Here is a 72,089-nt window from a genome sequence, read left to right on the forward strand (position 1 = left end):
GTGTCACTGGGGTGTGTGATGATGTGTTTGGGGTTTGTGAGCGCGTCACTGTGATGTGTGTGTGGTTTGGGCTGGTGAGAGTCTGTGTGTGTGTGTGTGTGACTCCATATTAGTTATTATCATATACATGCTATCTGGTTCTCTGGCAAGGCTCAGACTTGGCATGCATCCCAAATGACACCCTATTCCCTTTATAGTGCACTACTTTTTACCAGGACCCGTCATAGTAGATAGGGTGCTATTTGGTAAGCAACCTTTGGCCCAGTTTCAGCTACTCAGCAGGGCGTCCTACCTCTTGATAGGCTGAAATGGTTTTACTCTACAGGAGGCCCTGTAAATCTCCCTCCTATTTAGAACAACAACAGCCCTGATAGATATTATAGACTACTGTGTTCAGGTGAGACCGGAATAGACACATAACAACACTAGATAAAGGAGTGGTGTCTGGCTAGGCTACAGTAAGGCTGTTATTACAACAGTGATCCTGGACTGGAGCATAGCATACTGGTGATGTAGCTAGCTAGCCTGATCCTGGACTGGAGCGTGTAATACTGGTGATGTAGCTAGCTAGCCTGATCCTGGACTGGCGCGTGTAATACTGGTGATGTAGCTAGCTAGCCTGATCCTGGACTGGAGCATGTAATACTGGTGATGTAGCTAGCTAGCCTGATCCTGGACTGGAGCATGTAATACTGGTGATGTAGCTAGCTAGCCTGATCCTGGACTGGAGCATGTAATACTGGTGATGTAGCTAGCTAGCCTGATCCTGGACTGGAGCATGTAATACTGGTGATGTAGCTAGCTAGCCTGATCCTGGACTGGAGCATGTAATACTGGTGATGTAGCTAGCTAGCCTGATCCTGGACTGGAGCATGTAATACTGGTGATGTAGCTAGCTAGCCTGATCCTGGACTGGAGCATGTAATACTGGTGATGTAGCTAGCTAGCCTGATCCTGGACTGGAGCATGGTATACTGGTGATGTAGCTAGCTAGCCTGAGCCAAGGACTATTGTTAGTTCTCCAACAGTCTGGAGTATTTGTGACAAATAACACACCTAAAGTTTGATAAAAGTCATAAGAGGTGGAGCAGGGAGTTGTAACAGCGGCAATGTAGAGTATGTGAGTGGAGCGAGGAGCGGAGCATGCCCAATTTAACTGGAGCACGGAGCAACTTTCCCAAAGGCTGGAGCGTCGGCCTTTCACCCGCTCCAATATCGCTCCAGTAACGCTCACTTCACCAGCTCAGGGCATGCCCGGCCTGGCCCAGCATGCATTTGTGGTCTTCTTGTGTGCTGCTAGAGCCCCTTGCTTTAGCTACTGTCATGGAGTTCACTAAATATTTTCAGAAAGAAACTGATAAAACACACAGGTGCTAAATCAAGGTGACTTATAAAGATGAGGAGGACCAAGAGCAAGAGAGGGCGTGTGATGTAATGTCCACAACTAAAGAATCATTGTGGAATCTGAAAAATCACCTTACCTAAATGCATGATGGGGTACTTACTACAGTTTCAAGAAATGTATTCAAAGGCACTGTAGATTGAGCCTTCTTTGTTTAATTTGTTTTTAATTCTAAGTAAGTCACAGCCTATATGTGCAATTTCTAGACTATAATGATTTAATACAACTAAATGTTGTTTAAATGCTGAGCGCTCTATGTCCCTGCCTCTCTACCAGCCTAGTGTGTCACACTCACTGATGCTCCACAATGGATTTATTTGTAGGCTATAGCCTTGTAATAATAGTCTAATAATATAGCTTAAATGATACATTGTTGTCCTGTCTTAGGCTACCTGTCTGGCTACGGAACTATTTACAGTGTTTATATGCCGTTTAATACGACACAGCCTGTTTCAAATGATGAGCGCTTCTTAGTCACCTTTACATGTTTAAATGATTTTCATTCAAATTATATGGTTTGGTTTCAATACTTCAAAACCAAATGGTAGGTCCAGATAGTCACAAAATCGATGGGTGTTGGTTAAAAAAGATATATATTTTTATGAATAGAACGAATTTGGAGCGGCAGTTTTTTTTATTTCCTGTGAGCGAGGAGCGTTTTTTTTTGCAGAGTGGTTAGAAAGGTTGTGGAGCGTCGGCGCCCGTGAGCGACGAGCGGCGTTTCCGACCGCTCAGCTCCGCTCACACACTCTGCAGCAATGACAATGAAACAGCCCATCAATAACACTGCTTCATTGCTGCAGATAGAAGTCTGACTCATGTGTGATGTTATTTATAAGCCAGTCAGTAGCTGTAGTCCTTTCATTCCCCACCTGACCCACAGTCACACTGCCTGAGTCCCAAATGGCACCCCATTCTCTATATAGTGCACTACTTTTCACCAGGCCCGATAGGGAGTAGGGTGTCATTTGGGACTAGAGCCACAGTTAATGCTCTTATAGGAATGGCTGACCTGTGGGCTCCATTAAAGTCCTTGGCTGGCGTGCTGGCAGCTACACAGAAATAGCCCGTCAAGCCCCTTTGTTCAGCCGCCACAGTTTTCTGTCAGCTAGCTAGCTCCACTATGGGTTTGATTGACAGCTGAAGAGAGATGTCCCATGGTGGTACTTGTTTCTGTTTACTAGCAGTTAAGGGAAAGGGGAGAGAACAGGTTAGTTGGTTAGGTTAGGTTTATGGGTTGTTCTGACTCCTGGGGGTGACTGTTAAATATAGTGAAGTTGGTTAGGTTTATAGGCTATGTGTTGTTCTGACTCCTGGGGGTGACTGTTAAATATAGTGAAGTTGGTTAGGTTTATAGGCTATGGGTTGTTCTGACTCCTGGGGGTGACTGTTAAATATAGTGAAGTTGGTTAGGTTTATAGGCTATGGGTTGTTCTGACTCCTGGGGGTGACTGTTAAATATAGTGAAGTTGGTTAGGTTTATGGGTTGTTCTGACTCCTGGGGGTGACTGTTAAATATAGTGAAGTTGGTTAGGTTTATGGGTTGTTTTGATTCCAGGGGGTGACTGTTAAATATAGTGAAGTTGGTTAGGTTATGGGTTGTTCTGATTCCAGGGGGTGACAGTTAAATATAGTGAAGTTGGTTAGGTTTATGGGTTGTTCTGACTCCTGGGGGTGACTGTTAAATATAGTGAAGTTGGTTAGGTTTATAGGTTATGGGTCAACTCTCTGGGCCTGCTAGAGCATTAAATGCATTTGTTTGTGACATTAGCAGTTGAGTGCTGTCAGTGTCATATGACAAACCTGGGCAGCCTCAACTGGTTCAGAACAGAGATGGCAGAGAGAGGGAGAGAGCCTGTGGGAGGGACCAGAGTGAAGAGGCGTAGTGAAGATTTATTTGCCTAGATTACTATAAGCTTTCTCACGGGTCTGTTCAGTGTGGATCGACGCTCAGTGTGTGAAGGGGAAGCTCTGCATAGTAACAGGTTGGAGAGACTCCTTGGAGGACCTGGGTTTTGATGAGCTTGATCAAACTGGTGGTGACAGAGGAATGAAATGCTTCTTGGGCTTTAGCTGTGAGGAAGGAATCTGAAGAAGACTGCTTGTTGTTTCTCTTCTTCTCTATTTGAGGATGTTTACTTGTCAAAGAAGTTGGCTCAGGTGAGCAGTACAACACGGTGGCTTCTCTGAGTGCTAGTTTTACTCTGGACTTTTACTTTCACATACAGTTGTATTTTCTACTTCACAGTTGGCTACTATGTGTTCAGTTTGAAGGAGGTTGTGAGGGAAGTTATTTTGGTAAGGAGATCGTGTGATAATAACTGTAAAGCTGAAGCACCCATAGAGGGTGTCGAATTACTGTCAGTGTGTCCGCTTTACCTCAATTAGGCAGCAACCTCATCCTTATTACATTTAAACGCTCGGCTACAACCTATAACATTACGACAGACTACACTACTAGGTTACAGTATGTCTCTACAGGTAAAACAACACTGCTAGGTTACAGTATGTCTCTACAGGTAAAACAACACTACTAGGTTACAGTATGTCTCTACAGGTAAAACAACACTGCTAGGTTACAGTATGTCTCTACAGGTAAAACAACACTACTAGGTTACAGTATGTCTCTACAGGTAAAACAACACTACTAGGTTACAGTATGTCTCTACAGGTAAAACAACACTGCTAGGTTACAGTATGTCTCTACAGGTAAAACAACACTACTAGGTTACAGTATGTCTCTACAGGTAAAACAACACTGCTAGGTTACAGTATGTCTCTACAGGTAAAACAACACTACTAGGTTACAGTATGTCTCTACAGGTAAAACAACACTACTAGGTTACAGTATGTCTCTACAGGTAAAACAACACTGCTAGGTTACAGTATGTCTCTACAGGTAAAACAACACTGCTAGGTTACAGTATGTCTCTACAGGTAAAACAACACTACTAGGTTACAGTATGTCTCTACAGGTAAAACAACACTACTAGAAAAACAACACAGTATGTCTCTACAGGTAAAACAACACTACTAGAAAAACAACACAGTATGTCTCTACAGGTAAAACAACACTACTAGGTTACAGTATGTCTCTACAGGTAAAACAACACTGCTAGGTTACAGTATGTCTCTGCAGGTAAAACAACACTACTAGGTTACAGTATGTCTCTACAGGTAAAACAACACTAGCTAGGTTACAGTATGTCTCTACAGGTAAAACAACACTACTAGGTTACAGTATGTCTCTACAGGTAAAACAACACTGCTAGGTTACAGTATGTCTCTACAGGTAAAACAACACTACTAGGTTACAGTATGTCTCTACAGGTAAAACAACACTGCTAGGTTACAGTATGTCTCTACAGGTAAAACAACACTACTTAGGTTACAGTATGTCTCTACAGGTAAAACAACACTGCTAGGTTACAGTATGTCTCTACAGGTAAAACAACACTGCTAGGTTACAGTATGTCTCTACAGGTAAAACAACACTACTAGGTTACAGTATGTCTCTACAGGTAAAACAACACTACTAGGTTACAGTATGTCTCTACAGGTAAAACAACACTACTAGGTTACAGTATGTCTCTACAGGTAAAACAACACTACTAGGTTACAGTATGTCTCTACAGGTAAAACAACACTGCTAGGTTACAGTATGTCTCTACAGGTAAAACAACACTGCTAGGTTACAGTATGTCTCTACAGGTAAAACAACACTGCTAGGTTACAGTATGTCTCTACAGGTAAAACAACACTACTAGGTTACAGTATGTCTCTACAGGTAAAACAACACTGCTAGGTTACAGTATGTCTCTACAGGTAAAACAACACTACTAGGTTACAGTATGTCTCTACAGGTAAAACAACACTACTAGGTTACAGTATGTCTCTACAGGTAAAACAACACTACTAGGTTACAGTATGTCTCTACAGGTAAAACAACACTGCTAGGTTACAGTATGTCTCTACAGGTAAAACAACACTACTAGGTTACAGTATGTCTCTACAGGTAAAACAACACTACTAGGTTACAGTATGTCTCTACAGGTAAAACAACACTACTAGAAAAACAACACAGTATGTCTCTACAGGTAAAACAACACTACTAGGTTACAGTATGTCTCTACAGGTAAAACAACACTACTAGAAAAACAACACAGTATGTCTCTACAGGTAAAACAACACTACTAGAAAAACAACACAGTATGTCTCTACAGGTAAAACAACACTACTAGGTTACAGTATGTCTCTACAGGTAAAACAACACTACTAGAAAAACAACACAGTATGTCTCTACAGGTAAAACAACACTACTAGAAAAACAACACAGTATGTCTCTACAGGTAAAACAACACTACTAGGTTACAGTATGTCTCTACAGGTAAAACAACACTGCTAGGTTACAGTATGTCTCTGCAGGTAAAACAACACTACTAGGTTACAGTATGTCTCTACAGGTAAAACAACACTACTAGAAAAACAACACAGTATGTCTCTACAGGTAAAACAACACTACTAGGTTACAGTATGTCTCTACAGGTAAAACAACACTGCTAGGTTACAGTATGTCTCTACAGGTAAAACAACACTACTAGGTTACAGTATGTCTCTACAGGTAAAACAACACTACTAGGTTACAGTATGTCTCTACAGGTAAAACAACACTACTAGGTTACAGTATGTCTCTACAGGTAAAACAACACTGCTAGGTTACAGTATGTCTCTACAGGTAAAACAACACTACTAGGTTACAGTATGTCTCTACAGGTAAAACAACACTACTAGGTTACAGTATGTCTCTACAGGTAAAACAACACTACTAGAAAAACAACACAGTATGTCTCTACAGGTAAAACAACACTACTAGGTTACAGTATGTCTCTACAGGTAAAACAACACTACTAGAAAAACAACACAGTATGTCTCTACAGGTAAAACAACACTACTAGGTTACAGTATGTCTCTGCAGGTAAAACAACACTACTAGGTTACAGTATGTCTCTACAGGTAAAACAACACTGCTAGGTTACAGTATGTCTCTACAGGTAAAACAACACTGCTAGGTTACAGTATGTCTCTGCAGGTAAAACAACACTGCTAGGTTACAGTATGTCTCTACAGGTAAAACAACACTACTAGGTTACAGTATGTCTCTACAGGTAAAACAACACTACTAGGTTACAGTATGTCTCTACAGGTAAAACAACACTACTAGGTTACAGTATGTCTCTACAGGTAAAACAACACTACTAGGTTACAGTATGTCTCTACAGGTAAAACAACACTACTAGGTTACAGTATGTCTCTACAGGTAAAACAACACTACTAGAAAAACAACACAGTATGTCTCTACAGGTAAAACAACACTACTAGGTTACAGTATGTCTCTACAGGTAAAACAACACTACTAGAAAAACAACACAGTATGTCTCTACAGGTAAAACAACACTACTAGGTTACAGTATGTCTCTACAGGTAAAACAACACTGCTAGGTTACAGTATGTCTCTACAGGTAAAACAACACTACTAGGTTACAGTATGTCTCTACAGGTAAAACAACACTACTAGGTTACAGTATGTCTCTACAGGTAAAACAACACTACTAGGTTACAGTATGTCTCTGCAGGTAAAACAACACTGCTAGGTTACAGTATGTCTCTACAGGTAAAACAACACTACTAGGTTACAGTATGTCTCTACAGGTAAAACAACACTACTAGGTTACAGTATGTCTCTACAGGTAAAACAACACTACTAGTATCATCCTGATCAAGATTGTGAATTGTGGTCTAACTGTAGAAATAACTGGAGAAGTGTCCCTACAGCGCTGAAGTAGCAGAAATAACTGGAGAAGTGTCCCTACAGCGCTGAAGTAGCAGAAATAACTGGAGAAGTGTCCCTACAGCGCTGAAGTAGCAGAAATAACTGGAGAAGTGTCCCTACAGCGCTGAAGTAGCAGAAATAACTGGAGAAGTGTCCCTACAGCGCTGAAGTAGCAGAAATAACTGGAGAAGTGTCCCTACAGCGCTGAAGTAGCAGAAATAACTGGAGAAGTGTCCCTACAGCGCTGAAGTAGCAGAAATAACTGGAGAAGTGTCCCTACAGCGCTGAAGTAGCAGAAATAACTGGAGAAGTGTCCCTACAGCGCTGAAGTAGAAGAAATAACTGGAGAAGTGTCCCTACAGCGCTGAAGTAGCAGAAATAACTGGAGAAGTGTCCCTACAGCGCTGAAGTAGCAGAAATAACTGGAGAAGTGTCCCTACAGCGCTGAAGTAGCAGAAATAACTGGAGAAGTGTCCCTACAGCGCTGAAGTAGCAGAAATAACTGGAGAAGTGTCCCTACAGCGCTGAAGTAGCAGAAATAACTGGAGAAGTGTCCCTACAGCGCTGAAGTAGCAGGAATAACTGGAGAAGTGTCCCTACAGCGCTGAAGTAGCAGAAATAACTGGAGAAGTGTCCCTACAGCGCTGAAGTAGCAGAAATAACTGGAGAAGTGTCCCTACAGCGCTGAAGTAGCAGAAATAACTGGAGAAGTGTCCCTACAGCGCTGAAGTAGCAGAAATAACTGGAGAAGTGTCCCTACAGCGCTGAAGTAGCAGAAATAACTGGAGAAGTGTCCCTACAGCGCTGTGTTTTCCATTTGTGTCCTACGATCTCGAAGTATGCAGTATGTTTAACACATGGGGCTGTGTGTGGTTAACGTATGGGGCTGTGTGTGGTTAACGTATGGGGCTGTGTGTGGTTAGCGTATGGGGCTGTGTGTGGTTAGCGTATGGGGCTGTGTGTGGTTAGCGTATGGGGCTGTGTGTGGTTAACGTATGGGGCTGTGTGTGGTTAGCGTATGGGGCTGTGTGTGGTTAGCGTATGGGGCTGTGTGTGGTTAGCGTATGGGGCTGTGTGTGGTTAACGTATGGGGCTGTGTGTGGTTAACGTATGGGGCTGTGTGTGGTTAACGTATGGGGCTGTGTGTGGTTAGCGTATGGGGCTGTGTGTGGTTAGCGTATGGGGCTGTGTGTGGTTAGCGTATGGGGCTGTGTGTGGTTAGCGTATGGGGCTGTGTGTGGTTAGCGTATGGGGCTGTGTGTGGTTAGCGTATGGGGCTGTTAGCGTATGGGGCTCTGTGTGGTTAACGTATGGGGCTGTGTGTGGTATTTGTGGAGTTGGCAGTTCTAGGATATCAGTTATCCTCACCTAGGCCCAGGGCCTAAAATGAACACCTGCCACCTGCCGAACGTGGGTAGATTTTGGTGTTGGCGGGTAAGAATGTGCGTGGCAATACTCCAGGCTCTACAGTGTGGGTATTTCATAAAAATAGTCAAGCATGGGCCCAAGTGAGAGTTGTGATTTATAGCTAAATAAAAGCTGCAGTAGCTGTTTTCAAAGTATTAATGCCATTTTGTTTCGTATCTGTTAATGCACAAAGAAAGCTATAACATTAGGATTCAGATATCAGGCAGCAACACTGCCTGTCTGGGGGGCTGTGAGTGTTGAAATATTTGTTTTTAGAAGCAATGGGCACAGGCATAAAAGTTGGTCTAATTTACTCAAGTCTCCTACAGTGATTTCTTGTTTATTTACATTGTTTTGTTCACAAGCTAGGTCGCTTTTTCAATGTTTGAGTTTCCTCCCACTGCTAGCAAAAAGAGACATCGTTGGCTCTCTACTAGTGACACAGGCACAGGTGATGACTTGAGTGGCCCTGTTACCAAGGTAACCTTAAAAGGGCAGCTAAACATTTTTTCTCTGATATATTTATGTTAAAAATACTCAGGTCACAGAATAGTAAATTAAATCGAGCAATATAACCAATAACGTCTTACTAGTAATACATTTCTTGTTTTAGAAACATTGCTAAGCATGCTCATCGTTTTTTTGTGTTTCTTTGTGTAATTATGGCAAAAAAATAATATTTGGGCTGGTAAAAAATCTGATTGGCTGGTAGATTAAAAAAAACAAAAAAAATCTACCTGCCACAGTGGTTGGTATACAAACAAGTTAGTTTTAGGCCCTGTCTTTTATCTGTCTGTGTCCTCTCCTTACCCTGTGTCTGTCTGTCTGTCTGTTCTCTCCTTACCCTGTGTGTGTGTGTCTGACTGTCTGACTGACTGACTGTACCGTCTTTTATCTGTCTGTGTCCTCTCCTTACCCTGTGTGTGTGTAGTTTGATAGAATAAAAGTTTACCAAACGCTCTTCAGGCCAGCTTGATCAAAACAGGAAATGATGTCCTGAACTGACTGACTAGGGATAATAGAGAATAGGTAGACTTTCTCTCCCCAACTAACTGTCTCTCCTTGTGTGTGTAGTTTGACTGTTAGTCCCGCTGACTCTCTCCCTCCCCTCTGTCTCTGCAGCGCTGCACTCAGACCGGCCAGTCGTTGATGGAGTTCTTGCAGGGGAGCGGTGACTACTGCCACGCCCAACATCTCAGCGCTTGAGCCCAGGCCCCCCGGGGGGAGGATGGCCCTGCTGCCCTGCTGCACCTCCCACCCCTGAATGCCCACAGCCAGGTCGCCCTCTCCACCCAGACCCAGCCGCCCCCACACTGACTGTAGACTGACTGACGGACGGCAGGCCCACTAACTCACCAGATGGGGTAGTGAGTGTCGGTGGGCAAGGGCAGCGTAAGCTAACGGACAGCTACCTCTTCACCCCCCCTTGGCACCTTACTCTTCACCCTCTCCAACCCCCACTCTATTCCCAGCACCCCAAGACACCCTGGACAGGAGAGACTTGAGAGGACCTTGTAAAGTCCTCCTGAGGTGGGGTGTTGTTGCTGGGGTTTGTTCCTCAGCCTCAGAGACTAGCAGGGGTGACCTGCCTGCCTGGCTTCCTGCCTGCTGTGTCAGGACAGTGTTCTGTAGCTGGTGGGCTGGGTGCTCCTCTGTCAGGGTGGGTGCGGGCCCCTGGGTCTGGGTCGACGTCGTGGCTTCTTCTCCTGAGAGTGGGATCCTCAGTGTGTCCAGAATGAACCGTCCGGCTCCCCCCGTCGAGGTCTGCTACAAGAACATGAGGTTCCTCATCACACACAACCCCACCAACGCCACCCTCGACACCTTCATCGAGGTGAGACAGAGAGGAACCTTCCACACAACACCACTAACACCACTCCTATCACCTTCATCGAGGTGAGACAGTGTGTTGTGTGGAAGGTTCTCAGTCTCACCTCGATGAAGGTGATAAGAGTGGTGTTAGTGTGTTGTGTGGAAGGTTCTCTAACACCACTCTTATCACCTTCATCGAGGTGAGACTGAGAACCTTCCACACAACACACTAACACCACTCCTATCACCTTCATCGAGGTGAGACAGAGAACCTTCCACACAACACCACTAACACCACTCTTATCACTTTCATCGAGGTGAGACTGAGAACCTTCCACACAACACACTAACACCACTCCTATCACCTTCATCGAGGTGAGACAGAGAACCTTCCACACAACACACTAACACCACTCTTATCACCTTCATCGAGGTGAGACAGAGAGGAACCTTCCACACAACACCACTAACACCACTCTTATTACCTTCATCGAGGTGAGACAGAGAGGAACCTTGCACACAACACCACTAACACCACTCTTATTACCTTCATCGAGGTGAGACAGAGAACCTTCCACACAACACCACTAACACCACTCTTATCACTTTCATCGAGGTGAGACAGAGAAGAACCTTCCACACAACACCACTAACACCACTCTTATTACCTTCATCGAGGTGAGACAGAGAGGAACCTTCCACACAACACACTAACACCACTCCTATCACCTTCATCGAGGTGAGACTGAGAGGAAACTTCCACACAACACCACTAACACCACTCTTATCACCTTCATCGAGGTGAGACAGAGAAGAACCTTCCACACAACACCACTAACACCACTCTTATCACCTTCATCGAGGTGAGACAGAGAAGAACCTTCCACACAACACCACTAACACCACTCTTATTACCTTCATCGAGGTGAGACAGAGAACCTTGCACACAACACCACTAACACCACTCTTATTACCTTCATCGAGGTGAGACAGAGAACCTTCCACACAACACCACTAACACCACTCCTATCACCTTCATCGAGGCGAGACAGAGAAGAACCTTCCACACAACACACTAACACCACTCCTATCACCTTCATCGAGGTGAGACAGAGAACCTTCCACACAACACACTAACACCACTCTTATCACCTTCATCGAGGTGAGACAGAGAGGAACCTTCCACACAACACCACTAACACCACTCTTATTACCTTCATCGAGGTGAGACAGAGAGGAACCTTGCACACAACACCACTAACACCACTCTTATTACCTTCATCGAGGTGAGACAGAGAACCTTCCACACAACACCACTAACACCACTCTTATCACCTTCATCGAGGTGAGACAGAGAACCTTGCACACAACACCACTAACACCACTCTTATTACCTTCATCGAGGTGAGACAGAGAACCTTCCACACAACACCACTAACACCACTCCTATCACCTTCATCGAGGCGAGACAGAGAAGAACATTCCACACAACACCACTAACACCACTCCTATCACCTTCATCGAGGCGAGACAGAGAGGAACCTTCCACACAACACCACTAACATCACTCTTATCACCTTCATCGAGGCGAGACAGAGAAGAACATTCCACACAACACCACTAACACCACTCCTATCACCTTCATCGAGGCGAGACAGAGAGGAACCTTCCACACAACACCACTAACACCACTCCTATCACCTTCATCGAGGTGAGACAGAGAGGAATCTTCCAGACTGTTCTGGCTCTCGGTCGTCTAATCCTGCTGAGTTAGAAGTGGCCCCTAGGTAACTGATCTAAAATCAGATTACACCTCCGGGTTCACACTGCATGCTCTTAGCCCAGGTCTAAGCTTAATGAATATTCATGTTAGGTGAAAATGGAAATGTCACAACCAATGGAATAATATTTAAATTAGGTGACAATGGAAATCTGTGATTGGCTAATCCTGAAAACTTGGTTCTAAGAACAGTGTGAGTCTCTCAGGGAAAACCCAGAACTGATTGTAGATCAGCGTCTAGGGAAAACTTAATCCTACTCGGTCTGATTGGTGTTACTACTGTAGCTAGCTGTGTCATGTGACAGGGCTGTTACCAAATCAATCTAACTGGTATTACAACTGTCATTGTCAAACCTCCGACTCATGAATGGTTTTAATGAAGTTACCAGTAGATGGATGGATGGACAGTAAAGTATCCAATGTGTTGACCTAGACCACATCCTTTATATCAAGTTCCATGGACAGAATGTAGATAGCAGAAACACAGATTTATATCAAGTTCCATGGACAGAATGTAGATAGCAGAAACACAGATTTATATCAAGTTCCATGGACAGAATGTAGATAGCAGAAACACAGATTTATATCAAGTTCCATGGACAGAATGTAGATAGCAGAAACACAGATTTATATCAAGTTCCATGGACAGAATGTAGATAGCAGAAACACAGATTTATATCAAGTTCCATGGACAGAATGTAGATAGCAGAAACACAGATTTATATCAAGTTCCATGGACAGAATGTAGATAGCAGAAACACAGATTTATATCAAGTTCCATGGACAGAATGTAGATAGCAGAAACACAGATTTATATCAAGTTCCATGGACAGAATGTAGATAGCAGAAACACAGATTTATATCAAGTTCCATGGACAGAATGTAGATAGCAGAAACACAGATTTATATCAAGTTCCATGGACAGAATGTAGATAGCAGAAACACAGATTTATATCAAGTTCCATGGACAGAATGTAGATAGCAGAAACACAGATTTATATCAAGTTCCATGGACAGAATGTAGATAGCAGAAACACAGATTTATATCAAGTTCCATGGACAGAATGTAGATAGCAGAAACACAGATTTATATCAAGTTCCATGGACAGAATGTAGATAGCAGAAACACAGATTTATATCAAGTTCCATGGACAGAATGTAGATAGCAGAAACACAGATTTATATCAAGTTCCATGGACAGAATGTAGATAGCAGAAACACAGATTTATATCAAGTTCCATGGACAGAATGTAGATAGCAGAAACACAGATTTATATCAAGTTCCATGGACAGAATGTAGATAGCAGAAACACAGATTTATATCAAGTTCCATGGACAGAATGTAGATAGCAGAAACACAGATTTATATCAAGTTCCATGGACAGAATGTAGATAGCAGAAACACAGATTTATATCAAGTTCCATGGACAGAATGTAGATAGCAGAAACACAGATTTATATCAAGTTCCATGGACAGAATGTAGATAGCAGAAACACAGATTTATATCAAGTTCCATGGACAGAATGTAGATAGCAGAAACACAGATTTATATCAAGTTCCATGGACAGAATGTAGATAGCAGAAACACAGATTTATATCAAGTTCCATGGACAGAATGTAGATAGCAGAAACACAGATTTATATCAAGTTCCATGGACAGAATGTAGATAGCAGAAACACAGATTTATATCAAGTTCCATGGACAGAATGTAGAAAGCAGAAACACAGATTTATATCAAGTTCCATGGACAGAATGTAGAAAGCAGAAACACAGATTTATATCAAGTTCCATGGACAGAATGTAGAAAGCAGAAACACAGATTTATATCAAGTTCCATGGACAGAATGTAGAAAGCAGAAACACAGATTTATATCAAGTTCCATGGACAGAATGTAGATAGCAGAAACACAGATTTATATCAAGTTCCATGGACAGAATGTAGATAGCAGAAACACAGATTTATATCAAGTTCCATGGACAGAATGTAGATGGCAGAAACACAGATTTATATCAAGTTCCATGGACAGAATGTAGATAGCAGAAACACGGATTTATATCAAGTTCCATGGACAGAATGTAGATAGCAGAAACACAGATTTATATCAAGTTCCATGGACAGAATGTAGATAGCAGAAACACGGATTTATATCAAGCGCACTCTGAAGAGAAATGTCAGACAGACCTTTATCAAATCTGGTTTGAATGGTTTCTCTCCCTTTTCCAGGACCTGAAGCAGTATGGTGCTACAACAGTGGTGCGGGTGTGTGAGGTCACCTACGACAAGACACCTCTGGAGAAGGATGGCATCACAGTCATGGTGAGCAAAGATACACACACACATCGGATCTCTCTTCTCTACACTCTCTCACTAGGGTCCTATTCACTAGGAACCAAACGGAAGCAAAACAGGCTGAAATGAAGGGGGACCTACCTGAATTTGTCCAATGAGAAAAGCTGTCTGTTTCTGTTGCAAGACGTTTTGCTACGGTGCCAAAAGTTCTGGTACGCTGTGCATTAATGAATATGACCCTGGTGGTGTTCAGTAGGTACAAAATGAGGTGAGACTAGTCTACTGTTATCTGAACTGGTCCATTGAGACTAGTCTACTGTTACTATCTGAACTGGTCCATTGAGACTCGTCTACTGTTACTATCTGAACTGGTCCATTGAGACTAGTCTACTGTTACTATCTGAACTGGTCCATTGAGACTAGTCTACTGTTACTATCTGAACTGGTCCATTGACACTAGTCTACTGTTACTATCTGAACTGGTCCATTGACACTAGTCTACTGTTACTATCTGAACTGGTCCATTGAGACTAGTCTACTGTTACTATCTGAACTGGTCCATTGACACTAGTCTACTGTTACTATCTGAACTGGTCCATTGACACTAGTCTACTGTTACTATCTGAACTGGTCCATTGAGACTAGTCTACTGTTACTATCTGAACTGGTCCATTGAGACTAGTCTACTGTTACTATCTGAACTGGTCCATTGAGACTCGTCTACTGTTACTATCTGAACTGGTCCATTGAGACTAGTCTACTGTTACTATCTGAACTGGTCCATTGAGACTAGTCTACTGTTACTATCTGAACTGGTCCATTGAGACTAGTCTACTGTTACTATCTGAACTGGTCCATTGAGACTAGTCTACTGTTACTATCTGAACTGGTCCATTGAGACTAGTCTACTGTTACTATCTGAACTGGTCCATTGAGACTAGTCTACTGTTACTATCTGAACTGGTCCATTGAGACTAGTCTACTGTTACTATCTGAACTGGTCCATTGAGACTAGTCTACTGCTACTATCTGAACTGGTCCATTGAGACTAGTCTACTGTTACTATCTGAACTGGTCCATTGAGACTAGTCTACTGTTACTATCTGAACTGGTCCATTGAGACTAGTCTACTGTTACTATCTGAACTGGTCCATTGAGACTAGTCTACTGTTACTATCTGAACTGGTCCATTGAGACTAGTCTACTGTTACTATCTGAACTGGTCCATTGAGACTAGTCTACTGTTACTATCTGAACTGGTCCATTGAGACTAGTCTACTGTTACTATCTGAACTGGTCCATTGAGACTAGTCTACTGTTACTATCTGAACTGGTCCATTGAGACTAGTCTACTGTTACTATCTGAACTGGTCCATTGAGACTAGTCTACTGTTACTATCTGAACTGGTCCATTGAGACTAGTCTACTGCTACTATCTGAACTGGTCCATTGAGACTAGTCTACTGCTACTATCTGAACTGGTCCATTGAGACTAGTCTACTGTTACTATCTGAACTGGTCCATTGAGACTAGTCTACTGTTACTATCTGAACTGGTCCATTGAGACTAGTCTACTGTTATCTGAACTGGTCCATTGAGACTAGTCTACTGTTATCTGAACTGGTCCATTGAGACTAGTCTACTGTTATCTGAACTGGTCCATTGAGACTAGTCTACTGTTACTATCTGAACTGGTCTATTGAGACTAGTCTACTGTTACTATCTGAACTGGTCCATTGAGACTAGTCTACTGTTACTATCTGAACTGGTCCATTGAGACTAGTCTACTGTTACTATCTGAACTGGTCCATTGAGACTAGTCTACTGTTACTATCTGAACTGGTCCATTGAGACTAGTCTACTGTTACTATCTGAACTGGTCCATTGAGACTAGTCTACTGTTACTATCTGAACTGGTCCATTGAGACTAGTCTACTGTTACTATCTGAACTGGTCCATTGAGACTAGTCTACTGTTACTATCTGAACTGGTCCATTGAGACTAGTCTACTGTTACTATCTGAACTGGTCCATTGAGACTAGTCTACTGTTTGAACTGGTCCATTGAGACTAGTCTACTGTTATCTGAACTGGTCCATTGAGACTAGTCTACTGTTATCTGAACTGGTCCATTGAGACTAGTCTACTGTTACTATCTGAACTGGTCCATTGAGACTAGTCTACTGTTACTATCTGAACTGGTCCATTGAGACTAGTCTACTGTTACTATCTGAACTGGTCCATTGAGACTAGTCTACTGTTACTATCTGAACTGGTCCATTGAGACTAGTCTACTGTTACTATCTGAACTGGTCCATTGAGACTAGTCTACTGTTACTATCTGAACTGGTCCATTGAGACTAGTCTACTGTTACTATCTGAACTGGTCCATTGAGACTAGTCTACTGTTACTATCTGAACTGGTCCATTGAGACTAGTCTACTGTTACTATCTGAACTGGTCCATTGAGACTAGTCTACTGTTACTATCTGAACTGGTCCATTGAGACTAGTCTACTGTTACTATCTGAACTGGTCCATTGAGACTAGTCTACTGTTACTATCTGAACTGGTCCATTGAGACTAGTCTACTGTTACTATCTGAACTGGTCCATTGAGACTAGTCTACTGTTACTATCTGAACTGGTCCATTGAGACTAGTCTACTGTTATCTGAACTGGTCCATTGAGACTAGTCTACTGTTACTATCTGAACTGGTCCATTGAGACTAGTCTACTGTTACTATCTGAACTGGTCCATTGAGACTAGTCTACTGTTACTATCTGAACTGGTCCATTGAGACTAGTCTACTGTTACTATCTGAACTGGTCCATTGAGACTAGTCTACTGTTACTATCTGAACTGGTCCATTGAGACTAGTCTACTGTTACTATCTGAACTGGTCCATTGAGACTAGTCTACTGTTACTATCTGAACTGGTCCATTGAGACTAGTCTACTGTTACTATCTGAACTGGTCCATTGAGACTAGTCTACTGTTACTATCTGAACTGGTCCATTGAGACTAGTCTACTGCTACTATCTGAACTGGTCCATTGAGACTAGTCTACTGTTACTATCTGAACTGGTCCATTGAGACTAGTCTACTGCTATCTGAACTGGTCCATTGACAGGAGTCTACTGCTATCTGAACTGGTCCATTGACAGGAGTTTACTCGCTTTTGTTTTCCATCTGTTTCAAAACATATGTTCCTACTGACCCTGTTCCCTCTCTCTCTGCCATGTGGAGGATGTCATTCATGATCTCACCCTGCTGCACATGTGTTGGAGTAGAGGAAGCACTACCTCCTGCCCCGAACACACACACACACACACACACACACACACACACACACACACACACACACACACACACACACACATCTGGCTCAGCGTCAGGGTTTACCTCATGGTTTACTCCTCTCTTGTCTCCCAACATCCTCTCCTCTCACCTCTTCTTCTCTCCCCTCTCAGCCCTGGTCTTTCTTTTTCTTCACTCTCTCTCTCTCCTTTCTCTCCCTCTGAGTTAATAACGTTGTTGGGAGCAGAGAGTACCCTCTCAGAGGAGGGGTAGCATCAGATGAGAAGAATGTAGGGATGTAGAGATAGCTAGAGGCCCGGGTTACATAAGGCCCTTAGCCACCCTCTCTCTGTTGTGTTATCAGAGTGACACGGTCACACAGAGTCCTCTCTCTTCTTTTCCCTGTGTGAGAGAGAGCCTTGAATCCTGACTGACTGAGTCCTCTCTCTTCTCTTCCCTGTGTGAGAGAGAGCCTTGTATCCTGACTGACAGAGTCCTCTCTCTTCTCTTCCCTGTGTGAGAGAGAGCCTTGAATCCTGGCTGACTGATTCCTCTCTCTTCCCTGTGTGAGAGAGAGCCTTGTATCCTGACTGACTGAGTCCTCTCTCTTCTTTTCCCTGTGTGAGAGAGAGCCTTGAATCCTGGCTGACTGATTCCTCTCTCTTCCCTGTGTGAGAGAGCGCGTGAGCATAGCCTTGCTATTGAGAGAGGCCGCCGAAGACAGGCTATGTGCACACTGCCCACAAAATGAGGTGGAAACTGAGCTGCACATCCTAACCTCCTGCCAAATGTATGACCAAATTAGAGACACATATTTCACTCGGATTACACAGACCCACAAAGAATTCAAAAACAAATCCAATTTTGATAAACTCCCATATCTACTGGGTGAAATACCACAGTGTGCAATCACAGCAGCAAGATGTGTGACCTGTTGCCACATGAAAAGGGCAACCAGTGTAGAACAAACGCCATTGTAAATACAACCTAATATTTATGTTTATTTTTTTCCCCTTTTGTACTTGAACTATTTGCATATCATTACAGCACTGTCTGTATACATAATATGACATTTGAAATGTCTTTATTCTTTAGGAACTTTTGTGAGTTTAATGTTCATTTTTTGTTTATTTCCCTTTTGTTTATTATCTATTTCACTTGCTTTGGCAATGTAAACATATGTTTCCCATGCCAATAAAGCCCTTAAATTGAAATTGAATTGAGAGCCTTGAATCCTGGCTGACTGAGTCCTCTCTCTTCTCTTCCCTGTGTGAGAGAGAGCCTTGTATCCTGGCTGACTGAGTCTGGCTCTGGTCAAAGGTAGTGCACTATGTAGGGAATAGGGTGCCATTTGGGACGTACCCTTGTACACTTGCTGACTGACTGGGTCAGTGCCTCCTCTTCAATAGGAACACAGCAGAGAGCAGAAGATTAGCCACCAGCTGAGAGAGACTGGCTGGCAGGTGAAACCCAGTTCCCTGTTCCCCTCCACATCTCCCTGAACTCCAGATGAAAACCACGTTGTCTGTCTCATTCAGCACGCTGTGTAATGTGCTGCACTGTCTGTTCTGTCTGGCATGGCTCCTGATGCTTTCATTGCTCAGAGGTTATTTATTGGCATTATATGGAGAAACGTTACTCCCACACTCTGCTTTTGCACGTTACTTTAGTCTTACCAGTGTATCAGTAATGGTGGAGGTATATTTGGAGGCCATATATAACCAACAATAACAGTGGTAAGTACCAGAGGTGCATCCATCCACCTTGTGACTGACTTAACATAGACCGTCCTCTGTAGCATGTGATAACGTTCAGCTGGCTGATATAAAGGGACTGTGGACTCATTCAGGAAGTGGCCCAAAATGGCACCCTATTGCCTATATAGTGCACTACTTTTGAGCAGAGCTGTATGGGCCTTAATCATAAGTAGTGCACTGCACTATAAAGGGAATAGGGTGCCAGATTTGAGACCTACACTCTGCCAAAAGTCTCGCTGCCTGCCGTACGATAGTCAAGTTGCAGAGGAAGAAGGATACCATGGTGACAAGGTCTGTTCTGGGGGTTCCGAGAAACGGCCCAAGACGTTCTTCGGCCACAATTAGAACTCTGCCTCCTCCTCCAAGCTCTTGTCTCTAGCTCTGGGCTGCGTTGGTTGGAGCGACTTGTAATGAGCTTCACGACATGAATAGCTTACTGTTGACATACCAGGCGGCTCTGTTCACCTCTTAGTAGATGTAAATGTTATTTTTAACCACATCCTCTCTACAGTCTAAGATTCTATTAGGGAGAGATTTACTCTCAAGGTTGTCACAACAGGTTCACCCATTATGGAGTTCTGTGGTCAAAACAGACATGCAAATGGACATTTCTGTATCTTCGGTGTTGTGGTGACTTCTACATATCTTGTTGCCCACAGCTTCTTTAGATATCCATAGCAGGATGCAGAGCAATTCAAGGCATTTCATGTGAGGTTAGGGTCAGGCCTTGCCATGTACAGGATTAGTGTCATACCTGGAACACTGAATAGAGAGTAGAATGGATCCTGTTGTGGGTTTTGCCTGTGTGTTACTGATAGAATGGATCCTGTTGTGTGTTACTGGTAGGATGGATACTGTTGTGTGTTTTGCCTGTGTGTTACTGGTACATTGGGTCCTGTTGTGGGTTTTGCCTGTGTGTTACTGGTAGAATGGATCCTGTTGTGTGTTTTGCCTGTGTGTTACTGATAGAATGGATCCTGTTGTGTGTTTTGCCTGTGTGTTACTGATAGAATGGATCCTGTTGTGTGTTTTGCCTGTGTGTTACTGGTAGAATGGATACTGTTGTGTGTTTTGCCTGTGTGTTACTTGTAGAATGGATACTGTTGTGGGTTTTGCCTGTGTGTTACTGGTACATTGGGTCCTGTTGTGTGTTACCTTTACATTGGGTCCTGTTGTGGGTTTTGCCTGTGTGTTACTGGTAGGATGGATCCTGTTGTGTGTTTTGCCTGTGTGTTACTGGTAGGATGGATACTGTTGTGTGTTTTGCCTGTGTGTTACTGGTAGAATGGATCCTGTTGTGTGTTTTGCCTGTGTGTTACTGGTAGGATGGATACTGTTGTGTGTTTTGCCTGTGTGTTACTGGTAGGATGGATCCTGTTGTGTGTTTTGCCTGTGTGTTACTGGTAGAATGGATCCTGTTGTGTGTTTTGCCTGTGTGTTACTGGTAGGATGGATACTGTTGTGGGTTTTGCCTGTGTGTTACTGATAGAATGGATCCTGTTGTGTCTTTTGCCTGTGTGTTACTGGTAGGATGGATACTGTTGTGTGTTTTGCCTGTGTGTTACTGGTAGAATGGATCCTGTTGTGTGTTTTGCCTGTGTGTTACTGGTAGAATGGATCCTGTTGTGTGTTTTGCCTGTGTGTTACTGGTAGGATGGATACTGTTGTGTGTTTTGCCTGTGTGTTACTGGTAGAATGGATACTGTTGTGTGTTTTGCCTGTGTGTTACTGGTAGGATGGATACTGTTGTGTGTTTTGCCTGTGTGTTACTGATAGAATGGATACTGTTGTGTGTTTTGCCTGTGTGTTACTGGTAGAATGGATACTGTTGTGGGTTTTGCCTGTGTGTTACTGATAGAATGGATACTGTTGTGTGTTTTGCCTGTGTGTTACTGGTAGAATGGATACTGTTGTGTGTTTTGCCTGTGTGTTACTGGTAGAATGGATACTGTTGTGTGTTTTGCCTGTGTGTTACTGGTAGGATGGATACTGTTGTGTGTTTTGCCTGTGTGTTACTGGTACATTGGGTCCTGTTGTGTGTTTTGCCTGTGTGTTACTGGTAGAATGGATCCTGTTGTGGGTTTTGCCTGTGTGTTACTGGTAGAATGGATCCTGTTGTGGGTTTTGCCTGTGTGTTACTGGTAGAATGGATCCTGTTGTGTGTTACCTTTACATTGGGTCCTGTTGTGTGTTTTGCCTGTGTGTTACTGGTAGAATGGATACTGTTGTGTGTTTTGCCTGTGTGTTACTGGTAGGATGGATACTGTTGTGTGTTTTGCCTGTGTGTTACTGGTAGGATGGATACTGTTGTGTGTTTTGCCTATGTGTTACTGGTAGAATGGATCCTGTTGTGGGTTTTGCCTGTGTGTTACCGGTAGCATTGATGCTGTTGTGGGTTTTGCCTGTGTGTTACTGGTAGAATGGATCCTGTTGTGTGTTTTGCCTGTGTGTTACTGGTAGGATGGATACTGTTGTGTGTTTTGCCTGTGTGTTACTGGTAGAATGGATACTGTTGTGTGTTTTGCCTGTGTGTTACTGGTAGAATGGATACTGTTGTGGGTTTTGCCTGTGTGTTACTGGTAGAATGGATACTGTTGTGTGTTTTGCCTGTGTGTTACTGGTAGAATGGGTCCTGTTGTGTGATACCTTTACATTGGGTCCTGTTGTGTGTTTTGCCTGTGTGTTACTGGTAGAATGGATACTGTTGTGTGTTTTGCCTGTGTGTTACTGGTAGGATGGATACTGTTGTGTGTTTTGCCTGTGTGTTACTGGTAGAATGGATACTGTTGTGTGTTTTGCCTGTGTGTTACTGGTAGGATGGATACTGTTGTGTGTTTTGCCTGTGTGTTACTGGTACATTGGGTCCTGTTGTGTGTTACCTTTACATTGGGTCCTGTTGTGTGTTTTGCCTGTGTGTTACTGGTAGAATGGATACTGTTGTGGGTTTTGCCTGTGTGTTACTGGTAGAATGGATCCTGTTGTGGGTTTTGCCTGTGTGTTACTGGTAGAATGGATCCTGTTGTGGGTTTTGCCTGTGTGTTACTGGTAGAATGGATACTGTTGTGGGTTTTGCCTGTGTGTTACTGGTAGAATGGATACTGTTGTGTGTTTTGCCTGTGTGTTACTGGTAGAATGGATACTGTTGTGTGTTTTGCCTGTGTGTTACTGGTAGAATGGATCCTGTTGTGTGTTTTGCCTGTGTGTTACTGATAGAATGGATACTGTTGTGTGTTTTGCCTGTGTGTTACTGGTAGAATGGATCCTGTTGTGTGTTACCTTTACATTGGGTCCTGTTGTGTGTTTTGCCTGTGTGTTACTGGTAGAATGGATACTGTTGTGTGTTTTGCCTGTGTGTTACTGGTAGGATGGATACTGTTGTGTGTTTTGCCTATGTGTTACTGGTAGAATGGATCCTGTTGTGGGTTTTGCCTGTGTGTTACCGGTAGCATTGATGCTGTTGTGGGTTTTGCCTGTGTGTTACTGGTAGGATGGATACTGTTGTGTGTTTTGCCTGTGTGTTACTGGTAGGATGGATACTGTTGTGTGTTTTGCCTGTGTGTTACTGATAGAATGGATCCTGTTGTGTGTTTTGCCTGTGTGTTACTGATAGAATGGATCCTGTTGTGGGTTTTGCCTGTGTGTTACTGGTAGAATGGATCCTGTTGTGGGTTTTGCCTGTGTGTTACTGGTAGAATGGATCCTGTTGTGGGTTTTGCCTGTGTGTTACTGGTAGAATGGATCCTGTTGTGGGTTTTGCCTGTGTGTTACTGATAGAATGGATCCTGTTGTGGGTTTTGCCTGTGTGTTACTGGTAGAATGGATCCTGTTGTGGGTTTTGCCTGTGTGTTACTGGTAGGATGGATACTGTTGTGTGTTTTGCCTGTGTGTTACTGGTAGAATGGATACTGTTGTGTGTTTTGCCTGTGTGTTACTGGTACATTGGGTCCTGTTGTGTGTTACCTTTACATTGGGTCCTGTTGTGTGTTTTGCCTGTGTGTTACTGGTAGAATGGATCCTGTTGTGTGTTTTGCCTGTGTGTTACTGGTAGAATGGATACTGTTGTGTGTTTTGCCTGTGTGTTACTGGTAGGATGGATCCTGTTGTGTGTTTTGCCTGTGTGTTACTGGTACATTGGGTCCTGTTGTGTGTTACCTTTACATTGGGTCCTGTTGTGGGTTTTGCCTGTGTGTTACTGGTAGGATGGATCCTGTTGTGGGTTTTGCCTGTGTGTTACTGGTAGAATGGATACTGTGTGTGTCCAAAATGGCGCCCTAATATCCTATATGTTTCATTAGGGCTGTTTTCCCCAAAAAGTTACATCCGCGTCATGTTTTGTTTCCTTGTCACGATACTAATGAGTATCACGATACTGGTATGGTCCCGACCCTAGGCTCTGGGTCCTATGACCCGTTTGGGACGCAGCCTACAGTGTCCATGTGGAACGCCCCTTAACCCCAGGATAGAGGTGGTTCACACCCAGCACACCTGTTGTTCCCTCACTGGAGATGATCAGAAGGAAACAGGAAACGCTGGCGCTGACGAGACATCCTCTTGTTCATCCTGTAGTATCAGTCCTTCAGATCACTTTCTTGTTTGTTTTTTTAACAGAGAAAGTCCCAGTTGCACCCTTCTATTCATGGCAGTGTGAAATAGTGATGTCATCATAACATCCTTCCCAGCCTGTGATCCACTGGCTCAGCTGAGCCCCCGAGGGCTTTTGAAGGGAGCTGTTGCCTTGGTAACGCATTGTCGTCAATCACACAAGATGTTTGTTCCTGGGAGCAGGTATTGTGGTGTTGGAAGTCCCACTCCACTAGATGATAAGAGATGACTCCCCTCTCTCTCTCTCCTCTCTCTCTCTCTCTCTCTCTCTCTCTCTCTCTCTCTCTCTCTCTCTCTCTCTCTCTCTCTCTCTCTCTGTCTCTGTCTCTGTCTCTGTCTCTGTCTCTGTCTCTGTCTCTGTCTCTGTCTCTGTCTCTGTCTCTGTCTCTCTCTCTCTCTCTGTCTGTGTGTGTGTTTTTACATGTAACCTTTTATTTAACTAGGCAAGTCAGTTAAGAACAAATTCTTATTTACAATGACGGCCTACACCGACCAAACCCGAACGATGCTGGGCCAATTGTGCGCCGCCCTATGGGACTCCCAATCACGGCCGGATACAGTGTCTGATGGGTCTCTAGTGTGACTGATCTAGACACCCATGGTTTCTGCTTTAAGCCTTCATCTGTCAAATGGAGGAGTCAAACAGCTGGTTTGAGCATCCTTGATGCTGTATGGTGCGTTAGGTCCATATCTGACCTGGTGATGGATGTCTTAGTTAATCTACCATCATTGTCTAATCCTTCAATGAAAGAATGTTTGTCATTATAGAGGATGATAGCCCAACATGGCCAGAAAAATACATTGTATCCAACCGACTGATTTAATGTACACTAGCCAAACCAATTAAACGTTGAAGTCAAACAGTTCACCACAGTTCATTCAGTGAAGAAGAGGTAACCACACATCTGTTCTGTGTTGTGGTTCTGCACCAACTACAAACAAACCCTTATAGTGTGTCTGTGTTGACAGAAGTCTTTCCTGATGCTGTGGGTGCTGATGGAACATGTTATGTGTCCCAAATGGCACCCTATTGCCTATATTGTGCACTACTTTTGACCAGAGCCCTATTGTAGTCCACTATATAGGGAATAGGGTACCATTTGAGACAAATCTAGGCCCTCAGAAACCACCAGTCGCTGACTGAATGTTCCCACTGTTTGGATGGGAGGTGCTTGTTGAGATGGCAGGAAGAGTGAATGGTGAAGGAAGGACACAGGACAGTGTGTTGTCTGTGGTGACAGTTGGTTCATGTTGCGAGTCATGCTTAGATGACTGAGGTTGGTACACTCTGCGTTCCTCCCTGTTATGTGGGTACAGATGTCTCATTTCACAGTGTGCAGCGGCTTGGAACCAGTTGTTTCAGACATGCAGCGCTTCACAAACTCTTAATACATTCACCCTCAGTAGGGGATTCTGCTTAGTCTGGTTCCTCAGTTTAGAGTAGGTAGGGGTGCAGTGTAGAGCTGCTTAGTCTGGTTCCTCAGTTTAGAGTAGGTAGGGGTGCAGTGTAGAGCTGCTTTGTCTGGTTCCTCAGTTTAGAGTAGGTAGGGGTGCAGTGTAGAGCTGCTTTGTCTGGTTCCTCAGTTTAGAGTAGGTAGGGGTGCAGTGTAGAGCTGCTTTGTCTGGTTCCTCAGTTTAGAGTAGGTAGGGGTGCAGTGTAGAGCTGCTTTGTCTCGTAACAATGGGCTCCCTCAGAGTGCCAATGCTAATCAGCTGTTTCTGTCAGAGAGACAGAACTGTACTGTTTATGATGTGTGATGCCGAAGACCAGTTCCCACATTGTGTAGACAATTACATTGTTTTCTAATGTGAATGTATTTGTATGTTTTCCAGGACTGGGCCTTTGATGACGGTGCCCCTCCGCCCACTAAGATCGTAGATGATTGGCTGAACCTGCTGAAGACTAAGTTCCGTGAGGACCCTGGCTGCTGCGTGGCGGTGCACTGTGTTGCCGGGCTGGGACGGTACGGATCATTAATACTCTTCTGTCTTAGGGTTCTGATTGGGTGAGACAGTTGAGCCAAGCTCACAAGGCTGCAGTGTCACCCACCCACTGTGACGGCCACTGTCTCAGCAGCCACCAGTCTCTCCCCTTCTCCTACAGCCTGACCAGGGCCCTCTCTCTGCATGCAGACAGACCCAAGCCAAAGTCAACTGTTAGCCAAGGGCCACTCCTTCTCAACTAATCCACCGTTTATTATTCAAAGCACAGAGGTTGAGGTCTGAAAAACGTTGAAGCAGCATTTATTTCTATTGTGTCTCTAAATGTATCCTCTCAGATTGGATCTCTACTAGTTAGCTCACCAGAACTCTGGTCAAAAGTAGTGCACTATGTAGGGAATAGGCTGCCATTTGGGATGTAGCCAGTTGTCTTGTGAAATGTCAGTTAGCTGTATTCTGGTTGGCCATGCCATACATTAGTTCTTATGGTTGGCCATGCCATACATTAGTTCTTATGGTTGGCCATGCCATACATTAGTTCTTATGGTTGGCCACGCCATACACTAGTTCTTATGGTTGGCCACGCCATACACTAGTTTGTATGGTTGGCCACGCCATACACTAGTTTGTATGGTTGGCCACGCCATACACTAGTTCTTATGGTTGGCCACGCCATACATTAGTTCTTATGGTTGGCCACGCCATACATTAGTTCTTATGGTTGGCCACGCCATACATTAGTTCTTATGGTTGGCCACGCCATACATTAGTTCTTATGGTTGGCCACGCCATACATTAGTTCTTATGGTTGGCCACGCCATACATTAGTTCTTATGGTTGGCAATGCCATACATTAGTTCTTATGGTTGGCCACGCCATACACTAGTTCTTATGGTTGGCCACGCCATACATTAGTTCTTATGGTTGGCCACGCTATATATTAGTTCTTATGGTTGGCCACGCCATACATTAATTATTATGGTTGGCCATGCCATACATTAGTTCTTATGGTTGGCCATGCCATACATTAGTTCTTATGGTTGGCCACGCCATACATTAGTTCTTATGGTTGGCCACGCCATACATTAGTTCTTATGGTTGGCCATGCCATACATTAGTTCTTATGGTTGGCCACGCCATACACTAGTTCTTATGGTTGGCCATGCCATACATTAGTTCTTATGGTTGGCCACGCTATATATTAGTTCTTATGGTTGGCCACGCCATACATTAATTATTATGGTTGGCCATGCCATACATTAGTTCTTATGGTTGGCCATGCCATACACTAGTTATTATGGTTGGCATGCCAACCAACATAACAGAGGAGTTGACTAAATAGAAGCACGAACTGATCTGGTTACCAGGCTCATTTTAGCTCTGTCCTGTCCTGTCTGGTGTTCCTTCAGGTGTCCTCTATGGCAGAGGAGAGACAACGAGTCACATCTGTACTGATGAAGTATTAGCTAGCTAGTAGAGGAGAAAATGTCTCAAATGGTACACTATTCTATACATAGTGCACTACTTTTGACCAGAGCCTTGTGGGCAATAGAGAGCCATTAAACCAGGTTAAACCAGGCCTTTGGTACTAATAATGGTTGAGCTCATTGGTAGGAAGCTGAAGGAGACCCTCTTCCCCTCCCCTCCAGCCCCCTGACTTCCCCAGCCTCTTCCGTTCCCCTTCCTGTGTTAGCTGAAGGAGCCCCCCAGCCCCCTAGCCTCCCCAGGCTCTTCCCTCCCTCCCCTCCTGGGTAAGCTGAAGGAGCCCCCCAGCCCCCTGGCCTCCCCAGCCTCTTCCCTCCCTCCCCTCCTGGGTAAGCTGAAGGAGCCTCCCAGACCCCTAGCCTCCCCAGCCTCTTCCCTCCCTCCCCTCCTAGGTAAGCTGAAGGAGCCCCCCAAGCCCCCTGGTCTCCCCAGCCTCTTCCCTCCCTCCCCTCTCTGGGTAAGTTGAAGGAGCCCCCCAGCCTCCCCTCTCTGGGTAAGCTGAAGGAGCCCCCCAGCCTCCCCTCTCTGGGTAAGCTGAAGAAGCCCCCCAGCCTCCCCTCTCTGGGTAAGCTGAAGAAGCCCCCCAGCCTCCCCTCTCTGGGTAAGCTGAAGGAGCCCCCCAGCCTCCCCTCTCTGGGTAAGCTGAAGGAGCTCCCCAGCCTCCCCTATCTGGGTAAGCTGAAGGAGCCCCCCAGCCTCCCCTCTCTGGGTAAGCTGAAGGAGCCCCCCAGCCTCCCCTCTGGGTAAGCTGAAGGAGCTCCCCAGCCTCCCCTCCCTGGGTAAGCTGAAGGAGCTCCCCAGCCTCCCCTCTCTGGGTAAGCTGAAGGAGCCTCCCCTCCCTGGGTAAGCTGAAGGAGCCCCCCAGCCTCCCCTCCCTGGGTAAGCTGAAGGAGCCCCCCAGCCTCCCCTCCCTGGGTAAGCTGAAGGAGCCCCCCAGCCTCCCCTCCCTGGGTAAGCTGAAGGAGCCCCCCAGCCTCCCCTCCCTGGGTAAGCTAAAGGAGCCCCCCAGCCTCCCCTCTCTGGGTAAGCTGAAGGAGCTCCCCAGCCTCCCCTCTGGGTAAGCTGAAGGAGCCCCCCAGCCTCCCCTCCCTGGGTAAGCTGAAGGAGCTCCCCAGTCTCCCCTCCCTGTGTTGGTGAAGCACCGTCTATCTGTGACGTACTGGAGACCTCCTCTGGGACTCGTCTGTGGTTTTTGACAGGGCGCCAATGTTTACTTTACTCTGAACTGTTTGTTGTCCTGTTAATCAGCTGGGGAGTTTTTGGCGTTCAGCTGGTACCCTCTGTGACATCTAAGTGGTCTGGGGGCTGATATGGCTCGACAGGGTAGAGTTAGATAGATGAATCTATTTGAATGTCTCGTGTCCAGGCAGGCACCTCATCTGTTTCAGTGATTCCTAGAAGTCCAGTGTTTGTGTTAGTGGTGTTATGCTCTTCAGCTTTCTATTTCCACACTGACTTACCGTAACCACAGCAACAACCCCATGTAAGGCTAGAAAAGGGGAAAGTGGGCTACAGCTTTTCCTAATGATTTGTTACCTGTAAATATGAGTGGCCAAATACAGCACAACCAGTTCCAGCTGTCAACCCGCAGCAGGGCTTTCCTTTGTCCAAACCAGAATAGTTTAAACCAGAATGAACTCCATTCCCTGGGAACTGGCTGTGTTGTGACAACATGGAGAGGGACGTTGCTGGGGGCATAACAGGAAGGACACGAATGGATGTCTTTAATAAAGTCTTACTATGTGAATGCTGTTTCTATGGTAACGTCCCAAATGGCACCATATTCCCTATTAAGTGCACTACTTTTGACCAGGGCCCATAAGGTTCTGACTGTGTCTTTAAGTCCCAGTATTAGCAGCAGCGTGACTGTGTCTTTAAGTCCCAGTATTAGCAGCAGCGTGACTGTGTCTTTAAGTCCCAGTATTAGCAGCAGCGTGACTGTGTCTTTAAGTCCCAGTATTAGTAGCAGCGTGACTGTGTCTTTAAGTCCCAGTATTAGTAGCAGCGTGACTGTGTCTTTAAGTCCCAGTATTAGCAGCAGCGTGACTGTGTCTTTAAGTCCCAGTATTAGCAGCAGCGTGACTGTGTCTTTAAGTCCCAGTATTAGCAGCAGCGTGACTGTGTCTTTAAGTCCCAGTATTAGCAGCAGCTTGACTGTGTCTTTAAGTCCCAGTATTAGCAGCAGCGTGACTGTGTCTTTAAGTCCCAGTATTAGCAGCAGCGTGACTGTGTCTTTAAGTCCCAGTATTAGCAGCAGCGTGACTGTGTCTTTAAGTCCCAGTATTAGTAGCAGTGTGACTGTGTCTTTAAGTCCCAGTATTAGTAGCAGTGTGACTGTGTCTTTAAGTCCCAGTATTAGAAGCAGCAGGTAAAGGCTGTTTCTTTGTGTTTCTCCCTCCAGGGCTCCTGTGCTGGTGGCTCTGGCTCTGATCGAGGGCGGGATGAAGTATGAGGAGGCAGTTCAGTTCATCAGGCAGTATGTACACCTCACCTCCAGATTCAGTTCATCGGGCAGTATGTACACCTCACCTCCAGATTCAGTTCAGTTCATCAGGCAGTATGAACACCTCACCTCCAGATTCAGTTCAGTTCATCAGGCAGTATGAACACCTCACCTCCAGATTCAGTTCAGTTCATCAGGCAGTATGAACACCTCACCTCCAGATTCAGTTCAGTTCATCAGGCAGTATGAACACCTCACCTCCAGATTCAGTTCAGTTCATCAGGCAGTATGTACACCTCACCTCCAGATTCAGTTCATCAGGCAGTATGAACACCTCACCTCCAGATTCAGTGCATCGGGCAGTATGTACACCTCACCTCCAGATTCAGTTCAGTTTATCAGGCAGTATGAACACCTCACCTCCAGATTCAGTGCATCGGGCAGTATGTACACCTCACCTCCAGATTCAGTTCAGTTTATCAGGCAGTATGAACACCTCACCTCCAGATTCAGTGCATCGGGCAGTATGTACACCTCACCTCCAGATTCAGTTCAGTTCATCAGGCAGTATGTACACCTCATCTCCAGATTCAGTTCATCAGGCAGTATGAACACCTCACCTCCCAGATTCAGTTCAGTTCATCAGGCAGTATGTACACCTCATCTCCAGATTCAGTTCATCAGGCAGTATGAACACCTCACCTCCCAGATTCAGTTCAGTTCATCAGGCAGTATGTACACCTCACCTCCCAGATTCAGTTCAGTTCATCAGGCAGTATGTACACCTCACCTCCCAGATTCAGTTCAGTTCATCAGGCAGTATGAACACCTCACCTCCAGATTCAGTTCAGTTCATCAGGCAGTATGAACACCTCACCTCCAGATTCAGTTCAGTTCATCAGGCAGTATGAACACCTCACCTCCAGATTCAGTTCAGTTCATCAGGCAGTATGAACACCTCACCTCCAGATTCAGTTCAGTTCATCAGGCAGTATGTACACCTCACCTCCAGATTCAGTTCAGTTCATCAGGCAGTATGTACACCTCACCTCCAGATTCAGTTCAGTTCATCAGGCAGTATGTAATCCTCACCTCCAGATTCAGTTCAGTTCATCGGGCAGTATGAACACCTCACCTCCAGATTCAGTTCAGTTCATCGGGCAGTATGAACACCTCACCTCCAGATTCAGTTCAGTTCATCAGGCAGTATGTACACCTCACCTCCCAGATTCAGTTCAGTTCATCAGGCAGTATGAACACCTCACCTCCAGATTCAGTTCAGTTCATCGGGCAGTATGAACACCTCACCTCCAGATTCAGTTCAGTTCATCAGGCAGTATGTACACCTCACCTCCCAGATTCAGTTCAGTTCATCAGGCAGTATGAACACCTCACCTCCAGATTCAGTTCAGTTCATCAGGCAGTATGTACACCTCATCTCCAGATTCAGTTCATCAGGCAGTATGAACACCTCACCTCCAGATTCAGTTCAGTTCATCAGGCAGTATGTACACCTCATCTCCAGATTCAGTTCATCAGGCAGTATGAACACCTCACCTCCCAGATTCAGTTCAGTTCATCAGGCAGTATGTAATCCTCACCTCCAGATTCAGTTCAGTTCATCGGGCAGTATGAACACCTCACCTCCAGATTCAGTTCAGTTCATCGGGCAGTATGAACACCTCACCTCCAGATTCAGTTCAGTTCATCAGGCAGTATGAACACCTCACCTCCAGATTCAGTTCAGTTCATCAGGCAGTATGTACACCTCACCTCCAGATTCAGTTCAGTTCATCAGGCAGTATGAACACCTCACCTTCCGTCTCTTGATGTTTTTAAGGAGAGTGGAAGTCCACTCAACCTTTTTAGTGTTGTTCCTGTTTCATCTGACAGCTGTATATTTAGATGGGGACATCATGTGGAGGGATAAAGGGATTTAACCGCTCTCCACTGAGGAGGTTTATGGGACATCATGAGGAGGGATAAAGGGATTGAACCGCTCTCCACTGAGGAGGTTTATGGGACATCATGAGGAGGGATAAAGGGATTGAACCGCTCTCCACTGAGGAGGTTTATGGGACATCATGAGGAGGGATAAAGGGATTGAACCGCTCTCCACTGAGGAGGTTTATGGGACATCGTGAGGGGGGATAAAGGGATTGAACCGCTCTCCACTGAGGAGGTTTATGGGACATCATGAGGAGGGATAAAGGGATTGAACCGCTCTCCACTGAGGAGGTTTATGGGACATCATGAGGAAGGATAAAGGGATTGAACCGCTCTCCACTGAGGAGGTTTATGGGACATCATGAGGAAGGATAAAGGGATTGAACCGCTCTCCACTGAGGAGGTTTATGTGGTTTGAGCCGGGAGTGTCTTTCACTCAGCCAGGGCTCTGCACACCTCTGGATTCTTCTGACACTCATAGGCTCCACATTATGGGTCGGGTTCTCTGGAAAAACATCAAGCCTACTGCCCTCCCGGACTGAGCACCATGCTCAATGGAGAATCTGAATTGAAAGTGCTTTATAGTCAAGGAATAAATAGGCTTCGTGTGGATCCGGGAAAATCATCCCCTAAGTGAATTATAAATGTCTCTTTACATGAGGGCCTGTGGGCCCCTAGTCCCTAAATGTTGAACTGCTTTTAACCAGAGCCCTGTGGGCCCCTAGTCCCTAAATGTTGCAGTGCTTTTAACCAGAGCCCTGTGGGCCCCTAGTCCCTAAATGTTGAACTGCTTTTAACCAGAGCCCTGTGGGCCCCTAGTCCCTAAATGTTGCACTGCTTTTAACCAGAGCCCTGTGGGCCCCTAGTCCCTAAATGTTGAACTGCTTTTAACCAGAGCCCTGTGGGCCCCTAGTCCCTAAATGTTGCACTGCTTTTAACCAGAGCCCTGTGGGCCCCTAGTCCCTAAATGTTGAACTGCTTTTAACCAGAGCCCTGTGGGCCCCTAATCCTTAAATGTTGTACTGCTTTTAACCAGAGCCCTGTGGGCCCCTAGTCCTTAAATGTTGTACTGCTTTTAACCAGAGCTCTGTGGGCCCCTAGTCCCTAAATGTTGTACTGCTTTTAACCAGAGCCCTGTGGGCCCCTAGTCCCTAAATGTTGCACTACTTTTAACCAGAGCCCTGTGGGCCCCTAGTCCCTAAATGTTGTACTGCTTTTAACCAGAGCCCTGTGGGCCCCTAGTCCTTAAATGTTGTACTGCTTTTAACCAGAGCCCTGTGGGCCCCTAATCCTTAAATGTTGTACTGCTTTTAACCAGAGCCCTGTGGGCCCCTAGTCCCTAAATGTTGCACTGCTTTTAACCAGAGCCCTGTGGGCCCCTAGTCCCTAAATGTTGCACTGCTTTTAACCAGGGTGGACACTGGTCAGAGGTAGTGAACAGGGTGGACACTGGTTAGAGGTAGTGAACAGGGTGGACACTGGTTAGAGGTAGTGAACAGGGTGGACACTGGTTAGAGGTAGTGAACAGGGTGGACACTGGTCAGAGGTAGTGAACAGGGTGGACACTGGTCAGAGGTAGTGAACAGGGTGGACACTGGTCAGAGGTAGTGATCAGGGTGGACACTGGTCAGAGGTAGTGATCAGGGTGGACACTGGTCAGAGGTAGTGAACAGGGTGGACACTGGTCAGAGGTAGTGAACAGGGTGGACACTGGGACAGAGGTTCCTGTAGGGAGTAACAGTAGACCTGTCTTTCTCTCCTCAGGAAGCGCAGGGGAGCGATCAACAGCAAGCAGCTGACCTACCTGGAGAAATACCGCTCCAGACAGAGACTACGCTTCAAAGACCCTCACAAACACAAGAACAAGTGCTGCGTGATGTGATGATGTAGTGTGACCCCGCAGCCCGCCTGTTCTGACCCATATAGAACGACTACATGAACTTTAATATTGGACCGACCTCCACCCCCCTACGATGCGTTTAGGACTTGACCTGTTGTCTGTCTCCATGGGGACAGTTAGCTGCCACTGTTCTGTTGGGATTCTTCTGCTTCTCACTCTCAGGGCTGTTGGAGACCATCTCCTCTCCGATGTCTTTGAATGAACACGTTCGTCCCCAACAGCCGGCCAATTGAACTCGTAGAGCGGAAAAGCAAATAAGCCCGATTTACATGAAGTACACACACACACACACACACACACACACACACACACACACACACACACACACACACACATTGACATAAACTATTTTGCACTGATTGTGACATACTGTGACATACACACACAGAGCCATTGACCACCAGACCAACCCCTCAACCAGCAGCAACACTGTCAGCTTGGTCCCAGGTCTGATCGTTCCTCTTTCCTCCCTGCTGCTAGGTAGCACTGACCCAACCCAATGAAACACACCGACCCACCACTAGCTGTCACAACAGGTCTGCATCACCACACACCATGTTAACTGAAAGCCCCTGCTAGCCATGATGACATGAATGAAATAATCATGAAAAATAACAGATTTTATGCTGTCTGTGTGTTTTTATCTCAATGTTTCAAGAAAATCCAGTTTAACGTCTTTGTTAAATTGAATGCCATCCACAGAGCTCAGCCATCTTGCTCCGTTTTCATAATGCATGTAAGGTAACACTTGTTAGAATAATTTCCTTGTCTCCTTCTTTTTTGAGGATATGGGGATGCGGGATGGGACTTAATATAGGACAAGGTTTTGTGCTGAGTCGCTGGTTTTTAAAAAGCAATATTTTTTACATTGTGATATGAAATACTCTGGGATTAGGATTCTTCACCACTGGCTGCTTCTGTTGTACAACATGAAGGCTCTCAGTGTATCATGTAGGAGTGAGCTGAGCCTGGGTGGGCTTGGTAGGCAACACTGTCTGTGTCCCAGATGGCACCCTATTCCCTATATAGTGCACTACTTTTGACCAGAGGTCTATGGGCTACAATGCCTTGAAATATACACACACATGGACTCGCACTGACCCTATGGGCTCCGGTCAAAAGTTGTGCACTATATAGGGAATAGGGTGCCATCTGGGATGCGTACTATGCTTTGGGAACGTAAACATGGCGGTGCACCGTAGTCGTCTCTGGGATGAAGAACAGCCAACTGAACCGTCTGCTCTGAAATAACGTCTTGGCTCTGTATCTGTCAGTGTGGATATAAATGTCACTCATCTTGCCTCTGAAATGGCACCCTATTCCCCTTTTATAGTGCACTACTATATAGCACACTTTTAACTATAGTCCTATGGGCTCTGGTCAAATGTAGTGCACTAAATAGGGAATAGGGTGCAAGACGCAGTCTCAGTTAAGGACAGGTACTGAAGGAATGACTCGTATCCTAGGAAGAAAGCTGTCACATTTATCTGCTGCCTTGGAAGTAACCCACTTCAGATTGTTCACAGTTAATGAAGTACAAGAAATAAAGTAATTGTTTAAAGTATGCTGGACTGTTTTGTGCTTTATTTAGGAGTTGACTTGTGGGAGAACGAATCATTTAAAACAACCACTTTTGCCTTGTGAAAACAAGCTAAATGCCGCCATCTAGAGGCCATGTGTAGTTATTCACACATTATTAGTAGTGGCATTGTTGGCCTGAATTAGAGTTTTTGCAATTTCTGAAATAGATTTATCGTTTTCTCTTCAATGACCATATTGTTAATTTGAGATTATAATGTGGCACATGTATCATCTATATTGTTGATTAAGTCATCACCTTATTATCGCAAACATTCCTGTTTGTACAACTATGACGTATGATGAACAATATACAGGCTACTTCCGGACGGAATCTAATTACAATTGAGAAAGAGGGCAGAGCTCGATCGGCACATTCTATGTTCTTTGTTGTATTATATAAATGTCTTGTCCGTGGTGATATTGTCTATATAAATCACGCAGGTCTTTTTGCTTGTGGCACGTCCGATACAGCTCATTCTGGAAAGGACCCGAGATAAACGCAAGGCACAGTGCAGACGGTAGGCTAATTAAAATGCATCTTTGTCTCGCATGAGCATCCTTATTAGCCGGCACCCAATGTAGGCCAAGTCTATCTAACGGTTAAAAATGTGTTCTGGTCATTGTGTGAAAACCTAGGCGCACCACGATTTTAACTGGAGAATACATGGTTTTACTGGTGACGGGGAGAACAATCTTGAAGGGAGATTTATTCAATGTGCTGCAAATATAGCAAAACATGTTCAATGTATTTACAGCGTAATAAGCCTACCATGGCATCCAGGGCCATTGCCTTTTCGTTTTTATTCATTCATTGGTTGTTGTTATAATAGGCTAGTCCACACTGTCAAATACTGCATGATGTACAGTATTTGGAATGCATTATATCAACATTTCTCGACCATCATGCCATAGGCTACAATCCTCATTTCTGTTTGTCTTGTTGTGCATGCCTCGTCTGCTCGGTCATCCATCAGGATTTAAAATAAAGTTATTTCTTTGTCTCATAGTGTTTTGTCATTTTATTTATGTTTTGCATGACGTTCCCACTTCTAATTTTCATAATTTAATAGCACCTACTTACTGATCATGCAGGCAAAGAAAATATTTGTACGTTGTTCATTTAGTATCAAATGTATAATTTTCTTTCAAAATGTACTTGCCACTTTCCAATGTAATAGCTGCATCTTTGGGAGTTGTATGTCCTTGGCTCCTAGTGCTGTAAATAGTTCCATCCATATAATTAGAATCAATTATATTCCATTCTCACTATGCTTTGTCAATCCAATCATACAATTTCATGTAAAATTGAACATTCCAACCATTCGCCCATACATTAGTTTGTGTTTCCGGCATTGATAGATACACAATGACACCGATACAGAGATTAAAGTTATAGGTGGACATGATACTGATACAGAGATTAAACCTATAGGTGGACATGGCACTGATACAGAGATTAAACCTATAGGTGGACATGACACTGATACAGAGATTAAACCTATAGGTGGACATGATACTGATACAGAGATTAAACCTATAGGTGGACATGATACTGATACAGAGATTAAACCTATAGGTGGACATGACACTGATACAGAGATTAAACCTATAGGTGGACATGACACTGATACAGAGATTAAACCCATAGATGGACATGACACTGATACAGAGATTAAACCTATAGGTGGACATGACACTGATACAGAGATTAAACCCATAGATGGACATGATACTGATACAGAGATTAAACCTATAGGTGGACATGACACTGATACAGAGATTAAACCCATAGATGGACATGATACTGATACAGAGATTAAACCTATAGGTGGACATGATAGTGATACAGAGATTAAACCTATAGGTGGACATGACACTGATACAGAGATTAAACCTATAGGTGGACATGATACTGATACAGAGATTAAACCTATAGGTGGACATGATACTGATACAGAGATTAAACCTATAGGTGGACATGATACTGATACAGAGATTAAACCTATAGGCGGACATGATACTGATACAGAGATTAAACCTATAGGCGGACATGATACTGATACAGAGATTAAACCTATAGGTGGACATGATACTGATACAGAGATTAAACCTATAGGTGGACATGATACTGATACAGAGATTAAACCTATAGGCGGACATGATACTGATACAGAGATTAAACCTATAGGTGGACATGATACTGATACAGAGATTAAACCCATAGATGGACATGATACAGAGATTAAACCTATAGGCGGACATGATACTGATACAGAGATTAAACCCATAGATGGACATGATACTGATACAGAGATTAAACCTATAGGCGGACATGATACTGATACAGAGATTAAACCTATAGACGGACATGATACTGATACAGAGATTAAACCTATAGGTGGACATGATACTGATACAGAGATTAAACCTATAGGCGGACATGATACTGATACAGAGATTAAACCTATAGGTGGACATGATACTGATACAGAGATTAAACCTATAGGTGGACATGATACTGATACAGAGATTAAACCTATATTTATTTATTTAATTTAACCAGGCAAGTCAGTTAAGAACAAATTCTAATTTACAATGACTGCCTACCAAAAGGCAAAAGGCCTCCTGCGGGGACGGTGGCTGGGATTAAAAATGTAAAATAAATAAAATATGAATATAGGACACAACACACATCACGACAAGAGAGACAACACAACACTACATAAAGAGAGACGTAGGTGGACATGATGCTGTGCATAACCCCTGGATTGATGTGTAATCAACTTTAATGGTAGTATTGAAGGGTTTTGTAGAACACCTATGTTTAGTGCTAGAAAGGGTATTGTTAAACTTGTCTACCAGCCAGCTTTCTGAACCTACAGTCCCAGTCAAAGGGACACACCTACTCATTCAAGGGTTTTTCTTTATTTTTTACAATTTTCTACATTGTAAAATAATAGTGAAGACATCAACACTATAAAATAACACATATGGAATCATGTAGTAACCAAAGAAGTGTTAAACAAATCAAAATATATATTAAATAAGAATATGTTCCTAACTGACTTGCGTAGTTACATAAAGGTTCAACAAAAATATAAAATTATGATAATTCCGTTATCCATGCTGTTCTGTAGCCTGGTCCCAGGTCTGTTGTCTCCTTCTGTAGCCTGGTCCCAGATCTGTTGTCTCCTTCTGTAGCCTGGTCCCAGATCTGATGTCTCCTTCTATAGCCTGGTCCCAGATCTGTTGTCTCCTTCCATAGCCTGGTCACAGGTCTGTTGTCTCCTTCTGTAGCCTGGTCCCAGATCTGTTGACTCCTTCTATAGCCTGGTCCCAGGTCTGTTGTCTCCTTCTATAGCCTGGTCCCAGGTCTGTTGTCTCTTTCTGTAGCCTGGAAAATATCTTCTGTAGATCTGGAAAGATCTGTTGTCTCCTTCTGTAGCCTGGTCCCATGTCTGTTGTCTCCTTCTGTAGCCTGGTCCCAGGTCTGTTGTCTCCTTCTGTAGCCTGGTCCCAGATCTGTTGTCTCCTTCTGTAGCCTGGTCCCAGATCTGATGTCTCCTTCTATAGCCTGGTCCCAGATCTGTTGTCTCCTTCTGTAGCCTGGTCCCAGATCTGTTGTCTCCTTCTGTAGCCTGGTCCCAGATCTGTTGACTCCTTCTATAGCCTGGTCCCAGGTCTGTTGTCTCCTTCTATAGCCTGGTCCCAGGTCTGTTGTCTCTTTCTGTAGCCTGGAAAATATCTTCTGTAGATCTGGAAAGATCTGTTGTCTCCTTCTGTAGCCTGGTCCCAGGTCTGTTGTCTCCTTCTGTAGCCTGGTCCCCGATCTGTTGTCTCCTTCCATAGCCTGGTCCAGATCTGTTGTCTCCTTCTATAGCTTGGTCCCAGATCTGTTGTCTCCTTCTATAGCCTGGTCCCAGATCTGTTGTCTCCTTCTGTAGCCTGGTCCCAGATCTGTTGTCTCCTTCTGTAGCCTGGTCTCAGATCTGTTGTCTCCTTCTGTAGCCTGGTCCCAGATCTGTTGTCTCCTTCTGTAGCCTGGTCCCAAAACTGTCTGTGCTCTTGCCAACTCATTTGCTCATTGTCAAGCCAAACACACATGACAAGGAAGGACAAGGAGTTGGCATGTTAGCACAAACAGACTGGCACTCAGGCTAGCAGTTCTCATAGAGAATTGGTCCTACTGTGTTGTATGTATCAACATGCAGAATGAACCAGGCTAACTGTTGTATGTATCAACATGCAGAATGAACCAGGCTAACTGCTGTATGTATCAACATGCAGAATGAACCAGGCTAACTGCTGTATGTATCAACATGCAGAATGAACCAGGCTAACTGCTGTATGTATCAACATGCAGAATGAACCAGGCTAACTGCTGTATGTATCAACATGCAGAATGAACCAGGCTAACTGCTGTATGTATCAACATGCAGAATGAACCAGGCTAACTGCTGTATGTATCAACATACAGAATGAACCAGGCTAACTGCTGTATGTATCAACATACAGAATGAACCAGGCTAACTGCTGTATGTATCAACATGCAGAATGAACCAGGCTAACTGCTGTATGTATCAACATACAGAATGAACCAGGCTAACTGTTGTATGTATCAACATGCAGAATGAACCAGGCTAACTGCTGTATGTATCAACATGCAGAATGAACCAGGCTAACTGCTGTATGTATCAACATGCAGAATGAACCAGGCTAACTGCTGTATGTATCAACATACAGAATGAACCAGGCTAACTGCTGTATGTATCAACATACAGAATGAACCAGGCTAACTGCTGTATGTATCAACATGCAGAATGAACCAGGCTAACTGTTGTATGTATCAACATGCAGAATGAACCAGGCTAACTGCTGTATGTATCAACATGCAGAATGAACCAGGCTAACTGCTGTATGTATCAACATACAGAATGAACCAGGCTAACTGCTGTATGTATCAACATACAGAATGAACCAGGCTAACTGCTGTATGTATCAACATGCAGAATGAACCAGGCTAACTGCTGTATGTATCAACATACAGAATGAACCAGGCTGACTGTTGTATGTATCAACATACAGAATGAACCAGGCTAACTGCTGTATGTATCAACATACAGAATGAACCAGGCTAACTGCTGTATGTATCAACATGCAGAATGAACCAGGCTAACTGCTGTATGTATCAACATGCAGAATGAACCAGGCTGACTGTTGTATGTATCAACATACAGAATGAACCAGGCTAACTGCTGTATGTATCAACATGCAGAATGAACCAGGCTAACTGCTGTATGTATCAACATGCAGAATGAACCAGGCTAACTGCTGTATGTATCAACATGGAGAATGAACCAGGCTAACTGCTGTATGTATCAACATACAGAATGAACCAGGCTAACTGCTGTATGTATCAACATACAGAATGAACCAGGCTAACTGCTGTATGTATCAACATGCAGAATGAACCAGGCTAACTGCTGTATGTATCAACATGGAGAATGAACCAGGCTAACTGCTGTATGTATCAACATGCAGAATGGACCAGGCTAACTGCTGTATGTATCAACATACAGAATGAACCAGGCTAACTGCTGTATGTATCAACATACAGAATGAACCAGGCTAACTGTTGTATGTATCAACATGCAGAATGAACCAGGCTAACTGCTGTATGTATCAACATGCAGAATGAACCAGGCTAACTGCTGTATGTATCAACATGCAGAATGAACCAGGCTAACTGCTGTATGTATCAACATGGAGAATGAACCAGGCTAACTGCTGTATGTATCAACATGGAGAATGAACCAGGCTAACTGCTGTATGTATCAACATACAGAATGAACCAGGCTAACTGCTGTATGTATCAACATGCAGAATGAACCAGGCTAACTGCTGTATGTATCAACATGGAGAATGAACCAGGCTAACTGCTGTATGTATCAACATGCAGAATGGACCAGGCTAACTGCTGTATGTATCAACATACAGAATGAACCAGGCTAACTGCTGTATGTATCAACATACAGAATGAACCAGGCTAACTGTTGTATGTATCAACATGCAGAATGAACCAGGCTAACTGCTGTATGTATCAACATGGAGAATGAACCAGGCTAACTGCTGTATGTATCAACATACAGAATGAACCAGGCTAACTGCTGTATGTATCAACATACAGAATGAACCAGGCTAACTGCTGTATGTATCAACATGCAGAATGAACCAGGCTAACTGCTGTATGTATCAACATGGAGAATGAACCAGGCTAACTGCTGTATGTATCAACATGCAGAATGGACCAGGCTAACTGCTGTATGTATCAACATACAGAATGAACCAGGCTAACTGCTGTATGTATCAACATACAGAATGAACCAGGCTAACTGTTGTATGTATCAACATGCAGAATGAACCAGGCTAACTGCTGTATGTATCAACATGCAGAATGAACCAGGCTAACTGCTGTATGTATCAACATGCAGAATGAACCAGGCTAACTGCTGTATGTATCAACATGCAGAATGAACCAGGCTAACTGCTGTATGTATCAACATGGAGAATGAACCAGGCTAACTGCTGTATGTATCAACATACAGAATGAACCAGGCTAACTGCTGTATGTATCAACATACAGAATGAACCAGGCTAACTGCTGTATGTATCAACATGCAGAATGAACCAGGCTAACTGCTGTATGTATCAACATGGAGAATGAACCAGGCTAACTGCTGTATGTATCAACATACAGAATGAACCAGGCTGACTGTTGTATGTATCAACATACAGAATGAACCAGGCTGACTGTTGTATGTATCAACATACAGAATGAACCAGGCTGACTGTTGTATGTATCAACATACAGAATGAACCAGGCTAACTGCTGTATGTATCAACATGCAGATTGCTGCTTTCTTATCTATCTAGTAGGACGAAGATGTCTGACAAAAGTGACCTGAAAGCTGAGCTGGAGCGAAAGAAACAGAGGCTAGCTCAAATACGAGAGGAGAAGAAGAGAAAGGAGGAGGAGAGGAAAAAGAAAGAGGTGAGGAGACATCTCTATTCATTTGAATGTGATGTGAACTTCTTTGTTTTAGTTCAGCATCTCAAATGAGGATGAATAGAGCATTTCTACAACAGGTTATAAGAAGTCTGATTTGGGTTGGTAGTGTTTCTGAAGTCTTTGTGGAACTACACTTGCTCCGATCCAAATGACACCCTATTCCTTATATAGTGCACTTCAAAAAGCACCCTATTCCCTATATAGTGCACTTCAAATGACACCCTATTCCCTATATAGTGCACTTCAAATGGCACCCTATTCCCTATATAATGCACTTCAAATAACACCCTATTCCCTAGATAATGCACTACTTTTGGCCAGTGCACCACGTAGGGGATAGGGTGCTATTTGGGACAGAGACAGTGATACTGAAGTTCTCCCCAACACCTGTTCAGTCTGAGAGTCTGCAGCAGAAAACAGAGAATGTCTCTGAAGATTCTGACTTGGACCGCAAACGAAGAGAGACGGAGGCGCTGCTGCAGAGTATTGGGATCTCACCAGAACCACCATTAGGTATACCAGTCATATCCTTATTGCTTTCTGAGATCATCCTATCCTACCATCCTACTGACCTTTCTGAGATCATCCTACCCTACCATTGTACTGACCTTTCTGAGATCATTCTACCCTACCATTGTACTGACCATTCTGAGATCATTCTACCCTACCATTGTACTGACCATTCTGAGATCATCCTACCCTACCATTGTACTGACCATTCTGAGATCATCCTATCCTACCATCCTACTGACCTTTCTGAGATCATCCTACTGACAATTCTGAGATCATCCTACCCTACCATTGTACTGACCATTCTGAGATCATCCTATCCTACCATCCTACTGACCTTTCTGAGATCATCCTACTGACCATTCTGAGATCATTGTACTGACCATTCTGAGATCATCCTACCCTACCATTGTACTGATCATTCTGAGATCATCCTTCCCTACCATTGTACTGACCATTCTGAGATCATCCTACCCTACCATTGTACTGACCATTCTGAGATCATGCTACCCTACCATTGTACTGACCATTCTGAGATCATCCTACCCTACCATTGTACTGACCATTCTGAGATCATTCTACCCTACCATCCTACTGACCATTCTGAGATCATTCTACCCTACCATCCTACTGACCATTCTGAGATCATCCTACCCTACCATTGTACTGACCATTCTGAGATCATTCTATCCTACCATTGTACTGACCATTCTGAGATCATTCTACCCTACCATCCTACTGACCATTCTGAGATCATCCTACCCTACCATTGTACTGACCATTCTGAGATCATTCTACCCTACCATCCTACTGACCATTCTGAGATCATCCTACCCTACCATTGTACTGACCATTCTGAGATCATTCTACCCTACCATTGTACTGACCATTCTGAGATCATCCTACTCTACCATTGTACTGACCATTCTGAGATCATCCTACCCTAGTGTATCTTGTGGTAATGGTCTCCATACAAAATAAATCATGTCATGAAATGATCTTCAGTTTACACTATATCATATATTCAAACAAATAATTTACATTATTAATTGACTCAAATGTTTTCCTTTATGGTAAAAACACATTAAAATTCCATTGTGTCATTGCCAAAAGCTTAGTGATAAAAATCCAGTGATTTGGTTGGCAGGGTTATATATTCATGGCTTTGATGCCAACTCTCTTTTTGAATGAAGATGTATTTTAAGAGACGACTGCAGGTATGAATCTATGTATTCAGTTCAGATGGTTCGTTTGATATGATATGTCAACACATTGAAAGATTTCACACTAGTTTGGCGGTCGTGCATTATTATGTCACAAACCAGTTGGGTTTCCATCAGAAAGTAGGTTTGACCATTTTTCCCCCTCTTTTCTTGTGAATTCTTCTTCCTTTGCTTTGAACCATTTCAATCCATCCTGTTGATTTGGAACCCTTCTGGTTTGGCTGTGGGGGTCTGACTGCTGGCCACCAGTGCAGCCTCTGCAGCTCTTAACATGGGATACCTGTTATTTTCATTATTTAGTCCCAACCCCTATGTCTCCCTCTTCACAATCAGTGAGCACCACCAGTGATGCTGGCAGCCAGGAGTCTGTAGATGGAGGGGCAGTGGGAAGGTATGGAACATGCTCTTTACTCTATCACACACACACACACCGACACACACCGACACACACACCGACACACACACACACACACCGACACACACACCGACACACACACACACACACACACACACACACACACACACAAACTGCTATCAGATGTAGTATTGATGTCATGGAAAATGTTCACTGTTACAAACAAGCAGAAGGTATTTTAGTACTGTTCAATTATTTGCTATATGAACACATAGACAAATGGATGTACAGCTGGAAATAATTGGTATTGGCATTCTATACAACAACAACAAGGTATATTGTATGCTAAAAGCTTCTCTCTTTGGTTCTAACAATTCGTAAATGTTAGTTTATCAATGTAGCTAACGTCATGAACATATGACATTGAACATGAGAACTGTGGAAATGTTTGCGTCCCAAATGGCACTCTATTCCCTACAGTAAATAATATAGTGCACTACTTTTGACAAGGGCCCATAGGACTTCTGGTCAAAAGTAGTTCACTATGTAGGGAAAGGGGTGCCATTTGGGACTCAGACAATGTATATGTGCACAGTGGCACAGAGTATCTGATGTTTATCCCTTCTCTTTTCATCTTGTAATGGGACATCAGATATAGGTAAGAACCAGAGTCCATGTACTAGTGATTATGGAGAAGATGTTTCTGTTCAGGGAGACTTCAGTGTCTTCGTGCAGTGACATCAGTTGATTATGTGACATCAGTTGATTATGTGACATCAGTGACATCAGTTGATTATGTGACATCAGTTGATTATGTGACATCAGTTGATTATGTGACATCAGTGACATCAGTTGATTATGTGACATCAGTTGATGATGTGACATCAGTTAATTATGTGACATCAGTTGATTATGTGACATCAGTTGATTATGTGACATCAGTTAATTATGTGACATCAGTTGATTATGTGACATCAGTGACAGCAGTGGAACCGTGAATGTAACTTCTATTGAGGCAGTGGAACTGTGAATGTAACTTCTATTGAGGCAGTGGAACTGTGCATGTAACTTCTATTGAGGCAGTGGAACCGTGAATGTAACTTCTATTGAGGCAGTGGAACCGTGAATGTAACTTCTATTGAGGCAGTGGAACTGTGAATGTAACTTCTATTGAGGCAGTGGAACTGTGCATGTAACTTCTATTGAGGCAGTGGAACCGTGAATGTAACTTCTATTGAGGCAGTGGAACTGTGAATGTAACTTCTATTGAGGCAGTGGAACCGTGAATGTAACTTCTATTGAGGCAGTGGAACTGTGAATGTAACTTCTATTGAGGCAGTGGAACTGTGAATGTAACTTCTATTGAGGCAGTGGAACTGTGAATGTAACTTCTATTGAGGCAGTGGAACCGTGAATGTAACTTCTATTGAGGCAGTGGAACTGTGAATGTAACTTCTATTGAGGCAGTGGAACTGTGAATGTAACTTCTATTGAGGCAGTGGAACTGTGAATGTAACTTCTATTGAGGCAGTGGAACCGTGAATGTAACTTCTATTGAGGCAGTGGAACTGTGAATGTAACTTCTATTGAGGCAGTGGAACTGTGAATGTAACTTCTATTGAGGCAGTGGAACTGTGAATGTAACTTCTATTGAGGCAGTGGAACTGTGAATGTAACTTCTATTGAGGCAGTGGAACTGTGAATGTAACTTCTATTGAGGCAGTGGAACCGTGAATGTAACTTCTATTGAGGCAGTGGAACTGTGAATGTAACTTCTATTGAGGCAGTGGAACCGTGAATGTAACTTCTATTGAGGCAGTGGAACTGTGAATGTAACTTCTATTGAGGCAGTGGAACTGTGAATGTAACTTCTATTGAGGCAGTGGAACCGTGAATGTAACTTCTATTGAGGCAGTGGAACTGTGAATGTAACTTCTATTGAGGCAGTGGAACCGTGAATGTAACTTCTATTGAGGCAGTGGAACTGTGAATGTAACTTCTATTGAGGCAGTGGAACTGTGAATGTAACTTCTATTGAGGCAGTGGAACTGTGAATGTAACTTCTATTGAGGCAGTGGAACTGTGAATGTAACTTCTATTGAGGCAGTGGAACCGTGAATGTAACTTCTATTGAGGCAGTGGAACCGTGAATGTGTCTCTGTCCCAAATGCCCTCCTATTCCCCATATAGTCAACTATTCTTGACCAGAGTCCTATGAGCCCTGGTCAAAATGTGTGGCCTACTACATAGAAAATAGCGTGGCATTTGGGATCCATCCTGTGTTTTGTTTAATGTTTGTTTTGCGTACACACTGTCATGCATGAATTCATATGTTCTAAAAGTGATGTCCCTTGAGTTGATGTATGGACTCATTTGTGTTGTTTTGGCGCCCCCCTGCTGCTGTGTTTAGGACCCTGCAGTGGGACACGGACCCCTCTGCTCTCCAGCTGCAGGCAGACTCTGAGCTGGGGTAAGTCTTTCCTCTTGATTCTGCTCCCAAATGGCACCCTATTCCCTATTATAGTGCACTACTTTTGACCAGAGCCCATAGGACTTACAAAAAGGTTATATTTTTCTTGACTGATAGCAGAGTGTTCCCTATATGTCTTCTAAATTTATTTATTCCGTCTTTCAGGCGCAGGATGCACAGACTTGGAGCGTCAAAAATAGTACAGATTGACTTCGTTCCCAAAGAGCTTGTGACCTACACTAAAGAGACCCAGACTCCTTCAGCAGCACATCAATCTGAAGGTAATGAATATTGAGTTGGATGTTGAGTTGACTCTTGAAGTTGACTCTTGAGTTGACTCTTAAAGTCAACTCTTGAAGTTGACGCTTGAAGTTCACTCTTAATGTCAACTCTTGAAATTGACTCTTGAAGTTGACTGTTGAAATGTATACTTTTAATGTAGAGCTCTAGGTTGGTTAGTACGAATGGGTATGGTTGATATTTTCAATATGCTCTCTCCCCACAGAGTGAAAGAATGTTGAAGCCTATGTTGTATGTATGTGTGTAACACAGGAGGTTGATGGAACCTTAATTGGGGAGGACTGGCTCGTGGTAATGACTGGAGTGGAATCAGTGGAATGGTATCAAATCCATCATACACATGGTTTCCAGGTGTTTGATGTCATTCCATTTGCTCCGTTCTGGACGTTATTATGAGCTGTTCTCCTCTCAGCAGCCTCCTGTAGTGTAGAACATAAAACACGTCTTTCCTCCCAGAAGAAGAAGAGGATGAGGAGAGCAGTGAGCCTAAAGCTTCCCCTCAGACTGACCAGCCGGAAGAGGAAGTAGAGGCAGAGGACAGTAAAGAGGGTAATAATGACTTTATGTTCTTCTTTAACACACTGCTGTTAGGAAAAGCACTCACATCCTCTGAGGTGACTTGTTGCATAGCTAAACATATACAACCAACATATATCCTCAACACTGGTATCACAATGTGGGTGATCCCTCTCAGCCCATCCCAGAGAGCTGACGGAGGAGGAGAGGGAACAGATCCTCCACTCAGAGGACTTCCTGGTGTTCTTTGAGCGGTCGGTCTCTGTGGTGGAGCGGGCGCTGGCCGAGGAGGGAGACATCTTCTTCGACTACAGCGGCCGGGACCTGGAGGACAAAGAAGGGTGAGAACATTGAGCATGGGCGTGTCCCAAATGGCACCCTGATCCCTATGTAGTGCACTACGTTTGACCAAGGTCCATAGGGCTCATCAGCTCATCACAGCTTTGTACTGAATTTCCATTAATAAAAAAATGTAAAACTGAAAAGTCCCAGTTATTGCAGGATATCCAAGGAATAGGGCCATTTAGGATGCACACCATGTTCCCTGTTGATGGATGTTATGGGAGGAATAAGTACACATTACACTGGAGTAGCACTGGAGTGGCACTGTAATAGAACTGGATTAGAACTGGAGTAGAACTGGAGTAGCACTGGAGTAGCACTGGATTAGAACTGGAGTAGAACTGGAGTAGCACTGGAGTAGCACTGGATTAATACTGAGTAGAACTGGAGTAGCACTGTAATAGAACTGGAGTATAACTGGATTAGAACTGGAGGGGCACTGGAGGGGCACTGGAGTAGCACTGGAGTGGCACTGGAGTAGCACTGGAGTAGAACTGGAGTAGCACTGGAGGGGCACTGGAGTAGCACTGGAGTAGAACTGGATTAGAACTGGAGTAGAACCTGAGTAGCACCGTAGTAGAACCGGAGTAGAACCGGATTAGAACTGGAGTAGCACTGGAGTATAACTGGATTAGAACTGGAGTAGAACCAGAGTAGCACCGGAGTAGAACTGGAGTAGAACTGGAGTAGAACTGGAGTAGCACTGGAGTAGAACTGGATTAGAACTGGATTAGAACTGGAGTAGAACTGGAGTAGAACCGGAGTAGCACTGGAGTAGAACTGGAGTAGCACTGGAGCAGAACCGGAGTAGAACTGGAGCGAACATCTTTCCCATTTCCCTTTCTGCCTTATCAGGGACATGCAAGGTGGATCCAATCTGTCTTTCAACCGTGTGTTCCATGACGATCACTGGTCCAAACACCGAGTAGTCACCTGCTTAGACTGGTCCCCACAGGTACAATGGAACTTTCTCCCAGTTTAGAACATATCTGATGCATCTACTTCCTTAATTTCCTTTATTTGTCTATGTCAAGACCACAGAACTAGAATGAATGCCACTTTGAGTGCACCCCTGAGTTTACAGTCATGGTCAGAGGTTCCAAGCCCGTTCTGTTCATTCCATTTCTATGGTCAAGACAGAAGAAGAAGACTTGGTTGAAGTAACAATCCAGTCCTGTTCTATACTATATTGTGTCTTTGCAGTACCCTGAACTGATGGTGGCCTCTTACAACAGCAACGAGGATGCTCCACACGAGCCTGATGGGATAGCGCTGGTGTGGAACATGAAGTTCAAGAAGACCACTCCAGAGTATACATTTCACTGCCAGGTCAGCAGCTGTTTGTTGATCTGATGTGACGTAAGACTGATGCTTGAGAGAGGATGGATGACATTTCATCATACAACGTTGAAGTCATTTTACTTGCTAACATTCAGAACCACAAGTTAAAAACATAATGGAAGGGAATATATTGTTAAATATCACATGATATAATGGCAGGCAGCCTAGTGGTTAGAGCGTTGTAGCAGCAGCGTGACTGTGTCTTTAAGTCCCAGTATTAGCAGCAGCGTGACTGTGTCTTTAAGTCCCAGTATTAGCAGCAGCGTGACTGTGTCTTTAAGTCCCAGTATTAGCAGCAGCTTGACTGTGTCTTTAAGTCCCAGTATTAGCAGCAGCGTGACTGTGTCTTTAAGTCCCAGTATTAGCAGCAGCGTGACTGTGTCTTTAAGTCCCAGTATTAGTAGCAGCGTGACTGTGTCTTTAAGTCCCAGTATTAGCAGCAGCGTGACTGTGTCTTTAAGTCCCAGTATTAGCAGCAGCTTGACTGTGTCTTTAAGTCCCAGTATTAGCAGCAGTGTGACTGTGTCTTTAAGTCCCAGTATTAGCAGCAGTGTGACTGTGTCTTTAAGTCCCAGTATTAGCAGCAGCTTGACTGTGTCTTTAAGTCCCAGTATTAGCAGCAGTGTGACTGTGTCTTTAAGTCCCAGTATTAGCAGCAGCGTGACTGTGTCTTTAAGTCCCAGTATTAGCAGCAGCGTGACTGTGTCTTTAAGTCCCAGTATTAGCTGCAGCGTGACTGTGTCTTTAAGTCCCAGTATTAGCAGCAGCGTGACTGTGTCTTTAAGTCCCAGTATTAGCAGCAGCGTGACTGTGTCTTTAAGTCCCAGTATTAGCAGCAGCGTGACTGTGTCTTTAAGTCCCAGTATTAGCAGCAGCGTGACTGTGTCTTTAAGTCCCAGTATTAGCAGCAGCGTGACTGTGTCTTTAAGTCCCAGTATTAGCAGCAGCTTGACTGTGTCTTTAAGTCCCAGTATTAGCAGCAGTGTGACTGTGTCTTTAAGTCCCAGTATTAGCAGCAGTGTGACTGTGTCTTTAAGTCCCAGTATTAGCAGCAGCTTGACTGTGTCTTTAAGTCCCAGTATTAGCAGCAGCGTGACTGTGTCTTTAAGTCCCAGTATTAGCAGCAGCGTGACTGTGTCTTTAAGTCCCAGTATTAGCAGCAGCTTGACTGTGTCTTTAAGTCCCAGTATTAGCAGCAGCTTGACTGTGTTAAGTCCCAGTAGCCTAGTGGTTAGAGCGTTGGACCAGTAACCGAAAGGTTGCTAGATTGAATCCCTGAGCTGACAAGGTAAAAATCTATCGTTCTGCCCCCACTGTTCCTAGGTCCTCATTGTAAATAAGAATTTGTTCTTAACTGACTTGCCTAGTTAAATAAAGGTAAAATAAAAACTAACATGGTTTAACTAGATTCAAATAATTATTATATTGTTCTAGGTAGTTTTGCTGTATATTGGCCATCTCATATTACTCTCTCTCTCTATCGCTCTCTCTATTTCTGTCTCTGCCTCCTCTGGTTATCTGCCTCTCTCTCTTTCTCTCTCTCTGTCTTTCTCTCTGTCTCTTTCTCACTTCTCTCTCTCTCTCTTTCTCTCTCTCTGTCTTTCTCTCTGTCTCTTTCTCACTTCTCTTTCTCCCTCTTTCTCTCTCTCTCTCTCTCTCGCTCTGTCTTTCTGTCTCTCTCTCACTCTCTCTCTGTCTCTCTCTCCCTCTTTCTCTCTCTCTCTTTCTATATCCCTCCCCCCCCCCCCCCCCCCTCTCTCTCTCTCTGTCTCAGTCGTCAGTGATGTCTGTGGGCTTTGCTCAGTTCCATCCTAACCTGGTGGTGGGGGGAACGTACTCTGGACAGATTGTGTTGTGGGATAACCGTAGTCACAGGAGGACCCCCGTCCAGAGGACGCCTCTGTCTGCTGCGGCACACACTGTAAGTTAACAGACACCTCCTCCACACACTGTAAACTAACAGACACCTCCCTCCACACACTGTAAGTTATCAGACACCTCCCTCCACACACTGTAAGTTAACAGACACCTCCTCCACACACTGTAAACTAACAGACACCTCCCTCCACACACTGTAAGTTAACAGACACCTCCTCCACACACTGTAAACTAACAGACACCTCCCTCCACACACTGTAAACTAACAGACACCTCCCTCCACACACTGTAAACTAACAGACACCTCCCTCCACACACTGTAAACTAACAGACACCTCCCTCCACACACTGTAATCTAACAGACACATCCCTCCACACATTGTAAACTAACAGACACCTCCCTCCACACACTGTAAACTAACAGACACATCCCTCTACACACTGTAAACTAACAGACACCTCCCTCCACACACTGTAAACTAACAGACACATCCCTCCACACACTGTAAACTAACAGACACCTCCCTCCACACACTGTAAACTAACAGACACCTCCCTCCACACACTGTAAACTAACAGACACATCCCTCCACACACTGTAAACTAACAGACACCTCCCTCCACACACTGTAAACTAACAGACACCTCCCTCCACACACTGTAAACTAACAGACACCTCCCTCCACACACTGTAAACTAACAGACACCTCCCTCCACACAATGTAAGTTAACACACTGTAAGTTAACAGACACCTCCCTCTGCCTCTCATATACTGTAACGTGTTTATATCAGTGTGACCTCTGGGGCCGTATCAGACATTTAGAGTAGGAGTGCTGATCTAGGATCAGGTATCCCATGTCCATGGAATCTTATTCCTTGTCATCTGAAAACTCCTACTCTCAGATGCTTCATATATACGGCCCCTGATCTCTGATTCAAGCTAGTTTGTTTGGCTTCTTTTTTTTTTACTAATCTAATTCAAAAAGATTTCAAACAGATTTGTGTTAACCTCGTCCCCAGGCCAATTGCGTATAAGAAGCGTTGGGAAGAAGTGTCTGGGGAACAACATTAGATTTGTGGTAACATATCTAAGAACCCACTGTTCTTTCCTCTAGCACCCAGTGTACTGTGTGAACGTGGTGGGTACCCAGAACGCCAACAACCTGATAACAGTCTCTACTGATGGGAAGATGTGCTCCTGGAGTCTAGACATGCTCTCTCAGCCTCAGGTGAGCAGAGTGGCATAAGCCTGCTTCCTAATTGGCACCCTATTCCCTTCATAGTGCACTTCTTTTGACCAGGGTCCATTGGGTAGTAGTACACTATAAAGGGAATAGGGTGCCATTTGAGACGTATGTATCGCAATAAACTCCTATTAATTCTCCTCAGAGAATTTATCTAAATAAATTATTTCATTATATATAATTTTTTATCCATAAAGAAAATTACTAGTATTTGTCTTTGTTCCATGTTTATTGAGGTAAACTATATGAGCATGCATTTAACAGGAGAGTATGGAGCTGGTGTATAATAAGTCCAAGCCCGTAGCAGTAACAGGAATGGCCTTCCCTGCCGGAGATGTTAACAACTACGTGGTGGGAAGCGAGGAAGGGATGGTGTACTCTGCGTCCCGCCACGGCAGGTTAGTGAGCTGAGGCGCAACAGGGACAGTTATATAGAACATTAATGTGTCTTCACGTTTCCATAGAAACAGCACATGACACTGGGGGATGTGTGTAATGTCAATCTCTCACATTATCTATATTTTACAATGTTTTTTATTGTTACAAATGAATGCAACCTCATGAAGTTGATGTTATTTATGTTTCCAATTAAAACAGAGCAAGATGTTTGTGATATGTGTGTGTCCTTCGACCAACCAACCTACTGTATCTGGAATGATAGCTTTATCTTAAGGCTCATTGAATGTACTTATGTGAATGCCTTGTTATGTTGTTGTGTGCAGTAAAGCAGGTATAGCTGAGATGTTTGAGGGGCACCAGGGCCCAGTGACTGGGATCAGCTGCCATAACGCTGTGGGCACTGTCGACTTCTCACACCTCTTCATCACGTCCTCCTTTGACTGGACAGTAAAACTGTGGTCAATCAAGGTAAGACAAGTCACATTACTCTACTCACGGTGTTATCCCTGTTCCCTGATCTACATTTTAAACTAACAATTACAAGATAGTTATAACTGCCACCTAAGGCCCCAAAGAACCCTCAGCAGTAGCAGCATTCTAGCGCTGTCTCCGTAGAATTACAATGGAATAGAATTCTCGTAGAATAGAATTTGAATTTGTCGTTCTTTCTGTGTCTGTCTCTCTCTCCAGCACAACAAGCCACTGTACTCTTTTGAGGATAATGCAGACTATGTCTATGATGTCAGTTGGTCCCCTGTGCATCCGGCTCTCTTTGCCTCCGTGGATGGGATGGGTCGTTTGGACCTGTGGAACCTCAACAATGACACTGAGGTGAGTCACACAATCTCATTGGTTACTTAACTTACTTATGGCCCATCGTTCCTTTGGGAACATAGGTCATCGACGGCTCCTCTCCATCACACTCTGTTCTGGGCGGTCTCCTCCAGCTGGTTCCTCTCCATCACACTCTGTTCTGGGCAGTCTCCTCCAGCTGGTTCCTCTCCATCACACTCTGTTCTGGGCAGTCTCCTCCAGCTGGTTCCTCTCCATCACACTCTGTTCTGGGCGGTCTCCTCCAGCTGGTTCCTCTCCACCACACTCTGTTCTGGGCGGTCTCCTCCAGCTGGTTCCTCTCCACCACACTCTGTTCTGGGCGGTCTCCTCCAGCTGGTTCCTCTCCATCACACTCTGTTCTGGGCAGTCTCCTCCAGCTCGTTCCTCTCCGTGACGGTTTTTATTAGTTAATTGTTTACCACTGTACCGCTTTCTTTTATCCTGGACTGGATGTGTATGATGCAGAATAGGATTTGGTCATATTTCTACATTGCTATCTGTTGTTGGTATGTGGTTGTAAGATAATATGACACTTTTTTAAAAAAGGTGCCCACAGCGAGTGTGACGATCGAGGGGGCGTGTGCTCTGAACCGTGTGAGATGGGCGTCGGGAGGCAGAGAGGTTGCCGTGGGTGACTCGGAGGGGCGTGTCTGGATCTACGATGTGGGAGAGGTGAAATAATTAAGTCCATCATTTAAAGGGTTCTAACGATGAGAGAATGGGTGCTTTAGCTGAAACAAGATGGAACTCATGGCCTTGTTGTTGTGCCTTGGATTCTTATTCACTTCTTTGCTGAAATGTGATACATTAGTTAGCCTACTGTTGTTTCTATCCAATTGTTTTTCTGTTTTTTTTCTTCATATATATGCTCATCCATATATTTTATACTTATATATTCTTATCCCATTCCTTTACTAGATTATGTGTATTGGAATTTGTTAGATATTACCTGTTAGATACTGCTGCCCTGTCGGATCTAGAAGCATAAGCATTTCGCTACACTCGCAATAACATCTGCTAACCATGTGTATGTGACCAATAACATTAGATTTGCTTTGATTTGATATGTGACTGACCGTGTTTGTCTCCTGTAGCTGGCAGTGCCACACCCTGAGGACTGGAGCCACTTCGCCCGCACCCTAGTTGAGATCCGCGCCAACCGCGGGGATGGAGAGGAGGAGGGGGCCGTGGAGCTGGCAGCCTGAAACCTTCTCACCCTCTCATCAATGGATGCAACGTTTCAGGACTGACAGCCTGATAACAGACATTTACAGATAACAAACCATAATTTACTGACGTAACAACAGCAGCATGCATGCTTTAGTGAGATTCAAGTCATTGTGATAGACTGACTCCAAGCTTATGCTCCATAGATCAAAGTAAGAAACACTGATTTGCCCATGGGAACAGCTCTTCTTACTAGGGTTATTTATTTGTTATTGGTTAATTAAACAGTTGATATGTATATACTTGATATCAAAATCATATGGCTTGCAATGATAATGTGCTTATGGGTCTAACGTGGGTCTAAATGTTGGAGTGAGCTAGATATGATCCTTATATTATACTCATGAGGTTTAATGATCAGATTCCTGTGATCTGTTCATTTTGTTCTTTCTTCAAGGTTATAAAAGCTGCATTAATAACACGTTGGATCATTGTTTTCTCAAGATATCCAAGTTAACCTTTAATACTGTTTTTAAGTAGCTTTGGGCTTTACAGGGCATCAGCATGATAATTATTACATTTTGGTTGCTGTTAAACAATTTTGTTTTGTTTTAAGAAATATGTCTAAAAATGTATGGCTTTTTGCTGTAAGGACAACAATTGACAATAAAATAAGGATAACTTAAATACTGAGGGGGATGTATGCCACAAATCTCACAGACCAGGCTATATGGGCTACTGTGGTACTGTAGTAGAAGTTTTAGGGTTATGGTTGAAGATAATACATTTACAGTGTGTATTGCATTTTACATTTTGTTACCATTATTTAAATATTCCACCTATGCCATTCTGTGTTTGATATTGAATCGAAACATTTGTACATGATTTTGATGTAAACCATCCCCAGTCAGCTACTGTAAGCTATTGATTGAGGTCAGTTGTAGTATCATCGTGTGAATGTACTGTGCGTCCTACTTTGAGAATTGACCTATTGCGATGGTATGAAAGGGGTAATCTTGGTAAAGAGGTGGCTTTACTCTTTCTTTGTCCACTGGCGTTGACTTCTTATTATAGCTCAGTGGTCATTTTCGAACGTACGCGAATCCACGTAGCAGGCGGAGTTCTGTTTCCATGACAATTACGTCAATATTAGTGTCGGGTAACTAAAGGTCATGCAAAAGACAAGCGCGAGTCACACAGAAGGAAACAGAATGGCGGAGGTAAACTTAACTGTTGTGCTTTAAAACGGCAAGATATTATCGTATGGTGAGGCTTCAGTGTCGTTTCGTTTTCGTGGTACTTGGTTTATTCTATGCATGGTCGCGGGAAGGACAGTCTGAGCGGAGCAAAGCCTCGCTAGTAAGCCTGAAGGAGTTTGACTTTACTCGGAAGAATAGCTCAGCTGGCTAGCATGTTTGACTTTACTCGGAAGGATAGCACAGCTGGCTAGCTGAATATGCTAATCTACTAGATTACTTTTTGACTGTTTTTTGCAAGTCAGTTAGCTAAATGACGGGCGACTAAAGCCAAGTAGAGAACTGTAGTTCGCTACCTAGTAATCCATGTTTACGTTCAATATTGTGAAGCTACTTGTCGGCCTTTCTCCAGCGTACTTCTGCCCGTGTTAGCTTGCTAGCTTTGTGCTTGATTACACTCTGCAGAGGTTAGCAGCACTAGCAGTACAAGTTCGTTTCGTTCTTTTAAAAACCACATATATTAAAGTCAAGCAAGCTAGCTTCTCTATTTTCTAGGAAGGTTGTTCTAATGCTGATTGAATTGATCAAATACTATAACTAGCTTTTTTGTTACCTAATGTTTCTAACTAGCTTGTTTTTAGATTTATGATGTAGTAGGGCTCTGAAAAAATATAATAATGCAGATCAAGATTTGAAATGGAATGTTTTTCACACAACCCAGGTTCTGAGTTAGTTACACCATTATTCTGGCAGATCGTTGAAATCCAACGTCAAGTTGTTCGCCATCTCTGCTGTTTCTAAAATGACACCGTATGAGGGAGACATAGTCAATGGAATAACAACAACACTGAATGTTGTAATATATGGATAGATAAACTTGTCAGTATTGTCTTATTTGACTTGTTCATGTTTTCTCACAGCCCTGTAGGGGGCGACCAAGGTCAAAGTTGAATTCCAATTTCCTTAGCTGCTATTATCAGTGACAGACTGCATACAGTAGTATCATCTTTACAGATATGTTCAGTGTGTTGTCAAGATTGGTTGCCTGGTACTGTAAACATCCCCGACTGGAAGCTGTGATGTAAATGTTCTAGCTTTCAGTAGGGTGTTTGCTGCTCCAGGCTTCCTCAGACTCCTAGACTAGTGTTGTTGTTCGTAGATCTAGGGCTGCATTCCAGTCAAAATTAGCACCTTCTCTTCCTCCCATCACTTGGAGTAAACCCTCCAGTGATGTATGTATGGCGGAGTGGATGAGGGAAGAGGTTGCACGTAAAAGTGGATCGGGACCACAGGAGGCTGCTGAGGGGAGGATGGCTCATAATAATGGCCAGAACTGCATGAATGGAATGGCATACGATGTATTTGATACCATTCCGCTCCAGCCATTACCACAAGCCTGTCCTACCCTATTAAGGTGCCACCAACCTCAGGTTTGTATCTTCATTTAAATAACTGAATGTTATTGTTTGTACATCTGTTTCCCAGACAAAAAAAGTGTGTCTGACTCAAGTGAGTGCGCTTTACTTCCAGTTCTACTGCTGTGGAAATGGAAGTATCCTAGCTTCTCCCTTCTGAGTGTAGTTACTGTAAACATCCTACACTCAGCTATAGCCTGTATGGAAGGCTGGGGAGAGGGTGTTTACTTTGACTGGCTTGGACAGCTTCAATCTGCATGGATGGGATTTAATGGATCACTCATGAAGAGATGGAAAAATTTATTTTTGTACAAACAGAAGAAGGCTGCAATTAATTCTCATTGGTAGTTTTTATGAGAAACCTAACATGTAGAAGATGCAATCAATGGATGATATTTGGATGCATTGTCACCGATCAATAATGACAATACAGTTTGTTATTGCAAAAAATTAAACTTTGCAAATGTGTATTGATTGATTGACTGTTTCTTTTATTCCTTGGAATGTTTATAATGTATATCACAGTTTATAGCATACTATTAGCCTAACATTTTTATGGACCTGGTTGAAAATGGTAGTGATTGCTGAAGAAAATGCACATTCATTCACAAATTGAAATGTTTTGCCAGTTAACACACCTGTATTCAAAATCCATGTAGGCTACATTAATTTTAAGCTTAATCATTTCATCACATTATTTATATAAATTACAGTTTTCTACTGTTATGGGAACAAGTTTAATAACCATTGAGCATATATATCTTGGCGTGAGTAACCAATCATGATACTGTACACGATCCCATTCAAAAGAGAAGAATAGAGTGGAAACCTTTTACAAATGTATCAATGGTAGACTATGCCTTCTGGTCATCCCAGCCACAGGGGGAGGGCATCCCAAACCAGCCTGCTTTTCTCTCCACAGGAAGACTATCCGCCATATTTGTTGTCGCAGATTCGCCAGAAACCTTCCTCAAAACAAATAAAAATACGATTTTCAATTACTTATTCAATAAGTAATGTAGATATGTACATTTATTTATGTAACTCTTAGGGTATTACGTTTTATTTTACAAACATGGCGACGTCAACTGCAGGTAAGTACTCGACTCGATTGTTTACCTCTTCGTACAGTACTATCTCGGAGAAATAACATTTCTTAGCTAGGTAAAAGTAGCAAGCTAGCCAACAGATGTAGTCAAATTACTCATGTGGAATTTATTCTATGCTAAAAGTGGGGCACATAATTACCGTGACCAGCCACAACATTGACAGCACATTTATTGCAGCTAAATGTCCGGCCTAGAGTTATTGGATTTAGTTTGTAAAGAAAGTATTTATCACGAAACTGTTCCTGTTTCTCCCAGCGTTTAGCTAGCTTTATTCATACTGCTGAGGAGTCAGGAGTTCAACCATCTTTGCTGTTGCAGTGGTAGCTAAACCTGTCTGGAGAGCTACAGAGTTTGCACAGAGCAAACCAATAAACTATATTGCACTGACCTCATTCCATTTCAGTATTCTCAGCTTGTAGTTGCTAGGCTGGCTTGGATCATGTAGGCCCTAGCTAGGATTGAATTCAGTATTTTGAATGAAAGGTAGGTAGCTAGATGAAAAATATACAGTCCCTGACCAAAGAATGAACCACGCAGAACTAACACTAAACACACTAGGAGACACACACGCACAATGTAAAGGCCAATTCACTGCCAGCCTATTGAAAATATCTAATTTCCATTGAAGTCATTTAGCAGACATTCTTCTCCAGAGCGACATTTTCATTCTCTTTTTCTTGGTACTGGTCCCCCGTGGAAATCGAACCCACAATCCTGGCGTTGCAAGCACCATGCTCTACCAACTGTCAATTAAACTTTCAATGTGTAATGATCTTATTATTAGGCCGTCAACCTTTTCCACAGTCAAATTTGTACATAAACACACATTAATCTTGGCCTGCCTGGCTGTTAATTCACAGGTGGGACTTCCTCCATCTTCATGTGTAAACTGTGCAACCTGTTCTCTCCACACCGAGCACAGCTCCTCTCCCATGTGTCTGAGAAGCACCACACAGAGGGGCTCAACCCTGATGACATCATTGTGGCCCTCATGCCATTGACAGCTCCACTGGAGAAGGGTGGAGGTGAGCACCTCCTCAAAGCAACCAGGGATACTAAGGGTGGAGGTGAGCACCTCTTCAAAGCAGCCAGGGATACTAATGGTGGAGGTGAGCACCTCTTCAAAGCAGCCAGGGATACTAAGGGTGGAGGTGAGCACCTCTTCAAAGCAGACAGGGATACTAAGGGTGGAGGTGGAGGTGAGCACCTCTTCAAAGCAGCCAGGGATACTAATAGTGGAGGTGAGCACCTCTTCAAAGCAGCCAGGGATACTAATAGTGGAGGTGAGCACCTCTTCAAAGCAGCCAGGGATACTAATAGTGGAGGTGAGCATCTCTTCAAAGCAGCCAGGGATACTAAGGGTGGAGGTGAGCACCTCTTCAAAGCAGCCAGGGATACTAATGGTGGAGGTGAGCACCTCTTCAAAGCAGCCAGAGATACTAAGGGTGGAGGTGAGCACCTCTTCAAAGCAGCCAGAGATACTAAGGGTGGAGGTGAGCACCTCTTCAAAGCAGCCAGGGATAATAGGGCATTGCAACAACCGACCGTATTATGGTGTTTCTTTGTTTTTCACCAAAGTTCAACGATCTGAATAATTGGCTACTGAGTGCCTCGGTAGTCCTTCAAACATTTGTAGCAGATTGTAATCTGATTTTGACAGCTCTTTTTAATCCAGGACTAGGCTTAATTTGTGTCTGGGAAACCAGCACTATAGGTCTGTCTTTGTGTAATAGAATGATTGATGGCAGTGATCATATTTCCCCCACAGATAGCCCTGTTAAGAGAAAACGAGGACGTCCTAAGGGCTCAACCAAGAAGATTGTAGCTGATGGGCCCAATGCAGAGACTACTAGCCCCAACCAGAAAAAGCAGAAACAACAGACAGTAGAGGCCCAATCAGAAGCTGGGCCAGTGGACGAGGAAGAACCAGAGGACGACAATGCCCTGGACTGCAAGAAGTGCAACCGAGTGTTCGGCAACAGACGACAGATCATGAAACACATCTGCTTGATAGACCTCAGAGAGGATGAGGATCAGGAGGAGGACAATGGTATGTGTGAAGTCAACTGTTTTATGTCTGTTTAGAACAGATCGGAATAGAATAGTGCTTTATGGTCCATCTAGGGATACGTCCCAAATGGCATCCTCTTCCCTATATAGTTCACTACTTTTTACCAGGGCCCATACACGACATGGCCAAAGGTATGTGGACACCTGCTTGTCAGACATCTCATTCCAAAATCATGGGCATTAATATGGGGTAGGTCCCCCCTTTTGCTGGCATAACAGCCTCCACTCTTCTGGGAAGGTTTTCTACTAGATGTTGTTGGAACATTGCTGCGGGGACTTGCTTCCATTCAGCCACAAGAGTGAGGTTGGGCGATTAGGCCTGGCTCGCAGTCTGCGTTCCAATTCATCCCAAAGGTGTTCGATGGGGTTGAGGTCGGGGCTTTTTGCAGGCCAGTCAAGTTCTTCCACAACGATCTCGACAAACAATTTCTGTATGAACCTCTCTCTGTGTACCCCCCGTATTGTCATGCTGAAACAGGAAAGAGTCTTCCCCAAACTGTTGCCACAAAGTTGGAAGCACAGAATAATCTAGAATGTCATTGTATGCTGTAGCGTTAAGCTTTCCCTTCTCTGGAACTAAGGGGCCCAAACCATGAAAAACAGCCCCAGACCATTATTCCTCCTCCACCTAACTTTACAGTTGGCACTATGCATTGGGGCAGGTAGTGTTCTCCTGGCATCCACCAAACCCAGATTTGTCCATCAGACTGCCAGATGGTGAAGCGTGATTCCACTGCTCCAGAGTCCAATGGCGGTGAGCTTTACACCACTCCAGCCGACACTTGGCATTGCGCATAGGGATCTTAGGCTTGTGTGCAGCTGCTCGGCCATGGAAACCCATTTCATGAAGCTCCCGACGAACAGTTCTTGTGCTGACGTTGCTTCCAGAGGCAGTTTGGAACTCGGTAGTGAGTGTTGCAACAGAGGACAGGCGATTTTTACGTGCCACGCGCTTCAGCACTCGGCGGTCCTTTTCTGTGAGCTTGTGTGGCCTACCACTTTGCGTCTGAGCCGTTGTTGCTCCTAGACGTTTCCACTTCACAATAAAAGCACTTACAGTTGACCGGAGCAGCTCTAGCAGGGTAGAAATTAGACAAACTGACTTGTTGGAAAGGTGGCATCCTATGACGGTGCCACCTTGAAAGTCACTGAGTTCATCAGTAAGGCAATTCTACTGCCAATGTTTGTCTATGGAGATTGCATGGATGTGTGCTCGATTTTATACATGCCCTTCCCGTCAAAGTGTTCCACAGGGATGCTAGCCCATGTTGACTCCAATGCTTCCCACAGTTGTGTCAAATTGGCTGGATGTCCTTTGAGTGGTGGACCATTCTTGATACACACAGGAAACTGTTGAGTGTGAAAAACCCAGCAGCGTTGCAGTTCCTGACACAATCTGGTGCTCCTGGCACCTACTACCATACCCCGTTCAAAGGCACTTAAATCTTTTGTCTTGCCTATTCACCCTCTGAATGGCACACATACAAAATCCATGTCTCTGATTGAAGTGGATTTAGCAAGTGACATCAATAAGGGATCATAGCTTTCACCTGGATTCACCTGGTCAGTCGATGTCATGGAAAGAGCTATATCTATATGTTCACCATCTAAATGTCTATATCCATATGTTCACCATCTAAATGTCTATATCCATATGTTCACCATCTAAATGTCTATATCCATATGTTCACCTGCTAAATGTCTATATCCATATGTTCACCATCTAAATGTCTATATCCATATGTTCACCATCTAAATGTCTACATCTATACCATCTAAATGTCTATATCAATATGTTCACCATCTAAATGTCTATGTCTAAATGTCTATATCTATACAATCTAAATGTCTATACCATCTAAATGTCTATATCAATATGTTCACCATCTAAATGTCTATATCAATATGTTCACCATCTAAATGTCTATATCTATACAATCTAAATGTCTATATCCATATGTTCACCATCTAAATGTCTATATCTATACCATCTAAATGTCTATATCCATATGTTCACCATCTAAATGTCTATATCTATACCATCTATATGTCTACATCTATATGTTCACCATCTAAATGTCTATCTATACCATCTATATGTCTACATCTATATGTTCACCATCTAAATGTCTATATCAATATGTTCACCATCTAAATGTCTATATCTATATGTTCACCATCTAAATGTCTATATCTATACCATCTATATGTCTACATCTATATGTTCACCATCTAAATGTCTATATCTATACCATCTATATGTCTACATCTATATGTTCACCATCTAAATGTCTATATCAATATGTTCACCATCTAAATGTCTATATCTATATGTTCACCATCTAAATGTCTATATCTATACCATCTATATGTCTACATCTATATGTTCACCATCTAAATGTCTATATCTATATGTTCACCATCTAAATGTCTATATCTATATGTTCACCATCTAAATGTCTATATCTATACCATCTATATGTCTACATCTATATGTTCACCATCTAAATGTCTATATCTATACCATCTATATGTCTACATCTATATGTTCACCATCTAAATGTCTATATCAATATGTTCACCATCTAAATGTCTATATCTATATGTTCACCATCTAAATGTCTATATCTATACCATCTATATGTCTACATCTATATGTTCACCATCTAAATGTCTATCTATACCATCTAAATGTCTATATCCATATGTTCACCATCTAAATGTCTATATCAATATGTTCACCATCTAAATGTCTATATCTATACCATCTATATGTCTACATCTATATGTTCACCATCTAAATGTCTATATCTATACCATCTAAATGTCTACATCTATACCATCTAAATGTCTATATCCATATGTTCACCATCTAAATGTCTATATCCATATGTTCACCATCTAAATGTCTATATCCATATGTTCACCATCTAAATGTCTATATCCATATGTTCACCTGCTAAATGTCTATATCCATATGTTCACCATCTAAATGTCTATATCCATATGTTCACCTGCTAAATGTCTATATCCATATGTTCACCATCTAAATGTCTATATCCATATGTTCACCATCTAAATGTCTATATCCATATGTTCACCATCTAAATGTCTATATCCATATGTTCACCATCTAAATGTCTATATCCATATGTTCACCTGCTAAATGTCTATATCAATATGTTCACCATCTAAATGTCTACATCTATACCATCTAAATGTCTATATCAATATGTTCACCATCTAAATGTCTATCCATATGTTCACCATCTAAATGTCTATATCAATATGTTCACCTGCTAAATGTCTATATCAATATGTTCACCATCTAAATGTCTATATCAATATGTTCCCCTGCTAAATGTCTATATCAATATGTTCACCATCTAAATGTCTATATCAATATGTTCCCCTGCTAAATGTCTATATCTATATGTTCACCATCTAAATGTCTATATCAATATGTTCCCCTGCTAAATGTCTATATCTATATGTTCACCATCTAAATGTCTATATCAATATGTTCACCTGCTAAATGTCTATATCAATATGTTCACCATCTAAATGTCTATATCTATACAATCTAAATGTCTATATCAATATGTTCACCATCTAAATGTCTATATCAATATGTTCACCATCTAAATGTCTATATCTATACCATCTAAATGTCTATATCTATACCATCTAAATGTCTATATCTATACCATCTAAATGTCTATATCTATACAATCTAAATGTCTATATCCATATGTTCACCATCTAAATGTCTATATCCATATGTTCACCTGCTAAATGTCTATATCAATATGTTCACCATCTAAATGTCTATATCTATACCATCTAAATGTCTATATCAATATGTTCACAATCTAAATGTCTATATCTATACAATCTAAATGTCTATATCTATACAATCTAAATGTCTATATCTATACAATCTAAATGTCTATATCTATACAATCTAAATGTCTATATCCATATGTTCACCATCTAAATGTCTATATCCATATGTTCACCTGCTAAATGTCTATATCAATATGTTCACCATCTAAATGTCTATATCTATACCATCTAAATGTCTATATCAATATGTTCACAATCTAAATGTCTATCTATACAATCTAAATGTCTATATCTATACAATCTAAATGTCTATATCTATACAATCTAAATGTCTATATCTATATGTTCACCATCTAAATGTCTATATCTATACCATCTAAATGTCAATATCTATATGTTCACCATCTAAATGTCTATATCTATACAATCTAAATGTCTATATCTATACAATCTAAATGTCTATATCTATACAATCTAAATGTCTATATCCATATGTTCACCATCTAAATGTCTATATCCATATGTTCACCTGCTAAATGTCTATATCAATATGTTCACCATCTAAATGTCTATATCTATACCATCTAAATGTCTATATCAATATGTTCACAATCTAAATGTCTATATCTATACAATCTAAATGTCTATATCTATACAATCTAAATGTCTATATCTATACAATCTAAATGTCTATATCCATATGTTCACCATCTAAATGTCTATATCCATATGTTCACCTGCTAAATGTCTATATCAATATGTTCACCATCTAAATGTCTATATCTATACCATCTAAATGTCTATATCAATATGTTCACAATCTAAATGTCTATATCTATACAATCTAAATGTCTATATCTATACAATCTAAATGTCTATATCTATACAATCTAAATGTCTATATCCATATGTTCACCATCTAAATGTCTATATCTATATGTTCACCATCTAAATGTCTATATCTATACCATCTAAATGTCAATATCTATATGTTCACCATCTAAATGTCTATATCTATACCATCTAAATGTCTATATCTATACCATCTAAATGTCTATATCAATATGTTCACCATCTAAATGTCTATATCTATACCATCTAAATGTCTATATCAATATGTTCACCATCTAAATGTCTATGTCTAAATGTCTATATCTATACAATCTAAATGTCTATATCTATACAATCTAAATGTCTATATCTATACCATCTAAATGTCTACATCTATACCATCTAAATGTCTATCCATATGTTCACCATCTAAATGTCTATCCATATGTTCACCATCTAAATGTCTATATCTATACCATCTAAATGTCTATATCTATGTTCACAATCTAAATGTCTATATCTATACAATCTAAATGTCTATATCTATACCATCTAAATGTCTACATCTATACCATCTAAATGTCTACATCTATACCATCTAAATGTCTATATCTATACCATCTAAATGTCTATATCAATATGTTCACAATCTAAATGTCTATATCTATACAATCTAAATGTCTATATCTATACAATCTAAATGTCTATATCTATACAATCTAAATGTCTATATCCATATGTTCACCATCTAAATGTCTATATCTATATGTTCACCATCTAAATGTCTATATCTATACCATCTAAATGTCAATATCTATATGTTCACCATCTAAATGTCTATATCTATACCATCTAAATGTCTATATCTATACCATCTAAATGTCTATATCAATATGTTCACCATCTAAATGTCTATATCTATACCATCTAAATGTCTATATCAATATGTTCACCATCTAAATGTCTATGTCTAAATGTCTATATCTATACAATCTAAATGTCTATATCTATACCATCTAAATGTCTACATCTATACCATCTAAATGTCTATCCATATGTTCACCATCTAAATGTCTATCCATATGTTCACCATCTAAATGTCTATATCTATACCATCTAAATGTCTATATCTATGTTCACAATCTAAATGTCTATATCTATACAATCTAAATGTCTATATCTATACCATCTAAATGTCTACATCTATACCATCTAAATGTCTATATCTATACCATCTAAATGTCTATATCAATATGTTCACAATCTAAATGTCTATATCTATACAATCTAAATGTCTATATCTATACAATCTAAATGTCTATATCTATACAATCTAAATGTCTATATCCATATGTTCACCATCTAAATGTCTATATCCATATGTTCACCTGCTAAATGTCTATATCAATATGTTCACCATCTAAATGTCTATATCTATACCATCTAAATGTCTATATCAATATGTTCACAATCTAAATGTCTATATCTATACAATCTAAATGTCTATATCTATACAATCTAAATGTCTATATCTATACAATCTAAATGTCTATATCTATACAATCTAAATGTCTATATCCATATGTTCACCATCTAAATGTCTATATCTATATGTTCACCATCTAAATGTCTATATCTATACCATCTAAATGTCAATATCTATATGTTCACCATCTAAATGTCTATATCTATACCATCTAAATGTCTATATCTATACCATCTAAATGTCTATATCAATATGTTCACCATCTAAATGTCTATATCTATACCATCTAAATGTCTATATCAATATGTTCACCATCTAAATGTCTATGTCTAAATGTCTATATCTATACAATCTAAATGTCTATATCTATACCATCTAAATGTCTACATCTATACCATCTAAATGTCTATCCATATGTTCACCATCTAAATGTCTATCCATATGTTCACCATCTAAATGTCTATATCTATACCATCTAAATGTCTATATCTATGTTCACAATCTAAATGTCTATATCTATACAATCTAAATGTCTATATCTATACCATCTAAATGTCTACATCTATACCATCTAAATGTCTACATCTATACCATCTAAATGTCTATCCATATGTTCACCATCTAAATGTCTATATCCATATGTTCACAATCTAAATGTCTATCTATACAATCTAAATGTCTATATCTATACCATCTAAATGTCTATATCTATATGTTCACCATCTAAATGTCTATATCTATACCATCTAAATGTCTATATCAATATGTTCACCATCTAAATGTCTATATCAATATGTTCACCATCTAAATGTCTATGTCTAAATGTCTATATCTATACAATCTAAATGTCTATATCTATACCATCTAAATGTCTACATCTATACCATCTAAATGTCTACATCTATACCATCTAAATGTCTACATCTATACCATCTAAATGTCTACATCTATACCATCTAAATGTCTATCCATATGTTCACCATCTAAATGTCTATATCCATATGTTCACAATCTAAATGTCTATATCTATACAATCTAAATGTCTATATCTATACCATCTAAATGTCTATATCTATATGTTCACCATCTAAATGTCTATATCTATACCATCTAAATGTCTATATCAATATGTTCACCATCTAAATGTCTATATCAATATGTTCACCATCTAAATGTCTATATCTATACCATCTAAATGTCTATATCTATACCATCTAAATGTCTATATCAATATGTTCACCATCTAAATGTCTATATCCATATGTTCACCATCTAAATGTCTATATCCATATGTTCACCATCTAAATGTCTATCTGCTCTGTTTTATTGATTGATGCTTAGTTTTCATGATCTCTCCCCCACAGACAAAGAGTTTGAGGCTCAACCTGGCGCAGCAGAAGGCAAAGAGGAGGATAGGGAGAGAAGCTCAAAGAGGCCACGGCCACTCCGCTCTGAGAAGGTTTCCCTTGTGAAGGAGCAGGAACCAGCAGGAGGCACCAAGAACCCCATCATCAGTGTGGTTCTGACCGCTCATGAGGCACTTCCTGGTAAGTTACAACTACATTATCATCAGTGTGGTTCTGACCGCTCATGAGGCACTTCCTGGTAAGTTACAACTACATTATCATCAGTGTGGTTCTGACCGCTCATGAGGCACTTCCTGGTAAGTTACAACTACATTATCATCAGTGTGGTTCTGACCGCTCATGAGGCACTTCCTGGTAAGTTACAACTACATTATCATCAGTGTGGTTCTGACCGCTCATGATGCACTTCCTGGTAAGTTACAACTACATTATCATCAGTGTGGTTCTGACCGCTCATGATGCACTTCCTGGTAAGTTACAACTACATTATCATCAGTGTGGTTCTGACCGCTCATGATGCACTTCCTGGTAAGTTACAACTACATTATCATCAGTGTGGTTCTGACCGCTCATGAGGCACTTCCTGGTAAGTTACAACTACATTATTATCAGTGTGGTTCTGACCACTCATGATGCACTTCCTGGTAAGTTACAACTACATTATCATCAGTGTGGTTCTGACCGCTCATGAGGCACTTCCTGGTAAGTTACAACTACATTATCATCAGTGTGGTTCTGACCGCTCATGAGGCACTTCCTGGTAAGTTACAACTACATTATCATCAGTGTGGTTCTGACCGCTCATGAGGCACTTCCTGGTAAGTTACAACTACATTATCATCAGTGTGGTTCTGACCGCTCATGATGCACTTCCTGGTAAGTTACAACTACATTATCATCAGTGTGGTTCTGACCGCTCATGATGCACTTCCTGGTAAGTTACAACTACATTATTATCAGTGTGGTTCTGACCGCTCATGATGCACTTCCTGGTAAGTTACAACTACATTATTATCAGTGTGGTTCTGACCACTCATGATGCACTTCCTGGTAAGTTACAACTATATTATTATCAGTGTGGTTCTGACCACTCATGATGCACTTCCTGGTAAGTTACAACTACATTATCATCAGTGTGGTTCTGACCACTCATGATGCACTTCCTGGTAAGTTACAACTACATTATCATCAGTGTGGTTCTGACCACTCATGATGCACTTCCTGGTAAGTTACAACTACATTATCATCAGTGTGGTTCTGACCACTCATGATGCACTTCCTGGTAAGTTACAACTACATTATCATCAGTGTGGTTCTGACCACTCATGATGCACTTCCTGGTAAGCTACAACTACATTATCATCAGTGTGGTTCTGACCACTCATGATGCACTTCCTGGTAAGTTACAACTACATTATCATCAGTGTGGTTCTGACCACTCATGATGCACTTCCTGGTAAGCTACAACTACATTATCATCAGTGTGGTTCTGACCACTCATGATGCACTTCCTGGTAAGCTACAACTACATTATCATCAGTGTGGTTCTGACCGCTCATGAGGAACTTCCCGGTAAGTTACAACTACATTATTATCAGTGTGGTTCTGACCACTCATGATGCACTTCCTGGTAAGTTACAACTACATTATCATCAGTGTGGTTCTGACCGCTCATGATGCACTTCCTGGTAAGTTACAACTACATTATTATCAGTGTGGTTCTGACCACTCATGATGCACTTCCTGGTAAGCTACAACTACATTATCATCAGTGTGGTTCTGACCGCTCATGATGCACTTCCTGGTAAGTTACAACTACATTATTATCAGTGTGGTTCTGACCACTCATGATGCACTTCCTGGTAAGCTACAACTACATTATCATCAGTGTGGTTCTGACCGCTCATGAGGAACTTCCCGGTAAGTTACAACTACATTATTATCAGTGTGGTTCTGACCACTCATGATGCACTTCCTGGTAAGTTACAACTACATTATCATCAGTGTGGTTCTGACCGCTCATGATGCACTTCCTGGTAAGTTACAACTACATTATTATCAGTGTGGTTCTGACCGCTCATGATGCACTTCCTGGTAAGCTACAACTATATTATGGATGCGCCCCAAATGGCACCCTACTACCTACATGGTGTGCTACTTTTGACCAGGGCCCATAGGGAATAGGCTGTAGGGAATAGGGTGCCATTGGGGATGCACATGGATCAACCAGAGGATCTTCAGATTTTATCCAGAAAAGTATAGATTCACAATGTTGCTGTTGGTACATTTTCAGAGTTTTATGTATGAAAAATCAGGAAAGTTTATAGTCTATGTATTCCCGATGACTTGTCTTTGTACCTAGGCTGTCTAAACGTTTATCTGTCTGTGTATTTGTTTATTTAGGTGCGACAAGGATAGTGCCGATCGAGGCCACCCCGGCTGAGCCGGTTGCTACAGCAGACACAGACCCTCAGGAGGCAGGACAGAAGAGAGGATTTCAGGAATATTCCATACAACAAGCTGCTTATGAAGTGCCATTAAAGTCAAACAGGTACAGACGTTTGGGTTGTACACCACACAGCAGATGAAGATAAAGTACCCAGACTGTATTGTGGCATTAAGAAACATAATGATGGCTTTAGTGAACTGAATCAATGGCATAGTCTAGGCTACTATATGTAACACTTTAATGGATGTGTCAACAACAGATTTCAGCATTGTTACTGTAAATACAAACATGTTTTTGCTATAGCTCAAATAGAATTTTGGCAAGTTACTTTGTAAAAACAGCAACACATATTTGGTTGTACTGTATGTGTATTGCAACATTCCTCGTTCATACAGAATAGGCCAGACCCAGTTGAAGATCTTCACCTGCGAATACTGCAACAAGGTCTTCAAGTTCCGCCACTCCTTGCAGGCCCATCTGCGAACCCACACCAACGAGAAGCCCTTCAAGTGCCCACACTGCGACTACGCCAGCGCCATCAAAGCCAACCTCAGCGTTCACATGCGCAAGCACACGGGAGAGAAGTTCAGCTGTGAACACTGCTCCTTCCAGTGCCTCAGCAAGGGCCACCTCAAGGTGCACGTGGAGAGAGTTCACCACAAGATCAAGCAGCACTGTCTCTTCTGCAAGAAGAAGTACTCTGATGTGAAGAACCTGCTCAAACACATGAGGGAGAGCCACGACCTAGAGGACAAGAAGGTGAAGGACCGCTCTCTTTTTACAAATCTATCATATGCCTTTATACTGTCTTTATTATGAGATGTTATTAATAACATGTATTATTATGAAGGTGAAGGACTCGTACCATGAGTACAGTCTACAGACCAGAGAAGGCAAGAGGCAGCTCCTCTACGACTGCCAGATCTGCGACCGCAAGTTCAAGAACGAGCTGGACCGTGACCGCCACATGATGGTCCACGGTAGCGAGAGGCCGTTCGGCTGCGAGCTGTGTGACCACGGCTGCACCAAGTTCCAGGCTCTCCAGGCTCACGTCCGTAAGCATCCCTTCCTCTACGTGTGTGCCGCCTGCCAGCAGAAGTTTGTCAGCTCCGTGCGGCTGAAGGCCCACCTGAAGGAGGCTCACCCAGAGTCAGAGGAGGCGGCTGGGTTCTCAGAGTCCATCAACAGCAGCTT

General features: G+C 42.7%; 3 protein-coding genes across 7 annotated transcripts in view; all 3 read left to right on the forward strand.

Annotated features, from left to right (window-relative positions):
* Positions 1-10,037: 10,037 nt before the first annotated feature.
* On the forward strand, positions 10,038-35,414 carry ptp4a3b (protein tyrosine phosphatase 4A3b). The gene is made up of 5 exons (XM_038976831.1): positions 10,038-10,473; positions 14,458-14,550; positions 26,014-26,144; positions 30,008-30,082; positions 33,761-35,414. Exons 1-5 carry the CDS (start codon positions 10,375-10,377, stop codon positions 33,876-33,878), a joined length of 516 nt encoding a protein of 171 aa, XP_038832759.1. The 5' UTR covers positions 10,038-10,374; the 3' UTR covers positions 33,879-35,414.
* Positions 35,415-42,420: 7,006 nt separating this feature from the next.
* dync1i1 (dynein, cytoplasmic 1, intermediate chain 1) lies at positions 42,421-55,261 on the forward strand. Of its 5 annotated transcripts, none has more exons than XM_038976990.1 (16): positions 42,421-42,528; positions 42,942-43,059; positions 44,529-44,670; positions 47,045-47,104; positions 47,270-47,385; positions 47,861-47,953; positions 48,099-48,261; positions 49,118-49,217; positions 49,466-49,591; positions 51,378-51,524; positions 52,598-52,711; positions 52,991-53,124; positions 53,449-53,593; positions 53,816-53,956; positions 54,506-54,631; positions 55,054-55,261. In XM_038976990.1, exons 1-16 carry the CDS (start codon positions 42,421-42,423, stop codon positions 55,162-55,164), a joined length of 1,944 nt encoding a protein of 647 aa, XP_038832918.1. In that variant the 3' UTR covers positions 55,165-55,261. The 5 variants fall into 5 exon arrangements, with proteins under 5 accessions (XP_038832918.1, XP_038832921.1, XP_038832919.1 ...); XM_038976993.1 differs by having other exon boundaries at positions 44,580-44,670; XM_038976991.1 differs by lacking the exon at positions 47,045-47,104 and having other exon boundaries at positions 42,942-43,067; positions 44,534-44,670.
* Positions 55,262-58,688: 3,427 nt separating this feature from the next.
* Positions 58,689-72,089, forward strand: part of LOC120031662 (zinc finger protein ZFAT-like) — a 21,512-nt gene continuing 8,111 nt past the window's right edge. Inside the window, exons 1-7 of the mRNA XM_038977457.1 lie at positions 58,689-58,831; positions 59,707-59,913; positions 60,615-60,896; positions 68,444-68,626; positions 70,850-70,997; positions 71,291-71,654; positions 71,746-72,089. The exon at positions 71,746-72,089 is cut by the window's right edge and continues 387 nt beyond it. Of these exons, the coding sequence (XP_038833385.1) occupies positions 58,813-58,831; positions 59,707-59,913; positions 60,615-60,896; positions 68,444-68,626; positions 70,850-70,997; positions 71,291-71,654; positions 71,746-72,089 (1,547 nt within the window). The 5' untranslated portion in view covers positions 58,689-58,812. The remainder of the gene's footprint in view (positions 58,832-59,706; positions 59,914-60,614; positions 60,897-68,443; positions 68,627-70,849; positions 70,998-71,290; positions 71,655-71,745) is intronic.

The sequence above is a fragment of the Salvelinus namaycush genome, chromosome 37 (assembly GCF_016432855.1).
Source record: "Salvelinus namaycush isolate Seneca chromosome 37, SaNama_1.0, whole genome shotgun sequence".
NCBI classification, from domain to species: domain Eukaryota; kingdom Metazoa; phylum Chordata; class Actinopteri; order Salmoniformes; family Salmonidae; genus Salvelinus; species Salvelinus namaycush.

Bases quoted from the DNA above. Each gene is read 5' to 3' on its own strand.
- ptp4a3b (XM_038976831.1), top strand. From the start codon at position 10,375: ATGAACCGTCCGGCTCCCCCCGTCGAGGTCTGCTACAAGAACATGAGG. The intron at 10,474-14,457 runs GTGAGACAGAGA...TCCCTTTTCCAG, and splicing joins CCCTCGACACCTTCATCGAG to GACCTGAAGCAGTATGGTGC. The intron at 30,083-33,760 runs GTATGTACACCT...TTCTCTCCTCAG, and splicing joins GCAGTTCAGTTCATCAGGCA to GAAGCGCAGGGGAGCGATCA.
- dync1i1 (XM_038976990.1), top strand. From the start codon at position 42,421: ATGTCTGACAAAAGTGACCTGAAAGCTGAGCTGGAGCGAAAGAAACAG. The intron at 48,262-49,117 runs GTGAGAACATTG...CTGCCTTATCAG, and splicing joins GACCTGGAGGACAAAGAAGG to GGACATGCAAGGTGGATCCA. The intron at 53,125-53,448 runs GTTAGTGAGCTG...TGTTGTGTGCAG, and splicing joins TCTGCGTCCCGCCACGGCAG to TAAAGCAGGTATAGCTGAGA.